The sequence below is a fragment of the Lolium perenne genome, chromosome 4, assembly GCF_019359855.2.
Source record: "Lolium perenne isolate Kyuss_39 chromosome 4, Kyuss_2.0, whole genome shotgun sequence".
NCBI classification, from domain to species: Eukaryota; Viridiplantae; Streptophyta; class Magnoliopsida; order Poales; family Poaceae; genus Lolium; species Lolium perenne.
This window is the reverse complement of record NC_067247.2, coordinates 58,628,537-58,698,259: the sequence shown is the minus strand read 5'-3', so window position 1 is coordinate 58,698,259 and position 69,723 is coordinate 58,628,537. Positions and strand designations below refer to the sequence as shown.

At 44.7% G+C, this 69,723-nt stretch overlaps 7 protein-coding genes and 1 non-coding gene across 8 annotated transcripts; 1 reads left to right on the top strand and 7 right to left on the bottom strand.

Annotated features, from left to right (window-relative positions):
• Positions 1-6,437: 6,437 nt before the first annotated feature.
• On the bottom strand, positions 6,438-9,916 carry LOC127292654 (probable hexosyltransferase MUCI70). The gene is made up of 6 exons (XM_051322099.1): positions 9,539-9,916; positions 8,684-8,886; positions 8,263-8,439; positions 8,027-8,182; positions 7,529-7,805; positions 6,438-6,805 (listed from the first exon to the last, which is right to left on the bottom strand). Exons 1-6 carry the CDS (start codon positions 9,840-9,842, stop codon positions 6,567-6,569), a joined length of 1,356 nt encoding a protein of 451 aa, XP_051178059.1. The 5' UTR covers positions 9,843-9,916; the 3' UTR covers positions 6,438-6,566.
• A 1,711-nt stretch (positions 9,917-11,627) lies between these two features.
• LOC127292653 (uncharacterized) lies at positions 11,628-14,841 on the bottom strand. The gene is made up of 8 exons (XM_051322098.2): positions 14,685-14,841; positions 13,749-13,893; positions 13,538-13,660; positions 13,411-13,454; positions 13,202-13,327; positions 12,176-12,260; positions 12,031-12,087; positions 11,628-11,936 (listed from the first exon to the last, which is right to left on the bottom strand). Exons 1-8 carry the CDS (start codon positions 14,747-14,749, stop codon positions 11,847-11,849), a joined length of 735 nt encoding a protein of 244 aa, XP_051178058.1. The 5' UTR covers positions 14,750-14,841; the 3' UTR covers positions 11,628-11,846.
• A 3,662-nt stretch (positions 14,842-18,503) lies between these two features.
• LOC127292652 (small ribosomal subunit protein uS9c) lies at positions 18,504-20,104 on the bottom strand. The gene is made up of 2 exons (XM_051322097.2): positions 19,680-20,104; positions 18,504-18,941 (listed from the first exon to the last, which is right to left on the bottom strand). Exons 1-2 carry the CDS (start codon positions 20,028-20,030, stop codon positions 18,654-18,656), a joined length of 639 nt encoding a protein of 212 aa, XP_051178057.1. The 5' UTR covers positions 20,031-20,104; the 3' UTR covers positions 18,504-18,653.
• Positions 20,105-22,689: 2,585 nt separating this feature from the next.
• TRNAE-UUC (transfer RNA glutamic acid (anticodon UUC)) lies at positions 22,690-22,763 on the bottom strand. The gene has a single exon. It is a non-coding gene; the product is annotated as a tRNA-Glu (tRNA).
• Positions 22,764-39,083: 16,320 nt separating this feature from the next.
• On the bottom strand, positions 39,084-40,196 carry LOC139838966 (serine/threonine-protein phosphatase 7 long form homolog). Its single transcript, XM_071828982.1, has 2 exons — positions 39,385-40,196; positions 39,084-39,305 (listed from the first exon to the last, which is right to left on the bottom strand). The coding sequence occupies exons 1-2, from the start codon at positions 39,451-39,453 to the stop codon at positions 39,084-39,086; spliced, it is 291 nt and encodes a 96-aa protein (XP_071685083.1). The 5' UTR covers positions 39,454-40,196.
• Positions 40,197-42,031: 1,835 nt separating this feature from the next.
• On the top strand, positions 42,032-46,274 carry LOC127292650 (BTB/POZ domain-containing protein At3g50780). Its single transcript, XM_051322095.1, has 3 exons — positions 42,032-42,674; positions 43,261-43,942; positions 44,875-46,274. The coding sequence occupies exons 2-3, from the start codon at positions 43,316-43,318 to the stop codon at positions 45,817-45,819; spliced, it is 1,572 nt and encodes a 523-aa protein (XP_051178055.1). The 5' UTR covers positions 42,032-42,674; positions 43,261-43,315; the 3' UTR covers positions 45,820-46,274.
• A 233-nt stretch (positions 46,275-46,507) lies between these two features.
• LOC127292651 (probable calcium-binding protein CML41) lies at positions 46,508-48,744 on the bottom strand. Its single transcript, XM_051322096.2, has one exon. The coding sequence runs from the start codon at positions 47,403-47,405 to the stop codon at positions 46,851-46,853; it is 555 nt and encodes a 184-aa protein (XP_051178056.1). The 5' UTR covers positions 47,406-48,744; the 3' UTR covers positions 46,508-46,850.
• A 117-nt stretch (positions 48,745-48,861) lies between these two features.
• Positions 48,862-51,740, bottom strand: LOC127292649 (cytochrome c biogenesis protein CCS1, chloroplastic). Its single transcript, XM_051322094.2, has 8 exons — positions 51,270-51,740; positions 50,923-51,142; positions 50,717-50,828; positions 50,289-50,561; positions 49,925-50,196; positions 49,677-49,833; positions 49,501-49,584; positions 48,862-49,413 (listed from the first exon to the last, which is right to left on the bottom strand). Exons 1-8 carry the CDS (start codon positions 51,646-51,648, stop codon positions 49,255-49,257), a joined length of 1,656 nt encoding a protein of 551 aa, XP_051178054.1. The 5' UTR covers positions 51,649-51,740; the 3' UTR covers positions 48,862-49,254.
• Between the last annotated feature and the right edge of the window lie 17,983 nt (positions 51,741-69,723).

Below are 69,723 nucleotides of genomic sequence, written 5' to 3'. Positions count from 1 at the left end.
GCTTTACTCTCAGCAGAAGTTCAACAAAGGAGACATTGCTTTCTGCTATCCTCGGGAGCCCACCGCTCGTCCTCCCACCATATCTGGCATGTACTACTCCTATCTCCTGCTTGCCAAGTTATTCAGAGAGTCTCTCATCAGCAAGTCAGGTGATACAAGTGAATGCCGAGGATATCACTTGAACTTGATGTACTACTGCAACCCTGAGCACCGGCGACGCATTGATGGATGTGATCTCATCTACTCTGAGCTGCGGAGATGTGTTCGCGATAGGATGACCCCGAACTATGCTCAATACATCCAGCTCCTCATCAACAAGGTTGTGCCTGCTCCTCTCAATGTGCATGGTGAACGGGTCAAGATGGAAGCATTCAAGGTTCCTGTCAAAGGTGATAGACAGGATGTTCCTGAAATGATGCCTTCTGAGCGCCGGTCCAAGGAACGCCATGACCCTACTAGCTCCAACTTCACTCGGCGCCTGCAGCATGGTATCTCTAGGTTCTTCTCCTCCATGTGGCAGATGTGCAAGAATACTAATGATGTTGCACATCAAAGCCTTGCTATGACCCAAGAGACGAGAAGGCGCCAGAATGAGTACATGGCCACTCGGAATGTCACCTTTCCTTCTCCCGGCCCTGAGTTAGAGCCTGTTCATGCACCTAACTGGGAGATGCCTCCTCTCACTGATCAGATGTTCCAGAACTTTGATCCTACATGGTACGGCTTTGGTGCTCCTCCCCCTCCTCCTCAGCCTGCTCGTGACCCTACTGATGATGATGATGAAGAAGATGAAGGTGCTACTGATACGCGTGATGATGGCGAGAGCTCATACTCCGCTGGGCATGAGCTCTTCTGATGGGTGCGCTAGCATCTCTCCTCTTTTTCTTCGCCTTTTTGGTGTTCCGATGCCAAAGGGGGAGAAGAGAGTAGAGTCTAGGATTCACGGGGTGTTTCTTTGATTGCCACAAGCCATGGGAGTTGCTCTATTTGGATTTTATATGGCTTGTGCTTGTTTACTTTGAGTTTTTCAAGAACCATTTGCTATTTCCAATAATTCGTGTATGGATGTGTATGGACGACTATTATGTGTGCTACTCTATGTTAGGATGATTATGTGTGCTATGCTTATATATCTTGATATGCACATCTCCATACCATGCTTGTTTCCTAAAGATATTGGGGGAGCTTCTCATATTTCACAAATGGTGCACTTTGCATTCAAACGCAAATTCTCCAAGTGCACACATTATGGGGGAGCTTTCGTAATATCTTATATGGAATCAAGGTTTAGAGCTTATCATAATATCTATTTGTGACTCTAGCTCGGTTTGTCATCGTATACCAAAAAGGGGGAGATTGTAAGGGTATTTTACCCTTATCCATTATTTTGGTAACAATGACACCGTGCTAGTGTATTTGGACTAATACATGGCTACAAGATGATTCCCAGGTATTAGCCAAAGAGGTATAAAGGTGTATCAATGGAAGAAGAAGGCAATGGAGACCCCCCAATTCGATGAAAAGATCAACAGGATTTTCCTGTGCACAGCGATCAGCGGCGGTCGGACCGGCCGGCACCGGCCAGCCCGGTCGAGACGGCTCCGGCGCTTGTGCCATCCGGGCAGGATCCAGTAACGGGGGGCAAGCCGTCCGGTCGCCGCCCGGTCTCCAGCTCGGTTAGGACCGGCGCATCCGGTCCCCGGCCCGGTCGGACCGGGCTACCGACCGGCTGCCCGGCGCCAACCGGATTTGGCGCTTGTGCCATCCGGCGCATTCCGATGAAGCCCAGAAGCCCCTCCGGTCAAGCTCCGGTCCATGCTCCGGTTGAAACCGGCCGGCCCGGTCGAGAGCCCGGTCTGACCGGCCTGTGCGCCGGCCGGCCCGGCGCCAAACCCGGTCAACCGGATTCCTCGAAGAAAATCTGATGTGGCAAGTTGACCAACGGCCATTTTTCGAAGAACACTATAAATAGGCCTTCTCCTACCTCTGAACAGTTAGGCACTACACTACAAGCTGTTCTTGAGCTCTCTCTCTCTCTTACTCCATTGCTAGAAACACCAAAAGCCTCAGATCTCCCTCCTCCTCCACCCAAACTCAAATCCCTCCGGGAAATCATTAGAGGAGGACCCGATCTACCGTTCTACCAAGCCAAATCTCATTCCCCCTTGTATTCATTGAGAAGCTTGCTTCCTAGGGTTCCTTGGAAACCCTAGGTAGGCAAGAGGAGTCCGGAAGCATCCGGGCTGTGGATTTGCTCCGGGCAAGATTGTGAAGGTTTGGAGGCTACCTCAAAGTCTACCACAAGTGAGTGAGCTATTCCTTCGTGGGATAGGCTCCGGAGAATAGGGTGAGCCTTCGTGGCGCGGGGAATCCTTCGTGGGACCTCCACTCCTCCAAACGTGACGTACCTTGTTGCAAAGCAAGGGAACACGGGAATACATCCTCGTCTCCGCGTGCTATCGGTTATCTCTAACCGAACTCCTTACTTGTGATTTAACTGCCTGTGAGAGCCTTCGTGCTCGAGTTAGTTATATCCTCATATAGGTTGCTTCACCTAGTTTGCATTAGGCTCATCTTTATATTCCGCAAAGCCTAATATTGCAAAGAAAGAATTAAAATTTGTAGAAACCTATTCACCCCCCCTCTAGGTTTACCATCTCTATACTTTCACTATTGAACTAGAGGTCCACGTGACGATTACGAAACCCAAGGTGCATTAACAATTACCTAGAAGCCGAAGACCAGAAACCTAGCTAGCTTGTATTTGACTCGATCACATGGTACCCGAGACCCCGCCTCCTATATAAAGGCTGGGAGGGGCCTCCGATCGCAAAGGACTCCAACACTAGCCACGATACCCACGGACCAAGCTACATCACCATAGCCATCAATGCACCCCTGTAACTCATCTATCAATCAAGAACAGACAAGCAATTAACACATACTGTTTTTACTCCGGACCTGAAACTGGGTAAATCGTGTCCCCTGTGTTGTTTGTACACCGACGAAACAACTATGCGCTCTCCCCCTAAAACCCAAGTCCATAAACCATGGTATTGTCGTGGAGACCTCGACATTAGAGTCTCTAGCCAATTTTGGGCTGAAAATGGGTCGGTTTGTGCATCGCTCCATTTGCGTCGGTCGTTGCGATCGATTTTTTGGTGCCCACTACGGATCAAAATGAACTGTCGATCCGTTTACGTCGTGCCGCTGGAGATGCATGAGTACAATAACGATAGCATGGAACTAAGAAAGCTAGCCGAAGCAACAATCTAAAATATAAGGCACAAATGGCCAACTTTAAATTAATAAAGTCAGGTGACCAGGTACAACGATGTTGGTAACAGCCTACAACACCACACACAACTCAAACACACACAGATAAGAAACAAGCTCTGCTTGAAGCCGACGAAGTCCTCCTCGCTTGAAGCCTAGATGGAAGCAAACAACAACATCAAAACAACTAGTCGGCACCAAGAGCAGCACTATATGAACAACTTTATGTGACAACGAAGAGCATCATCCTCCGTCCTCACCAAAGAGGGACCCTACCCATCGCCTAGGATCGAAGGGCGCAACACCGTCAAACGAGGAGTTGTTCACCCTTGAACAAGGGGAATGAGATGTCCAAGTGGCCACCTTGAAAAGCCAGAGCAAGCAGACCTCCTCGCAGCAACGAGCACACCACTGCAACTTACAGCTTCGATCAAGGACATCCAGGACGAAAAAGGGAAAGCTTGGGGGCAGCCACTGATCATGCAGGGGTGCGGATACAGCAAGAGCAGGGCAATGACCGCAAAGCAGCCGTTGTCTTCGCCATTGTCGCCACCAGCGCACCAACCCCATAGCCCACACATCCCTCCAAGCATGGCATCCATCACCGGCTCACCGACCCAAGACGGCGCCTCCAAGGAGGGAACAACACCCATCACGTCGCCATCCAATCAGACGGATTTCAAGCTTTCACCCGCGACGAAGGTAGGGGTGGGGAGTTGGGACCTTAACAACGCCTCCAGGAAGGTAAACGGCACCCAAGGCGTCGCCGCCGATGTGGTCAACGACCAAGAATTTCTAGTGTCCTTGGTTGCCACACCGGTTCCCCATCCAACCGACCACCAAGACAAGCGGGGAGGAGAGAGCCAAAAAGAAAGATACAACAACACCCACGCACGCCATTGGCCGCATGGTCGACGTCGCCCCTCCGCACAAGGTCATCGCCTTCACCGGCAGGCCACGCGGGCTTTTCCGGAGCCCTTCTAAGGCATCGGCAAGGGGAGAGGAGCAAGATGTGGAAGCGGTGATGCGGGGGAACACTAGGCGCCCTCGGTAGGCCGACGTGAGGGCCAAACCACTGACCTTAATTATCCAGGGTCCATCCCAAGGCTTAAGGCCTATTTTTTTTTCAGAAAGTCAAACTATGTCAAGTCAAGTTTGACCAAGTTTTTATCAAAAATTATTAACATGAAAAGTACAAAATCAGTATCATTAGATAGATAATGAAATATACTTTTATATGGTATCTACAAAACATCATATTTATTCATATATTTTAATAAAAATTTGGTCAAACTTTACATCATTTGACTTTTCAAAAAAAATATAAGCCCTTAAACCTTGGGTGGAGGTAGTATTTTCTACCTGAACGAGGTGACATGCACCTTTTGCATGTTACCGTGTGACATGCGGTCTAAATCCCAATTTAAATATTGCAAAAAAATCTGAAAAAAAATCATGCATATTCACAACACATATTAAGATAACCTATAAAAAATTTAGATCAAAATTCGAAACATACATCGAGAAACAAAAAAGAGAAACTCAGATGTGAATAGTCTACAGAGAAACTCAGATTTGAATTCGGGAACTATTCATGACAGATTTCGCTTTTTTATTTCTCGGTGTATGTTTTGAATTTTGATCTGAAATTTTTAGGGGTTATCTTAATATGTGCTGTGAACATACATGATTTTTTTTAAAATTTTACGTAATATTTAAATTTGGATTTAGGCGGCACGGTGACATGCAACCGATTCTTCGGCGTCACGCGCGTGCAAAAAGCTCCATCGCTGACAGCTTTCGATATACCGACAAAGAAAACGGCTGTAAATGTTTTTGGCTCTACTGGTGCTGGCCTGACCTCCTGGGAAAACAGGACAAGCCCCTCGCTATGCTTCAGGTTGCAGAGGTGCAGAGGGCATTCATTTTGGAGATGGTCACCCTCACCTACCAGCATTCCTACGGCTTCCTTCGGGTTCAGGGGGCACAGCACAGAAGGGTGGTTCAATGCAGTGCAGAAGGGTAAATGCGGCCTCTGAGCAAAGGAGCGCCTGCCGACGACGAAAGAAGAGACGCACTTCACTGCCACGGTACTGCTGCTGCCAGCCAGCAGCGCCACTTTCGCAACGTATGTTGTGGTGGCAGGGAGACGCATGCTCCAGTAGGTACGCCAATAACTGCTCTGGATCGTACCACGTCGAGCTTTTGGCCGTCTAGAAAACAGATATCGCAACATGAGTTTCATGACAAGCAGTTCGATTCCTGTAGGAATCATCAAGAGAAAAAAAAAAAAACCCTGTTGCTATTGAGTAATAGAGGTAGAGAGTGCCAGAATTTGGAAGCAAATTTGGTGCACATGGGCACCAGTGCTCTCAGTTTTTAAAATATTTAAAAACTGAATTTCTGCATTTCAAAAAATCATCACATTTATTCCATGAATACATACACATATTCTGAATATTCATGCAAAGTTTCGGTAGAAATTGCATTGTATTTTGAGCTACAGGAAAAAGACAAATTTATGGCTACATATAGAGGTATATATTTGTCAGAAATTTTTCTTTTTGTATAGCTTAAAATATAACATATTTTTCTTCAAAATTTCTACCGTACCTTCAGTATGTTTATATGTATGTGGGTATTTAATTTCATATTTTTTCAAATCCAAAAAATATGATTTTTTTTAAATCAGGAGCACTGGTGCTCATGTGCCAAATACACTTTTCGCTAGAATTTGAACTAACGACCTCGACTTGGAATAAGTAATCTTCGGGAAAAAAAAATACACTTAATATCGAAAAACAAGAGGAGCAGCTAAGCTGCACTAGGATTGGCAAGAAAATGGACAGGAACTACAGATGATTACAAGTGCCAAAATTAACGCACTGAAGTAGGGATTACTCAAAATTCTTTGATTTTTCTTTTACAAAGAAGGCAAATTGGCATTCTATATTTTCGTTGAATGACATCGGGCAAAAGCCATTCTCCTCCTCTGTACTCCTGAACTGCACTACCACCGGCTAAGAACTATCAGTCTGCTCCATATTACAAGACGTTTTGGCAAACTAATTTGCTTTGCCAAAAAGTCTTGCTATATGAAACAGAGGGAGTATGAACGATCACACTCCTCACGCTACGTCAGGATCCACACGACAAATCGATGAGAAGAAAAAAGAACTACAATGACTATACATGCTGCTTGTGCTGCCGAAGCAGATTGAGGGTTCTGCATTGTCAAAATGGCAAAATTCCAGTCAAGACAACACACGCAGATCAGCACATTCAGAACCTCATCTCCCGTCCTTGGCAAGCGGCTTCACCTTGCGCCTGTGGCCGAAGCTGTTAACCAGATCCTTGCGGGCGCACACCGGGAACAGGTGGACGCCGGGGAGCCTCAGACGCCTCAGGACGTAGGGGAAGCTCAGCTGATCCCGGGAGGTGAACCGAACCACCTCGTTGAACCAGAGGCACATGAAGAGGTTGGTCAAGGGGGCGTGATCCCTCACAATAACTGAAGCTTCCGCGAGAGCTGTAGTAGCAAAAAGGCAAATGAATGGGTCACTTATTAGCATCGATACAGCGCAGAGGACCACCGGCTATGGCAAAGGCCTCAAGAACATGTATGATGATTTTGGGCCAAACATTGTGTTTAGTTTGGAGGGCGCTTCTGGTTCTACGTAGCCCGCCCGCATGTGGGTACGGAGGCCTCAATGGTGTGTCCTGTATCATTTGGCCGAGGTGCAGAAAGCCAGAAAGGAGCTACTACCTTTTATGCTCAACGCATGCAAACTGGTCGACTTTATAGCTCATGCCTTTTGCACAACTACAGCTGCGCAGTAACACCAAGTCCATGGTTATCTATAGAGCACATGATGCTATTTTATTTATTTCAGTGCGTCTCTGGCCCTACATCCTAATGTCCTGGCTTGCAATGTAAATATGACATTCTCGTGTTATTTGTTCTCTTTTAAGCTCATCCTGCTGAGTTTTCCTACGAAGTGAATGAATGGCAGGCCAGCCTCAATGCTGCACAGTAGTGAGAGCACATATGGGACATGATGCAGGGCATAACACAAAGGCCAAGCAGAGGTAATATTGATGTGCGTTCTATAAAAAAAGACAGTAGTACTCCTAACTAGTAAGTTAGGAAGACTATATCAGTGCCAATAAAATCTAAGGTGTTGTGCTATGTAAGGCATGATAAGAATGGTCAAAGCAAACAATGGTAAGCAGGCCAAGATTAGAAGCCAACCTTTCTTCCCATTGAATCGTTTGTCATCTGGAATGCCATCTTGTCTGTACTGATCCAACTGTATTTTCACTTCTTCTGGAGTTGCTTTGTGTTTCTTAACAATTGCTTTACCCTCATCATACAAGCTACTCCTAGCTCCATGTTCCGATAACGCTAAGGAAGAGTTTGAACGCCACAGAAGAGCTTCAATTACTCCCAGTGGATCTCTCCGGAACTGAGATTTCGAATCCACCCAAATCGAGTATCTTGCCGTAGGAAAAAGGCGATGACTTATCAGCTGAAGAGAATACAACACCAAAATGGAAGTCAGTTTATGACAAAAAGGATTCATCCTAAACAGACACCATCTGCAGCAATCATAGAAATGCAGATATATATATACTAGGCAATCTTCTTCTAGCTGTTACATTGTCCATAGAGTGCGAAACGGAATGTTGAGGCTTCTACTAACATTTTCTGCCATTAAGACAATGAAGGCAAAGAGTTTTCAGATGATACCTTGGGAATTTTCCCATTCAGACGTTGATCTGTGAAAGGAAGATCTCTCACAAGAATGATCCTCCAATGGCCAATCATGCGATCTTCACCAATCTTGTTACCTTCCTCCTGTTGAGCTGAGCGTGTGACTTCATCCCAGAATGCAACATAGCATACCTAGAAGAACAACAAGCATCAGTTAACAAATAGGAAAGAAACTCAAGACATCAACATCCACCGCAAGAGAAATGCTAGACCTTTTTCACAGACACTTCTGTCATCCCTATAGGCTGGTGAAGGTCATCCCCTCCACCAAATGCACAAGTGGCTACAACAACTCTGCAGGATTTCATGTAATCTTCATCTACATCAGAAACTCTGAACCCACCATTTTCATTGTAGAACCCACAGTGGACCGCTGTAGTTTCCTTCGTCTGCAGCATTAGTAGCAGGAACAATGAGAATGGCAGCTAGCGCATAAATTTCCCACAATTAAGCATTTTTTTATTTTTGACAGTGTTTATAATGCAGTATCTACTTTCTAACATTCCGGAATCAGTAGAAATGCGGATATGGTATTGTTATCCACATACTAGATAAGTACATATTCCGTAGAGCAACTCTGATATCTTACATAATTTTCAAAAACTTCATGAAATATAGAGCCTGAACAAAAACCTTGAAACTTTCTTCTCTTTCAGTCAGTGTCTGATATCCCGTGAATGAATTAAACCGTGAATTCGTCACATTGGATGAAATGTTATCTTCAAGATGGGGCAGACTGGACCTGTACACAACTTCTTTGACTGGCAGGTTTTGTTCAGGTGTTTCAGGAAGTTCCAGATTCCGAAGCCTCTCAGGATCGAGCATCTTCAGGCATGCTGTCAATATAGCACTGAGTTCATCAGGAAAGGGCACGTCATAATTATTGCACTGCTGTTTGATCTAAAAATTGATCACACTGATACTCTAGAAGTGGAAAAAAATAAAATTACAAAATATACCCCAAGAAATCAAAAGAATCAGTAGAAAGCATGGGCTAGAGCCTAGATGTGCTAAAGAAGAGAGGGTTAGCAGCTGGCATTTGCTATCATTCAGCACAGGGAAAAACTTTGACCAGATCAATTTAGTGCATCAGAATAAGCTACACAATACGTTGTACAGTTGTACTGAGGCTGAAGGATAAATCTGCATCTCCACTTTGACTATCCTTACCAGTCAGACAAAACGCTTATGGCCAACTTGACATTATCTATTCACAAGCATTGCAAGTATATAGTAAACACCACCGATGGGAAACTCGGATCAGCAGATCAGCTTGCATCATGCACAATATAAAGAATAAAGAGGATCGCTCAACAGTATATTATGAATATAAAACTAGAGACAGATAAGATGGTCATTAGGTCATCATCATAACAACTTAGCAACACATTATAATATCGGCACACCTACAGATCACCGAATCAAATAAACCAGTAAAGTAAGAAGCAGTTTATCAGCACCAATTTAGGGTTGAACGGTCGAGCTTACACTTCCTGGCGCCGTCGGCGGCGCGGCTGAGGTTGCCGGCGGCCCGCGGAGGCGGCGGCGAGGGCGAGGAGGACGCGTAGAACGGGGAGAGGCGGTAGTACTCGTAGGTGAAGAGGGAGACGGCGAGGAAGGCGAGGAGGAACGGGGCGCCCCAGCGCGCGGCGCGGCGGAGGAAGCGGCGGCGGGCGGAGGCGGGAGGGCGGTTCCGCTTGCGGCGGACGCGGACCCGCACCTTCCCGGAGGCCTCGTCGTCGTCGGAGACCGAGATGGAGATGCCCTGGATCAGCGAGGACGAGGACGACATGGACGGACGGAGCTGGGGACGACGGAGTGGTGGGCTCGGGCTGGGTTAGGCCGCAATAGTGGAGATTGGAATGGGCTTTGTTTGGCTCGGTCGGTTTTTCGCGTGAACCGGTTCGCTTTGCTGCCTTTGCATTTCTGTTCGCCAGTGTTTCTGTAGTCTGCAACTCTGCATTGCCACTGTCTAGCAGCATGATTTCCAAGCTCAAACAAAGTCTTCAAAATAAAAATAAAAAGAGCACAATTTCCAAACCTGTATACTCATATATTCATGTATATCATTTGAAATGCAATTAGATCGTAATCCAACCAGCTATCAAGTGGGGAAAAAATGGCAATGAACGACTCTAACAACAATGAGTATCCTCAACGCTTAGAGAATTGGGGACACTTCGCCTTCTTCAGACCCACCTTCTTGTCTCTCATCAGCAAACCATCGGGCTTCACAGGGCTATGTTCGCAGGGCGTTCATCCATCAGATGGAGCAGTGCCATGGCATGACAAAGCTTCAACGCAGTTCCAGAAATCTATTTAACTTGAAGAAAGCAACAATTCTGCTATCAGCTCAGTTCGCGCAGCTGAGAAGGCTCACGGGCCATCCCTTAAAACTCAATCACATGGTTAAAAGATCGTGGGAACACAAGTCATGGTTACTTCTGACAGCCAAGATGACTGTCCAATATGCCTAGAAGGTCAATGAACACAAGTACCACTCCAGTCCTATTAACAAATCTAACACCTTGTTTTTTTCTGGTACGATGAGACTTATATCTTACTTCTTCACCTTTGTCAGTTGCAAAGCAGATTGACATTTATTCATAGTTAACCATTATCTTTGCTAAATTTCTGTCAGATGTGCTGCCATTAATGATGTATCTATTCTGGCATGCAAAGAAAGACAAATGTAGCATTCCACCGGTCTGAATTTATTTCCTTTTCATCAGGAATCCTTTTACCTGAGAAAGAGAAGCATTAGTTGGTATTTGCTTGAATCTAGCAAAAACCATTTCTAATATTTTGACTACTGAATTGCCCCATTGCAGGTAATGCTATTCAACAAGGTTCAATAGCCATGCTGCCACAAGTCTTTGCGCATGTTGAAGACCTGAATTGTGTAGGCTGTCTACATAGCGTGAAATCAAGTCGCTAGATTGTTTTCTGAAACCTCAAGCAGCGCAAAAAACCGCTTTTCTTTCTAGAGCAGATAATTTTTTTTCTTTTTCTCCACAAAGTTGATGATTTGTCCCAGTGCGATCCTGACATTTCAAACTGATGTTAGTCTGATAAAAGTTTGGTGATTATGTTAGCTTGGAATACTGAGGCACGAAACTCTGGAAACTTCACCAGTTATTGCTACTACATGATTTATCACAAATTTTAGAAAGATAAAGTTAATGTTTGAAATGTGACTAGGATTAGTTATCAGGTAGAAACAGAAGTTAGGATTTCTGGGACCTGTATTTGCCTTAATGGACGAGATCGAAATTGGATATTAGCCGGCCCACAACTTTCTATTTCCACTTACATTAGTTGCCGAGAATGAAAACTCCATTCCTTGCGGTGAATAGTTTGCAAATCTCAACTAAAACAAACACAACATGCCATGTGCGGGTAGAATTTTTCACAAGTAATAATAGACTGCTCATTACAACATTAGAATTAGGAGTTTTTAGTACAATAGTTACTGTTTTGATAGGACCAACTATTGCAAGACCAGATGTCCTCATATCATGTGTATCCTCATAATATATAAAATGGAAACACTTGAGATTCCGAAAGCAACAGTAGCTAGACTGCAGAAACTATCATCAAATCAGGAATATGGCAAATATAATGGCGTTCATACATTATCTCTCATAATGAAACTATAAATCACTTGTAATATTTATTCTTCTTTTTTGGAGGCCACCTTTTGTTCCTATACACCTTCTGCTTCTATTCATTTTGTACATACAAGTATATAACAGTATGCTAGGTAATCCATGAATATTGTAAGTTTGTTGAGTAATTATTCGGCTCCACTTTTTGCTGCCGCCTCGAAGGTCCTCATGAATATGTTTGAAGGCTGACCACCGCTGAGTTGATATTTTCCATTGATCTGAAATAAACAACACAACAGGTTATCATGTACAAGTCAAAGATCATATAAAAGATGAAAATGACAATAAAAGTAAATTGATTAATATTCATACCACAAAGTGAGGAACTCCAGAAATGCCAGAAGAGTACTTGCTCAGTTCTTCCTTAACCTTGTACCACCAGAAAAGTGATTATGACAGTCCAGGCCTTTCACAAATAGTTGTGGCAACATGGAGAAACTAGCAGTGCAAATCATACCTCATCAACTCCTTTGCTAGTGTCTTCCAGCAATTCTTCTGCTCCTTCAATGCCCGACTTTCTCGCAGCATTCACGAGAACTTGCCTTCATATAATTAGAAAAGGAATTTCGTTAGACTGCATAAAGCAATGGTCAACATAGAAACATAGATTGAGGCAAAGGAAAGTGGGGCAAGGTGATTAGAGGAATATGCCTGCAAGAACATAAAGCAAAAAACTTCTTTGGTAGTAGCATGGAACAAATTAAATTTTAATTTTACGCTCTATTGTTTTTTCTTTTTAAAAAAGGGGGCCGCAGCCTGTGACAGCCACCTTTATTGCAAAGTTTCAAACAATCTTACTAAGAAAGAAAATACTTTAAAAGATACAACCGAATGCACCCATGCGGCAAAACTCATATTGCTAGTCCACCATCCATATCAGTCGAGCCTAGCCCGCACTACCATTTCCATGTGGTTGCATCCATAGGCCAGAAAACGCAGGTGCCTCCGCACGTTGAAGTGAGCACCACGTACGAATCCAATGGGCAACCTCCTCTGTTTTTGTTAAGTTCTATAATTTGTATTCATGGCCACAAGGTCATAGTTATGATCCAGCGTGAAGAGAGTGGATGTCGATTTTTTGTGTCAATACTGAAAATAAAATTATGCAGCACATGCAACATAAATGGACACGGATTACTTGATTTTGTTTCATTTGAGTATCTCACATTTGGAGAAGAAAATGGTCATAAAAAAAATCTTCTGTTGAAGGCGATTTGTACATGGCATAGGACTTGTCGCACAATTTTGCCTCAGCAACTGTTACATACCAAATAATTACCAGCATTGTGCCTTTACCAACAAAGAATATGCATAATGTGTCAGTACTAAAAGCAGTTATTATACACAGAGGACACTACAAGTGAATAATACTTTATGCAAACGTAAAATACATAACATGTAGGATTAAGGTAAGAACAAAAAACGAAGAAGCAACAAGATTGTGCAACAATGTCCATCCTCATCGAGTTCAATAAGTACTCACCTATCACCAAGATGTTTTCCTTGGCAATGATAATTGACGAACAATTCTTCTACAAGAGCATTTTGTTTTTCGCAACCTTGGTGTCCAGCAAGTGTTATGAGCCTATGGCAATCCATCGTATTCCCACTGCATTACAATGTTCAAGTCAGCATACTAACAACTGATGGACATTATCCTGTGTATGGAACAATTTAAAAGGATGCACTAACATGAGTCCAGACATGTCATATTCAAAGCCAAGTCCTCGGAACATCTGCATAAGGAGCATATAAGCAGCTAAATACATCATATGACATGTGAATCAACAGTACCATGGTCAAGGTCAACTGAGAGAACCTCTGTCATGCGAGCAGTTGCACGCTCAAACTGAACAGGGCCAAACTTCGTCTTGTAGAAATCGGATTTCTTGACACCTTCCTTAGGTGCATTGGGATTTAGAAAGAATGGATGCCAACGAACCTGTAAGTACCGAGAGGCACACTAGTCTGACATCATGCTGGTAAGAATTGTGAACTTATATCATGATAGTGATTCAAAGAAATGAAACCTCAAAATCGAACTTGTCCATGGTTTGTTCCATAGCTTTATCAAGATTCTTCTTTCCAATAAAGCACCAAGGGCACACTACATCCGAGCTCACATCGATCTTAATGAGCTTTTTGCCAGTGCTCGAAGCCATAAGTTTTGCAAATCTACAATCAACAAAGGTATTACCAGTTTTGAGTGGAGATCATACCCTTCAAGAAATGTGAGTCCTCGAAATGCATTTTCTTCATAAGAAAAAGACAACTTTTGAAAGCTGAGAAGGTGGGCTTTGTTTCAGAACTCCTCTTCAAGAAAGAGTTTTGACTCACTGTCAAATGCCTCCTCTGGCCAAGCAATCCTACAATTCATTTTGCCTAGGACCAAACAAAGATAACCAGAAACAATCATACATGGACAAAACTCTATCAGGCCTATCAGGCCTTGACCTAAGGCCAGTCCAGGCCCATTTTTCCCTATCTTCTTCCTTTTGACGGTTCGATGGCGCGGCGTCCCTGAGTTCTGGAAGGTAGAAAAGAGGCAGGGTACCCTAATCCCTGAATTCTCTTTTGCAATCCTAGGTACTCATTAGGGGCCATCGAACGAGATCGTGACCCAGCCACAGATCTCGTTCCCCACCCTCGATCAACCCCGTTTCCGGTTACTATGAATTAGAATTGAAGGTCAATGGCGTTATCCCCTCCCTCTACTGTTGACGGAAAATCCGAGATAAACACTGTCGAGATAAATCGCGCCCAGCTTTTGCCATCAGTAAATTGTGCTCCGCCTTGAATTGTATAAATGGGTAAAATAAAGGAAATGAAGAAGCGGATTAATCGCATCATTCAGTCACGTTGTCTCCAATAAGAGCGGAATCGAAAATTTTCTTCAAGCAGTAATGCACGACGATTAACTGGGAAGAGATAAGTAGAGAATATGGAAGATGGAGATAAGTCTGAACCTGAGAGCTGAGGATTTGACGAGCGAGGGATGCAGATTGACGAGAGGCCACTTGGTAATTGGCATACAATTGAGGCAAAAACCTTTCCCTTTTGTGCCATCGACGGGAAAGGGGGAAGGTAATAGTTGGGGATGTTGGAGTCAGTGGGCTTGGTCTATGTGTGTCTTCCTTGCGTGTGAGTGTGCGGCTAAGACTTTGGAGGTTGGCGTCGGTGGTCTTGGTCTATGGATGTCTATGCATATCATTTGTTGGAGGGAGTTTCTCTTACACACACAAGTACTACCTCCGTTCCATAAAGTAAAGTCTATATTTTTTAAAGAAGTGAAGCTAAGTAAAGATTAGCCAAACTTTACGAAAAGCCTATAAAAAAACATGATAGTATATAGATATCTTGTGAAAACATATTTCAGAATGAGTCTAATGGTGTTGAGTTTGGATAGTACATATTAACATTATTTTCCTAAAACTTAGTCAAATTTACTTAGTTTGACTTTTCAAAAATATATAGAGCTTATTCTATGGAATATTGGCTGTTCTGTTTTAATATAGACCTGACTAAGGAGTTTAGTGCTGCACGACCCGCAAAAAACCTGTTTCGTGCTTTGAGTCAGCCAAATCGTGCGATGATGTTTGGCTTAGTGAGATTCCTTGCGTGATCAATCTGATTGAGTGGTTGAAAACCAGAGTGGCGGCTTAGTTGACATTAAAGCATGTGATGTTGCATGGAACAATTGTTTTCTATGAGCAAATGATTTATTGTTTATATCACCATTTTGTATCTACTATATGTGTGCTAGGTACCTATGCATATGGTTATTTCGAATCTTGCTACTGGATCTACTTATGTAGTCTAGATTTCTCAAACTTTGGAGTTTTTGCGATGCTCTTCATTCTCATAATTTTTTTTGTGCGGTATCCCTCTGAATCTGATGCTCCCCTTGCGTTTGAAGTTGCTACTACAAATAACACATTTGTTCATTACATTGGCAATAAAAAACACATTTGTTCATTAGGTGAATTTAGTTGATCATATGTGTATACTCATTTCCCATTTGATAGGTACATGGTACTGCAAAACTGTAGCTAAAGAATCTTACCTCCATATCCGATCTTCCCAGTTGTACCGAAATCTATAGTGTAGTTTTATTGTTCAAATGCTGAAGCCATCATGCTATTTGACTATTTTGCTCCACAGCTCTACCATTTTCTTTTTAATGTTTTCATCTCCCTTCTTTTTCTTCTCGTGGAACTGCAACGGATTTGTGATCTCCTGCAAGTTGACTTGCACAAGGATATTTGACAGTTGTCTGAATTTTGAAGTGCTCTTATATAGCGGTATCCTAAATTTATTACAATCCATGCTACAAATCGAGGAATTGTAATTCGTTTTTTTGCAAAATTTTGAAGATAACTTTTATCTTACATATTTCTGTATTCATTCATCAAGATGGACGTGCAAGAAAGAAGAATATGAGCTTCAACAAAGTTGATAAGAGTTTCAGTTGGAATACTACTTGTTCTCGTCGTTTCTTCTGCTTCTGCTGCAGGTTGGTATCCCCTGTTTCAGTTGATTTTCTTTTTTGATTTTCTAGAACAATTGTTTGTCTTCGGTTCTTATCTGAAAGATACTGCTAAATGGTCGTCGGTTGTAAGGGCGTTTTCAGAGCTGATGGATGTATCTAATGATCACGTTTTGAGTAGGGCAATGTGTGGTTAACTTGGGTCAGAACTCATGAAGAGAAGTGGCTAACTTCCGGTTTGGTACGCTATCGTGCTGCCCTGCCCATCTTTCATTTTTTTTTCGTGTGAAGAACAGAGCAACAACCACTGCATATTGATGGTTTTATTTCTTCCTGCAGATCAGAGTGATCAGACTTCACTCTGATCTTTAATATCACTAAATCCAACTTGAATTGCCTTAGCCAGGCTTCTCTTGTGGGCTGAACATTGGCGAAATATTTTCTGTTCCTCAACTTGCATATGTTCCACACCCCTAAGATTGTGTATTCATAGAATAGAGATCCTGTCCATGAAGCCGCGGCTGCAACCGAAGAAATGCAAGACTCCAAGCCAAGAGAATTACTACCCCAGTCAATATTCATGATGCTCCAGCAGCTCGAGCTAAAGTGGCATTCGAAGAAAAGATGTTCCCTGGATTGCACCACTTGCTGACATACAACACAACTGTATCCCGTGTTCAGTGGACAGTTTCTTGTTGTAACATTGCTCTCGTATTTAATCTGTCCACCAACAACAACCAGGCAAACATCTTCTCTAGAAGTAAGAAAGTATCAGAACAATATCACAAGCAAATTTCTGCAATATAATTCTGTCTAAGATGTGCCCTCTGATTTTATGAATCTCCAGACATGATTGGTAAAGAAAAGATACAAGGTACAGCGAAGGCAGTGATGGAAGAGCTATTTGAATTGTGCTGGTTGTTTTGAAATGCATTTGTCTATATATGTAATCAAGATAAGATGTTTCCTTTTACAGTGAAATAGCTTGATGGAACAATAGAGTGATGCTGAAATATTTAGAACGCAATGCCAGGATATAGGCAAATGCATTTTTTTTTGCCAGAATATAAACAAATGCACTTCAAAGTACAACTATAGGAAAAATAATTATTTAGTGTCTCAGAAAGGTGCACCTTTAGGTACAACTCTATTATCCATCCTAGGAGATATTACTCCTGAACTGTGGTTCTGCCACAGGCAAAACCAAAGTTCTTAAAGTAAGTCTACAATCTACATTGTTCCAGATATTCCTCCTTTTTGTTCAGTCATGTCATATAGGGTGCGTAATTCTTACAAGTTGATATTGCTATGTGTCACCAATGTTACTGTAGATAGATATCTTCCTGTGAAACATAGCTAAAATCTGCCTTATTAATAGTATGAATAGCATGAGATGACATAACTAGATACAACAGTGTTGTATATACTAAGAATGATCAAATGATTCAGAACAACGAATGAAAAACGAGTAGCAGCTGAGGGTGTACCCTTAAAGGAGTTGCTGATGCTAATGAATCTTCTCCATTACGAGCATATGAAAGAAGGTCGGATAACTCAGCGGTCACCCATGTTATCCACACAGTGTGAGCTGTAATGCATAGTGCCTTGTTGAGTTCATCAAGTCTGGGATTGGAACTATCATCAGCGCCAAACAAAGAAGCAGCAGCAATTGGGTGTCTTCTGGGGCTGTCAAACAATTGACTTCCAGGACTCCTAGGGCTGTCAAATGTGTGCCTCATGGAGGTAAAAGATACTGCCGAATCAAAAGAATCTCTTGATTGCCTTAGTGGGGGCAAAGATAATCTGGCAAATGATGCACCACTAATATCCTTTACCCACTGCCTTGGCGAGTTCAGTATCAGGGGTACATGACTTGAGTGATACCTCAACACAAACAAGAGGCGGTCAATGAAGAGAGGCCTCTCCACAATAACGGATGCAGCAGGCTGGCTGTCATCCTCTCTTTTACTTCCCAACAAATCAGAGAGCACTCCAAGTTCGGCTTCTAATTTGTTCAGTATTCCCAAGATCCTCCTGCAGGTAGGGCACCAATTCCTTCAACTTTGAAACATAATTGTGTGACTCAACAGAAATTAAGCTAGCATAATTTCCAGTCTCAAAATCTCAAGACAGCTGATTGCATATGTTTTGATACTGACTTTTTCCATTGTACAGTAGCATTTGAACTACAAGCAGATCACAATCCAACCAAGCGACAGAGAAGGCCATGTACTATACGCTCACTCAATCAAAAGCCATGGTTCGAGCTTGTGCGACCACGCCAAGCTTGGGGCAGTGATTGCAAGAAAACCTCAAGAAAATTGCTTTCAGAAAAACGAATATTACAAATCTGTGGCGTTCAGCACAGAACAATGACACGGGAGGGCTTTTTTCAAGTGGGGAAAGATGGCACTGAAACGACTCTAACAGCAACGAAGTATTGTCCTCCTTAACGCTTGGAGAACTGGGGGCGCTTGCGCGCCTTCCTGAGACCCGCCTTCTTCCTTTCGACAATACGGGTGTCTCTTGTCAGCAAGCCTTCTGACCTCAGCGGGACTCTGTTGGCAGGGCTGATCTTCAGCAACGCACGAGCCACGCCGAGGCAGATTGCCTGGGCCTGGCCTGACAGCCCGCCTCCCTGAACTTTCACGAAGACGTCGTAGTTGTTCTCAAACCCTAGAGTCGCCAGGGGGACCTTGCAATACTCCATCCACATTGGGTTTCCTTGCAAATACTCCTGCACATTCCCAACTTATAAGCGCACATTGAATTTATCAAAAAAGTTTGAGATTAGCACATGCACCTTCAGGTACATTGAGACAAAAGTTGCGCCTATACAAACTACATAAAGACAGAGTCAAGCTGTTTCAACATCATTTACTTATTTAGCAGTGATGCAGCTGAAGCCATCTATTGCTAGTGTTTGACATTATATAAGTTAGCACCAGAACAGATCATGCATACAAAATAGTTGCATGTAGTGTACACCACTGAGAATGAAGGTTGAAATGTAATGTCTGAACTCGTGCCCGTATCATGATCAAATCTTGGTACACCACTGAGTATCATGCAGCCAGGCGCCAATTTCCACCAGAGAGTAGGCCGTACACTGCCGTAACATAAACCAAAATACACAAAGACGAATTGATTAACCTAACAGCTGTGAACTAACTCCACTGTCCTTTATGTTGATGGATTTATTGAGTATACAGACATTTGTAAACCAATTAACACCTGGCCAACTAGTTATCTCCAATTCGAAGCATGAAACATCATATGCAGCCTATGATTCATTGCTTGTAAGCATGACCGCGCCGAATACTACATTACCAAAGGGAAGCAGACATGCTGACTACAAGCATAGGCAACAAGCATTTTCAAATCCCTTTTAAAGTTCAGACTTCAGAAGATAGCTAATGCTAGTGCGATGCCGGGAGGTGCATTTGTGGAATTGAGGAAGGAGATAACAACAAACCTTGGCGTCGCGGAAGTTGATGAAGACCTTCCCGGAGCCCTCCTGGAGGACGACGCGGGCGGACGCGGTCTTGCGGCGGCCCGTGGCGGTGATCCGCTGCGCGGCGAAGCCCCCCGGGAGGCGCTGCTTGACGTACTTGCGCAGGGCGAGCCCGACGAGCGCGTCCTCCTCCGTCTCGACCGCCAGCACCTCCTCGGGCCCCTCGGCCGCGGAGGCGGAGAGGAGGACGAGGCGGGGCGCGCGGCGCGGGGAGGGGAGGAGGCGGAGGAGCGGTGGCGCGTGGGGGGCGGAGGTGGAGGGGAGGGAGAGGTGCGAGAAGGCGGAGGCCAGGGAGGAGACGGAGAGCGCCATGGTTGCGGACCTTGCTTCTGTGGCGTGCGGGATGGATAGGCCGCGGCCCAGGGGGGATAAGCTTTCGCTCTGCTACTGCGAAGTGAAGTTTCGCATCGAGCCTCTTTCCAGCGGTAGATTGGAAATCAACGCTCGAAGATAATCTTTACTTGTGAGGTTAACGGTCAGAATAATCATGTGAGTCTAGCTTCACTGTTTCATAAAAGAAAGTACAAAATGTCGAAACAGTCGACACAGACACGACCAACAAAGATCTCTAGGTTTGGCTCTCTGGGTCCTATTGAACGGATTATCCTTGAGTTGGATGTGGCATTTTTGTCGATATTGAGGTTTATGCGGTGATTCCGTGTCCATTTCGTTATTTCTTTTACATGGCTTTGTGGAATTTACAGTTGTGTGACACGTGGACTATGTGAATATGTTATACTCAGTGTTTTCAAAAACAAAGACCTCGACAAAACAAAAAGGAATTAAAAACAAACTTTGAAGATAGTTGTAATACACAACTTCTCGGGTACTTCCTTCACATCAGTGTTTCTACATGATCCCCTGGCGAAGCTGCGGAATGTCATGCATGCACATGCTACACATGTTTAGAAGAGCCTCATGAGCCATCCACGTTGAAAACTGAGCACCTACGATCGTTGAAAGCATCCTGACTAAGGACCAAACACCTTGGATGGAAGAGATAAAATGTTGTTGAATCGATGAACAAAAAAAAAACGTGAAAGAAGGAGTCGTAACAACCATTGACTCCGTAAAGTACGTTCGAGTAGTAAACCATGACATGAACCTAGAGCAACTTTATTCCACAAAACACCATATCCGCCAAATTAGTAACCGTACACAGGGGGAACCTAAGAAGCTCGTGATTGTAGCTGATTCACATGGTGGTGACTAGAATTTGGTTGTGGCTACCCTGATATGATGATAGGACCGGAGGAATCGCGTAGGACTTTAATCTATGACATATTTTTCCTGAAAAGGCAAATTGGGTTCAAAATAAATGTTGTGAGAATAGCTAATCCTATCAGCGGTTCTACATACTATCTTTTCTACTCTTGTGTATCATATAGTATGGCAAAGTGTCATAGTTGAGAAAAATCCACAAGTAAAAAAAGGACAAACATACAAATAGGAAGACAACGTTAAAGGCCCAAAGGAAAGAACGGAAGATGGTGGAGGGATGAGTGAACTAGTCTACACCATATCCTCCTACTACTTCATCATGGACAACTGTAGACCAACAATTCTCCTTGTATTCTTTCTTTCTCTCTCCTTCAATTGTAGCTTTGGTCATCTACCAAAAACTATATAGGCTACTATATCCCCATGTGTATGTATTCACTCGCACGCTCGCTAGAATCAAACTCAAGGGGGAGCCTAAATCTCATTGAGGACGTCTAGAGTTGAGGTCGAGAAGCATCAAAACATTCAAATCTTTCAATGTCTAGGATGAGGAAGCTTTGAAGTGGTCGGGGGGGTCTCAATTCTCAAATTATGTTGTTCGCTTTTATGAGGATTGGCTGAGTTGGACATGAATCGAGGGGTATTAAATCTCCTCTAAGTCAAAATCTCCCCAATCCACTACAATCCACTTTCGAAATGGATTAACCAAACAAACCCTCAAGGGTGGCCATCTTCAAACATATTATATGTGTTCATCAATCATCACTAATACATATTGTTAGGCTAAAACTTTATCTCATTTCATTGGGGTCAGTTGACCCTAACACGTCCTACTTTCCAATGTTTCTCCTCATATAAGACTAAGTCACATTCCAACAATTTCTCTCATACAACTACTCTCTCTCTTCTTAAGGGTAGCCTTAGTCATGTGTCAAAAACCCATATCCTACGGCTATAGCCTATGTTCATGTATATCACACTCTCTCACATTGGAAAACAAACTCATGATGGAAAGACTAGAGGTCCAAGAATCATCGAGGGATCCTAGAGTTGAGCGTGAAGTGTCACAAATGACTCGTATCGATTCTGATGAGGAGGAAGCTTTGGGGTGGATTTTGGAGTCTCAAACAATCCAAATCACTATTTTAGCCAAATCTTTAGTGCCATAGTCTTCACATATAATATGGGCTCAAGACTAACTCATCCGACCCGAGCGCTTCGCCTCACATGGGACTAAGTCATGTTCCAACGAGATGGCTGAACATACTCCAAAACTATTGACGTGACAATAGTGTCACTGCGCGACGACATTTGCATGAGGCACCGGAACACGTCTTGTTCTAAGTGTTTTCTTTTGTACCGTGAAATGTGTGAGAAGACCCACACTCTATTTCTATTATAATAGGAAACATAAAAAATACCAACAACAAGGACGAAACTTTTAGATTGTTGTGGATCATGGATTGAATTCTTACACTACATATAGGATTCCTATCAAAAGGTGTCTTTCATCTCCTTGGGGAAAAGCTCAAATTTTTCGGATGCCATTATATGTACAAAGTGTCTTTCATCTTTACGTTTATACCTTATATTCAACCAAAGAACTACTATTTCGATTTATTTTCGTCTGATTCATGTAGAATACAACATGTTTACGTAGCGCATCATCCGATCATGTGACAGAAAGTTTGGCTGACACCGCGCCCGTCAAAGTAGAACCATAGCAAAAAAAAAAGGAACAAAAAGAGCCCTCCATTACCGGGATTTGAACCCGGGTCGCCTGGGTGAAAGCCAGGTATCCTAACCGGGCTGGACGATAATGGATTGTGATTGCCTTTCGCGTTAAATATATATATGTACGAGTAGTACGACGTTTAAGGCTTAGCAATATTTCCAAACGTTTGATTCAAATTCAATCAGCATATAATTTACTGTATGATGGATCGTGATGCTTTTCCCGTATATAATGTTCCAGGAATTCTCAAACGCGTAATTCATTCCCGAGACCTACCGACTTTTTAAGTTCAGTTTATGTACTAGAACTACTGAATACTGCGTACGTACTCCATGGAACGCATGCATGGTGGCAAGCCGTGAAACGCTTCCGCCATGAAACGTACGCCCGCGCCGGCGGTCCGAAAAGTCTAGGCGTGCTGGTGCCTGGTGGCAAGCAGCCAAGGACAACGTGCGAGGGATCCGATGGAGAGGCAGACCGCACGGGCGCGACAGGGAAATCACCGCGCACGCCGGCAGAGTGCGACACGGACCCGCGAGCGCCGGCAGCTCGCTCGTCCCGTCGTCAGCGACAGCGCGGCGCCACGTACCGTCGTCCGCCGCCTCTCCATCACTTCCAAGGTGCATGTCTCCCAGGGAGTGGTAGGGCAGTCCCGTTCAGTGAACCAAATCCAAAGCTAGGCAAGCCATTGGCGGCCAACGTACTCCATGTCTCCATGTTCACAACGTGCGAGTTATTAGTGAAGTTACTCGCAAACTATATGCACAAAGAGGAGAGAGGTTGTAACGTCACTAACAACTATGAAGCCAATAACATAGAGTAGTAACATGTACACTATGACTAGTCTTAGGCGATTGGTCACTCGTGAAAAAAAAAAAAACGCGGTGCAGCCGACGTGCGCGCATCAAGATTTATTTTCAGATTCTTTTGAAATCCTACAATGCCATTTTCAAAATTTTCAAAAAGAACGAGCTGTGTGTAGCTCGAGCTTTAAAACTACACACTCGGTGCTTCCGAGGGTGTTTCCAACTGCCTAACGCTAATCGAACACCAAAAAGGTTCGGTCTGGCCGTCTAGGTCAGGTCGCAGACACATAAATAGTTGTCCGGCCACCCTTATCATTTTGGGCCGGGCAGACCCAGTAGCAGCACGCATCTATTTGATAAATAAATAGAAATTATTTATACAACGTGAATTAAACGATAAAACCCTAAAATGAAACAAGGCCATGCCGCGTGTCGAGCTCTTCGAGCTAGCCTCCTCCTCGCTCAGCACGGACGCTATACCTCCTGCATCTTTACGGACAACAAATCTGGTAGCTCGCGCTAGTCCTTGTTGTTGTTGTCGTCGTCCTCTTCATCGTCGCCACCTTGGCAACCGCCGTAATCGAGGCTCAAGTAGCCGACACTGCACAAGTACCTCGTGTGGCGGCATGGGTCGAACTCCTTGGAATCGAAGGTGTCTTAGTTCAACGAGTCCGGCACGAATGCCAGGTCATCCTAGACCTCGTCGCACCACGCACGCCCCTCCCACGGCACAGGTGGCACCGACACGCGTCGTGAGTTCAGCAGCCAACCTGCAAGCAGGTTCACGCATGCCCACATCACGGGGCAATCTACCTGTAGAGCCGACGAGCGTAGAGGACGGGGACGTAGCTCACGTCCCTCTCCTTGCGGTGGCCAGATCTGTGCGAGGACCCTGCATCATGGTCCTTTCATGACTTCTTGGGCCATGACTTGCTCATGGCGCACGACGTGATGTGAGTGTATGTGAGTGTAGAGGGGGGGGGGATGAACTCTAGAAACGGCGTGGACGAATATTAGCGCGACCACATGCCTTAAAAAAAAGATCCATCTTTCCAATGTATTTTTCACTTCAATTCATAATTTATCTTGAAAAATCTACATGTATACTTATTTATAGACGAAGGGAGTATGCTTCTTGCTAGGCGGGCTCGAGATAGCAGCTGGGTCCTGTGCGTGTCAACAAAAACGAACCCGTGAGGATGCCGTGAGCACTAAGAGCATGTCTAACAGACCCCTTAAAAGGGCCAAACCCGTATAATAACTGCCGAAATAAGGGGTTGGGCGCTACCCGACCGTCTAGCAGACCCCGTAAAATAGGCCCCCGCATCGAATTTTTACAGTTTTGGTTACGGGGCGGCTCTTCGCCCCTTACTTGTACGGGGCGGGAGGCTGAATACAGGGCCAACCCCTCATCCCATTTCACTAGGGAGCGCGGACATTTCAGAATTCCCAACCGTTTCCCCCGCGCCGCCGCCATAGCCACCCGCGCGCCGCCGCTGAAAACAGAATATTCCGTAGGATTCTGTTTTACGGGATGGGGATACGGGGTCTGCTAGCTCGGACGAGTTTTCGGCCAACGAAAAGTGAATACAGGACCCTCTACTCGCGTTTTAAGGGGCAGAAAAATAAGGGGTCTGTTAGACATGCTCTATGTTCGGAGCAGTGTGTTCTCTCACATTGCTGTCCACGATCTACTGCTTAAGATTAACTATATGTACTGTCAAGCAGGTCAAAACCGAAAGTTGAGATGCGCGGGTCGCTGGTTTTCATGGTAATTAACTGATCAACGGAAATCCAATTACCCACTTCCTTAGCTGGTTAGGTGGTTCTAGTTTCTAAATCAAAAGTCCAAAGCCAACAACACCATGGGAAGAAAGAAGAGAAAAGCAGCACCTGCCATTCTCCGCTGCCTGGCCGTAGATCATGAAAGTGATCGAAACTTCAAAAGCATCAATCTAAAAAAAAGTGCACACCTTGCGAGTATAATAACGGTACACACTAACTTTTAACGGCCTTCTGGATTTCTCGGTGTCTCGTACAGTTTCTCCTTGCCAGTGTCTTTGCACGAAGTGGGATTGCGTTTCCACGGTTCTCAAGGCAGATTCAAACCCTGCCCGCCCAGTTGTTATCAAAGCCTTACTTAAGTGCAATGCTTAGCCAGAAGGAGTGGTCTTTACTCTACAGATGTTCATAACCTACGTTGAAGATTGCTCTAGGTGCAATCAATCTGGTCCCAAACCCTAACCCTTCAGGATGATAACTATACCGCTAGCTTGATAAGGGGTGGCTCGATCTTCTCAGTAAGCAACGGTGGTGATGATGATCACGGGGTGATGGCAGCGGAGATACACGACGATGAAGTGGAAGATAACTTGTATGACGCAACGAGATCTCTCAATTGGTCCCTGTCGCCAATGCAACAGCTCTCAACCCTTCAAGATATTCGCAACTCCACACACTTACGCACGTAGCCGCCGACTACGAAGCGGTAAGTTGCAACCGTCTAATTTCCAATGGAACAGCAGATCACACAAGACTTTTTCAGGATCTACACAATATCAAGCAATATGGTGTAGGGATTCAATAGTTTTGCTAGAGCAAACAACTAAGAACTAGGGTTTATCTTAAACGTGGTCTAAAGCAGCTAGGGGGCGTCCTGGGCACTTATATAGGCGTCCGGGACGAGTTCTGGTCGAAAAGATATAAAAATAACCGACCCATAATAGATCTGGTCGAGACAGACTCGGACAAATCCGTCAACCGGGCCAGGGACCGGATCGGCCGGTCTGGGGTCCGGTCAACCGGGCGGCAACCGGGTCGGCCGGTCTGGGGTCCGGTCAACCGGGCGGCAACCGGATAGTTGCGAGGTTTTCCGGTTTTCATCCGGTACGATAAATCTCGTCAGGTTGGCGCCCGGTCGACCGGGTCAGTGACCGGGTTGGCCGGTCTGGCAGCCGGTCGGACCGGGTGCTGGACCGGCCTGGACGTCTTCTTCTCCTCTCGCGCATGCCTCCCGCTCCTCCCTCGCGCGTCCATGAGATATCTTCATGTCCAGCTCCATGTCCAGCTTCACGTCCATCTTGACGTCCGTCTTCATGTCCAGCTGCTCCTCTCCTCCTCGTGCGATGCTCGTTTCTTCTTGATACCTGATGATACATAAGTAATAGGACTTAGGCAGTATAAAGTTCTCATCAATCAAAGTACCGTTTAGAAACAAGTTCACCTGTTGTTTAAGTAGCTCCTCACGAGCCCTTGTAATTGGTCCAATCCGAACTTCATTGGACTTGAGCTCCACAGCAGGTTCATCTTCATTTATCAATGACGGAGGTAGTGGTGTAGTAGGGATGTCCTCATCATCTCCCCCCCCCCCTTCAAAAGGCGTCGACCCCGACGCTCCAAGGTCTTCTCCGTCATATGGTGTCAAATCAGAAACATTGAAAGAATTACTGACACCAAACTCATCAACTGGAAGATCTATCGAATATGCATTATCATTGATCTTGGCAAGCACTTTGTAAGGACCAGCACCACGAGGCTTCAACTTAGACTTCCGCAGCTTCGGGAACCTATCCTTGCGAAAATGTACCCAGACCATATCACCAGGCTTGAACAACATCTCTTTGCGCTTCTTATTCATCCTTGCAGCATTTCTCTTGCCTTTTTTTCTATCAACTCTTTGGTCTTCACATGGATTTTTCGCACAAAATCTGCCCTCTTGGATGCCTCCATATTAACTCTCTCTTGTATGGGTAAAGGCAACAAGTCAAGTGGAGTAATGGGTTTGAAACCATACACCACCTCAAAATGACATAGCTCCGTGGTAGAATGTACCGCCCTATTGTAAGCAAACTCTACATGCGGCAAACACTCTTCCCACTCCTTCAGGTTCTTCTTGATCATGGATTGATACGCGTACAGCACGCGTCCGTTGGGGACCCCAAGAGGAAGGTGTGATGCGTACAGCGGCAAGTTTTCCCTCAGTAAGAAACCAAGGATTATCGAACCAGTAGGAGCCAAGAAGCACGTTGAAGGTTGATGGCGGCGAGATGTAGTGCGGCGCAACACCAGGGATTCCGGCGCCAACGTGGAACCTGCACAATACAACCAAAGTACTTTGCCCCAACGAAACAGTGAGGTTGTCAATCTCACCGGCTTGCTGTAACAAAGGATTAGATGTATAGTGTGGATGATGATTGTTTGCAGAAAATAGTAGAACAAGTATTGCAGTAGATTGTATTCGATTAAAAGAATGGACCGGGGTCCACAGTTCACTAGAGGTGTCTCTCCCATAAGAATAAGCATGTTGGGTGAACAAATTACAGTTGGGCAATTGACAAATAAAGAGGGCATGACCATGCACATACATGATATGATGAGTATTGTGAGATTTAATTGGGCATTACGACAAAGTACATAGACCGCTATCCAGCATGCATCTATGCCTAAAAAGTCCACCTTCAGGTTATCATCCGAACCCCTTCCAGTATTAAGTTGCAAACAACAGACAATTGCATTAAGTATGGTGCGTAATGTAATCAATAACTACATCCTCGGACATAGCATCAATGTTTTATCCCTAGTGGCAACAGCACATCCACAACCTTAGAACTTTTCATCCTTTGTCCCATATTTAATGGAGGCATGAACCCACTATCGAGCATAAATACTCCCTCTTGGAGTTAAGAGTAAAAACTTGGCCAGAGCCTCTACTAATAACGGAGAGCATGCAAGATCATAAACAACACATAGGTAATAGATTGATAATCAACATAGCATAGTATTCTCTATCCATCGGATCCCAACAAACACAAAATATAGCATTACAGATTGATGATCTTGATCATGTTAGGCAGCTCACAAGACCCGACAATGAAGCATAATTAGGAGAAGACGACCATCTAGCTACTGCTATGGACCCATAGTCCAGGGGTGAACTACTCACTCATCACTCCGGAGGCGACCATGGCGGTGAAGAGTCCTCCGGGAGATGATTCCCCTCTCCGACAGGGTGCCGGAGGCGATCTCCTGAATCCCCCGAGATGGGATTGACGGCGGCGGCGTCTCTGGAAGGTTTTCCGTATCGTGGCTCTCGGTCCTGGGGGTTTCGCGACGAAGGCTTTAAGTAGGAGGAGGAGATAGGTCAGGGGGCCACACGAGGGCCCACACGACAGGCCGGCGCGGCCAAGGCCCAGGCCGCGCCGCCCTGGTGTTTGGCCACCTCGTGGCCCCACTTCGTATCATCTTCGGTCTTCTGGAAGCTTCGTGTGAAAATAGGTCCCTGGGCGTTGATTTCGTCCAATTCCGAGAATATTTCCTTACTAGGATTTCTGAAACCAAAAACAGCAGAAAACAGCAACTGGCTCTTCGGCATCTTGTTAATAGGTTAGTGCCGGAAAATGCATAAATATGACATAAAGTATGCATAAAACATGTAGATATCATCAATAATGTGGCATGGAACATAAGAAATTATTGATACGTCGGAGACGTATCATGGATCTCAACAGTTGTGACAAGGTTCGATTCACCACCTCAGTTTGACCATCAGTTTGGGGATGACAAGTAGTACTGAACAGCAGCTTTGTCCCAAGCTTTCCCCAAAGTGTCTTCCAGAAGTAGCTCATGAACTTCACATCACGATCAGAAACAATAGTCTTCGGGACTCCATGTAGTCGAACAATCTCCCTGAAAAACAGGTTAGCAATATGCGACGCATTGTCGCTTTTGTGGCAGGCAATAAAGTGTGACATTTTAGAAAATCTGTCCACTACCACAAATATAGAATCATGGCCTCTTTTAGTACGCGGCAAACCCAACACAAAATCCATACTAATATCTTCCCAAGGTGTAGTAGGTGCTGGTAATGTAGTATACAAACCGTGAGGCTTCAGCTTGGACTTGGACTTATTGCAAGTAATGCACCTCTTCACATACCTGTCCACATCCCGCCTCATCTTTGGCCAATAAAAATGATCAGCGAGCATGAGTAGCGTCTTCTCACGCCCAAAGTGACCCATCAAACCTCCAGCATGTGATTCCTGCAATAAGAGCAAACGCACAGACGATTCTTTGTCGAGTAACGCTTGTACTTATTTCTGTATCTCCTTCGTCTCTTCGGGGTTCGTTCTATATGGTGCCCGATTGGGTAGCGAAGCTCCGGGAATCAAGTCGATTTGATGCTCAATACCTCGCAATGGTGGAAGTCCTGCGGGTACCTCATCCGGAAACACGTCGCCAAATTCCTGCAAAACATTAGAAACACCAAGAGGAAGAGGGGTCAAGTCGTTAGAAACCAAAACTGTACCCCTGTACAAGAGCACAAGAGGCATGGCTGTAGGATCCTCACTAAATTCTCTCATGTCGTCTTTGGTGGCTAATGAGACTAAGGAATTCACTCTCTCACTTTTCATTATATCACTCACAACATTACAATTCTCTCGCCTATCTAAAGAAGCATCCTCCAAGTTGACTTCAACTATCTGACGAGACTCATTGACAATTTGCTGTGGTGTCATCGGCTGTAAATTGATTTTCTTGCCCTTGAACTCCAAGTGATGTATTGGCACGGCCATTGTGTTGCACAGAACGGTCATAGAGCCAAGGCCGACCCAATAGTAGGTGATACACCCTCATAGGAACGACATCAAAATCAATGCAATCCTTATACGGTCCAATAGCAAACTCAACACGCACCATGTGTTTTACCTTCATCTCACCATTGTCGCTCAACCACTGAATATAGTATGGATGCGGGTGCGGTAAATACTTCAACTTCAGCTTGGTACACAACTCCTTGCTTGCTAAATTGCGGCAACTCCCGCCATCAATAATGACCTTGCAAGCCTTGTCAGGACCAACTAAAGCCTTTGTTTGGAACAAATTGCAGCGCTGAGTAGATGCACTAGGCAACACATTAAGAGCACGCTGCGACACAACAATGGTGCGAGCATCAGATGGATATGCATCTTCACCATCAGTGTCATAGTCATCATCTTCTGGAGCATTAGGATCAACATCATCTCCAGGCTCATACTCATTGTCCTCATTGATAACCATGACTTTGCGGTTAGGACAATCTCTCTTGAAGTGACCCTTGCCACCACATGTATGACAAACCATATCACGGTTACGCGCAGTAGACACATTAGAGCCACTCGTACTTGCAGCAGATTCGGACTTCTTTGTGTTAGACACATTGGAGACCGACTTACTAGGCGGAGGGGCGGAGCGCGTCGAAGGCGCCGGCGCCATAGATGGGGCCGCGCGGGGTGTGAAACGCCCAGCTCCTGTAGCTCGACCTTTGGTCTTTGCTTAAATCAACTGTGATTCAGCTTCTCTTGCATGATGTAACAATTGATTCATATTGGTGTAGCTGTAGTGACGAACAATGCCTTTGATGTCATACTTCAAACCGTTGAGGAAACGCTGCATTGTCATCTCAAGAGACTCACGGACACGGCCACGCTGCATAAGCATCTCCATCTCCATGTAGTATTTATCCACAATTTTCACACCTTGTCTCAAAAGAGTCAGCTTATCATATATATTCCGCAAGTAATTTGTAGGCACAAAACGAGAAGTCATCGCCTCCTTCATGGCACGCCATGTGCGTATAGGCTGCTCACGATCCTCTGCATGGTTACGAACAAAAGCATCCCACCAACGCAAAGCATAGCCATCAAATTCTGAAGAAGCAAGCTTGATCCTCCGATCGTCAGTATAATGTGGATGTAAGCTTCACAACTTCTCAATCTTGAGCTCCCAAGTGAGGTATTCTTCAACATCAGCTCCTCCTTCAAACTTGGGTATAGTAAATTTGGGCTTACCCAAACCATCTTCTTCATCTTGTCCACGACCATTGCGGCCAAGTGGAACCCAACCACGAGGACGATTACCACGGGGCGCATCACGAGCATTGTGTGCGTCATCTTGAAGCTCAGGATCATCGTCATCATCTTGTTGTTGTTGCGCGGTCAAGTTCTCAACAGCTAAGCGCAAATCAGCAAGATTGCGTTGTACATCCGTCATTTGATCTTGCATTGTAGTGACGGTCACATGAGTAGCATCCAGCTTTTGGGAAATCTCATCAATCTTCCCATTAAGCACATCGTCCTGAGCGCGGAATTCACGTCGCATCTCATTACAAACAGCCTCATACTCCCTCCATGTGATGATATCTGCAGCACTCTTGTTTTCCTGGTTAACAATTCTATGATCACTAGCAGACATCGTTAGTAGATTAGTGCACTAAATCAAAAATATATGGTGGTACTCTCACAACTCACTCAAAACTGATAAGAAAAGGAGATCTTACCGTTCCAAAGTAAATTAGTGTTGCTTACCACTTGTAGTAACAACTAGTGCACGGATGTAGCGAAGCGAATATCAAGGGTATAAGAACAAATCACACGACAAAGCAGGGTATATGTGGGGCTGTAGGTAGGCTACCTATTTTGCACCAATAACAAGCTATAGCGCTGACCGTAGACAACCAATGATACTCACACAAGGCGATATAAAGGGGCAATGCAACTATATGTGGAAAAGGTTGCAAAGCACACGAGAGACGCTAGCAAAGCTCAACGAAACAGGCACAAGATTGCTCAACTACTGGTGCAGTAAACTAAACTTAGGCCTTCACTTGATTCAACTAGCACTTCACTTTTCTTTTTGGAATTTTCTTTTATATCACACACGCAGCTATGTAGCTCTTTTTGCTTCTTTTCAATTTTTTTTTTGATTTTCTGACACAACTCCTTGATAACACGGCCAACAGAAGTATGCAAAGCACCGATAACCTAACGAACAGCCTTAGTCTCTTCTGGGGAAGTTCCTAGTCACTTTATATCGAAAGGCTGTGTCTATGGTTGGGAACAAGCACACTGTACGCTATGTGGACTCGGAGTAACAAAAACTGACACCACAAGATAAAGTAACACAAGATGATAGAGTAAACTCAACCCTAACAGACTAGATGGAAAGAAAAGAGACGCAAAAACAACTACGAAAAGCAACTAAAACTTGAAATTAGTGCAATCTAAGGCTATGGCAAACCCTAACCCTAATTTTTTTATGGCTTTTTCTGGATAGGAAAACACTCACAACTCAACTATGGGGTGGATTGTGGATGGCTTACCGAGGAAAACTGGAAATCTGATACCAAGATGATAAGGGATGGCCCGATCTTCTCAGTAAGCAACGGTGGTGATGATGATCACGGGGTGATGGCAGCGGAGATACACGATGATGAAGTGGAAGATAACTTGTATGACGCAACGAGATCTCTCGATTGGTCCCTGTCGCCAATGCAACAGCTCTCAACCCTGCAAGATATTCGCAACTCCACACACTTGCGCACGTAGCCGCCTACCACGAAGCGGTATGTTGCAACCATCTAATTCCCAATGGAACAGCAGATCACACAAGACTTTTTCAGGATCTACACAATATCAAGCAATATGGTGTAGGGATTCAATAGTTTTGCTAGAGCAAACAACTAAGAACTAGGGTTTATCTTAAACGTGGTCTAAAGCAACTAGGGGGGCGTCCTGGGCACTTATATAGGCGTCCGGGACGAGTTCTGGTCGAAAAGATACAAAAATAACCGACCCATAATAGATCTGGTCGAGACAGACTCGGACAAATCCGGTCTGGAATCCGGTCAACCGGGCCAGGGACCGGATCGACCGGTCTGGGGTCCGGTCAACCGGGTGGCAACCGGGTCGGCCGGTCTGGGGTCCGGTCAACCAAGCGGCAACCGGATAGTTGCGAGGTTTTCCGGTTTTCATCCGGTACGATAAATCTCGTCCGGTTGGCGCTCGGTCGACCGGGTCAGTGACCGGGTTGGCCTGTCTGGCGGCCGGTCGGACCGGGTGCTAGACCGGCCTGGACGTCTTCTTCTCCTCTCGCGCATGCCTCCCGCTCCTCCCTCGCGCGTCCATGAGATATCTTCATGTCCAGCTCCATGTCCAGCTTCACGTCCATCTTGACGTCCGTCTTCATGTCCAGCTGCTCCTCTCCTCCTCGTGCGATGCTCGTCTCTTCTTGATACCTGATGATACATAAGTAATAGGACTTAGGCAGTATAAAGTTCTCATCAATCAAAGTATCGTTTAGAAACAAGTTCACCTGTTGTTTAAGTAGCTTCGCACGAGCCCTTGTAATTGGTCCAATCCGAACTTCATTGGACTTGAGCTCCACAGCAGGTTCATCTTCATTTATCAATGACGGATGTAGTGGTGTAGTAGGGATGTCCTCATCATAGCTTGAGAGAGAACGTGTCCTGCTGGTGTGTTCAGTGTTCTGGCGAACAATTTTTTTTAAAGGTATATATAAATATTATAAAGTTATCAATTATATCTAGCTTCTGTATAAATAGGACACACGAAGACATAAGGATGCACACAACCAAAACAATAAAATAAAGAAAGAAACAAGCAAAAAAGACTTGTCACGATGATTAAACACACGCAACAACAACACTCTAACCACAACCGAAGACAACATCCAGGCTACAAAAGAGATTCTCCAAAAATACATTGTCATCACCCGATCAAAAATTATATATTTCACCATGTTAAAAGACCGAGTTCCCAAAACAACGCATTCAGCAAGGCCACTGCCAATAGATGTCACACCTTGGGTTTTCAGCCATGAAATCGCGAATCGGTACTCAAGGTGTACCACCAAAAATGTAGTCATCATGTGTGCCACAACCCCTGCTTCCAACGTAGCTGTGCAAGTCTTCAAACAAGCAACACACATGAACATGTTCGGAATGGACATGATCAACGCAGCCATAATTGTACAACCTGTGCAACATATAGTTTTCATCGCATCCAATACACCACTTTATTAAACTTTAAAACATTCAATCGCAGCCATTGCGATTTTTTCCACCTCTGCCAATACCATAAATATCTATACTTAGACATGCTCCACGGTACCGGCAAGAAATCGAAGCTTCGTGCAGCAACAACATGAAGTTGCGATCTCCCTAACCTAGCTGCCCCCTCCTCTCCCTAACCTAGCCGCCGCCTCCTCCTTTCCCGCCCCCTCCCGGGCGGCGGCGGAGGATCTACCCGCCCCGCTCCGAGCAGCCGCCCCCGGATCGCCGCACCTCAGCCGCCGCTGCTGCCTGCCTCGGCCCCGGCCCCGGCCTCGGCCACGGCGGCGGTGGCGGCGCCCCTTCCGTCGAACGACGAGGGGGAGGAGAGGGTTTCCACGGTGGCGTTCCATGGGAGGTGATGAAGCGCCGGTGGAGGAAGCCGGGCGGCACGACTACTTGGTTGGGGCCTGATGCTCTCCGTCGGTAGGCATGGAGGATTCGGTGGAGCGGTGGCGGCCTCCGCCCCCGGTGAAGGTTCAGCGGTGGTACGCATGATCCGCGCCGCCGTCTTCTTCCCTGGTGATCCGGCAGGAGGGACTGGCGGCGTGGGGGCTGCTGTTCTTGCTTTGTTTTTGGTGGCGGTCCTCGGGTTTCTCGCAAGCGAAGATGAAGATCTACCGGAGGTCAGTTTGCTTTGATCTGGCTGGAGAGTTGAGTTCCGGAAAGCTCCGCTGGCGAATGGAACAGTGCATATTTTGCCTGCAGTTTGCTGGATCGGGTGGTATCCGGTCGCGCACACCCATGTTTTTATTCCGACCGTTTGGTTCCGGAGGGAGCGCCACGAAGCTATATTCTGTGTTGACATCTGGTGACTTTTTGGTCCATGGTGAACTCAGAAGAAGGAATATCATGAAGGCCGGATTGGTGGACTGACTAAAGGAGGTTCGAGTCAACATGATGCTGAGGGATCTGCTTGGCGTTCCGGGCTTGCAGCAGTGGTATGCATGTGGGGGCGGCAGCACAGGGGAAGTCCGGAGTCTTACCTCTCAGAGTGAAAACCCAAGGTCTGGCCTTAACTGGTTGTGCCTGGCAATGTTCTTGTTGGAGGCATTGTTTTGAGAGTGGGGACTATCTTCAGGGAGAAATCCTAAGACCTTTGGTCGGGCGACGACGGCGCTGGTGCACTATTTCCTTCTTGGAGGCGTCGTTTTTAGAGAGTCTGTACTTCAGGTGTTGTCACGGTGGTGGTTGTATTGCTGTTGCTAGGTCTAGAAGGTTCTAGCGGGACTTTTATTTTTAGTTTTCTTTTCTATTTTTTGGCTGTGTGCATCCGCACTGCCATTAGGGTGGGGCGTTGTTGCAGTGGCTGGGTGTAATTGGTATCTTTTGATATTAATATATTCCCTTTATCGAAAAACAACATGAAGCTGCATTGGCTGAAAATATAGGGGCACACGATAGGACTTTTCCGATTTAGATATCCATCAACCCCACGCGCCCATTAGGTAAAATCTCTGCAGGAAAGACCGGATCTTGTCGGCGACTTGATTGAGGAGCCCGACATCAAGCATAAATGCGACTTGGCACAAGAAGACTCACTAGGACAAAACCACCAACATTAGGTCGAAGCCAGTAGCCCCCGCCATTATGAGTGGGCTCGACAACAAAGAAGGCAACCCTCGCTGCCCGAAGCCTGTGCTAGATGGACTTACGACTTCAAGCACGACAGGGGCGAGCCAACACTACGTTGTCGATGCAGGGCTACACGTACGCGCTACCGCCGCAGAATCACGCTGATGCTCCCCTCTCCTAGCGTCGCATCCTGGTACGATATCCTTGATGCCATCCTTCATGGGAGGAGCACCACCATCTCTCGGGGTGCCGACGCGGCTCCCAACCTTCACTCCATGACCGCGCTGTTCGAGGCGATGTGCCAAAGCGACAAAAGGACTCCCTGCATGGGAGAAGCCGTCACATGAGGAGACAATCCCGCCCCCACCAACCGAAGGGCTTTGATTGCCGGCATGCTCCAACGTCAAAGGAGTAGACGGGTGAGGAGGGTCTTGAGGTGGTGAGAGCAACTCCAATAGTATAGCCGATTGTTGGCTATAAGCAAGTTGCCATGTTATCTATAGTCAATATGTAGCCAACAAGTATAATACTTCCACCAATTCAGGGAATAAGGCGCCCTCGTTTACGTGCTTTTTGTTTGACGAAAAATTGATTCAAATATATGAAGATTGTTTGTATGAAATTAGCATCATTAGAAAGTGCTTTTCAATACGAATCCAGCGATACTAATTACATATAATATAATCAAGATTTTGTTGCTCAATTTTTATGGTCAAAGTTTGTCTTAGAATACGCGTGTGCCTTATTCCTTGGGATGGAGGTAGTAGTTAGAGCATCTCCAGTCGCGTCCCTCAAATGAGGTTTGGGAGACCGCGGACAAGGAATGGGGAAAATACTGTCCAGTCGCGTCCCCCAAAGCTAATTAGCGCCTCATTTTGTGTCCGGTGTCCCCGGTAGAGACTCTATGCATAGAGTCTCTACCGGGGACGCCGGACACAAAATCAGCGTCCACATGCATGCATGCAGCCCCTAGTCCCCACATGTCATTCTCTTTTCCTACACTTTCTCTCACCTACTTTTCCCACATGGGGTGGTCCCCTCTATGAAAATGCATGCATCCGGACGCTGTTTGAGGGACGCGGCTGGGAATGGCCTCTTTTTTGTACAGATTTTTTTGTCTCTTTTTGTCCGGCGCGGTCCCAAACGTGCCCCAAATCATTTGTGCCGGACGCTTTTTCAGAACGGGACTGGAGATGCTCTTAGCTATAAGAATGTACCACTTTTAAAATGGATGGACCACCTTTCATTCACACACCTTGCCTAGAAGTACGTGCTAGAGCTAGCTCTTGCACAGGCGATTTACACAGAAATAACCCTTTGTTGCAACTATAGCACAGACTGACCCTCCGAGCAAACTATTTCACCCATCTAACCCTTTTGTGTGGCGCCCCTCTCATGGGCGCCACATATGCCAGTGTGGCGCCCGTCCTGCCGGCGCCACACACCCAGCCGACGTGGCGCCCTCGACGCTGAGCTGGTGCGCCGATCCGACGTGGCAGGATGTGTGGCGCCGCTCCCATCGGCGCCACACATGCATTTGTAATTGGCCAAAACATACTGTAAGAAAAATCGTCTGGGACTTAGCCGTTTTGCGACCCTGTTTGTGTGGCGCCGATGCCACGGGCGCCACACCTCACAGTGTGGCACCGATGCCACGGGCGCCACACAAAGAGGCTCGCCAAAACGGCTAAGGACTAATCGTCCGGAGCCCCTGGATGTTTTCGACCCGAAAATTGATATATGTTGGCATGTGTGGCGCCGATGCCACGGGCGCCACACAGTGCAGTGTGGCGCCAGTGGTAAGGGCGTCACACATTGACTTGTGTTAAAACCATGAAAAATCCTACCATACTCCAACAGTTTTGAGTACAACATTGGACACAACAAGTAGCAATTTCAGAACATACACATATAACACTTCATAGCTCACATCGTAGCACGTAGATTCAAACAACAAGTAGCATTACAGACATGGTTCGAAATGACATAGGGTTCACAACTCGATACTTATGAAGATAGAGTTCACAACAACACGTAGCACATCCTACTATCGTCCTCGACGTGCCGTCCTCACGGGTTGCTTCCGGACGGCCATCTTTTTTGTCCGCTGCCGTGGCTCTTGTTGCTGCTGCTCCTCCTGCTCCTCCTCCTCTGAAGATAACGGCTCGTCGTTCCTCATCCTCGACAAAGATGATCTCCGCGGCGGCCCCTCATCCTCCTCAATGACAACCTTCTTTCCTCGGTTGACATAATCTTCCGGAGTGTACCGGTTTGGAGCCTTGCCCCTTGGCTTCAACTGGTAAGCTGACCGTGGGGCTTGCTTCTTGCCGCGAGTAATGCTTTGACTCAAAATTTCGCTGTCGTTAGGAATCTTCACAAACATGAACACATGAGATTACAAAAGTTGAAATTAGTAAGAACATGTTTGACAATCTTCAGAAGAGGATGTAGGAATTTCGCCTTCGCGGCAACCTAGCAAGTTGGCTAACCGCCGCATCTTTCGTGCAGTGTTCTGCGTCATGGAACTCATGGTTACAAAGCCACCAGAACATAATAGCGTACATTCAAAGTTAGTGATCATACCTTAATGAAATTCCGCAATGGTCCGACAGGCTTTTCATCTCTCCCGCTCTGGTCCCACATAACCTCGCACTCGTCAGCTGTTTTTTGGATCTCCGACCGGTGTGACAAACATAGTATACACAATTTAAGCGAGCACATGACAATCTAGATGATGTACTAGTTAATGAGAGAATCCATTACCACGAAGTTTAGCTCGGAAGCAATAGAAGTCGATCTCCCTCTGCGAGCAAAGATGTCGTGCTGGCTTTGCGCAAACTCATCGAACTCGATGGGTCGTCCAAGATGTCCTCAGCATACGCGTGCTTCACTAACTCGATACGCGTGTTTTCATAGAACCACTGGAGGTAGTTGTTGAAAGCGGCCAAGTCGTGAGGCACAATCTCCACAGGGCCAGCAGTCCGTGTCGCTTCCAAACAGTGTTGGAACGCTGCGACGTGGCCGCTATGATGGACAAGCCAATTTGTGATCTTCCTCTGCCGCTGCCTATCAAGCCTGCAAGAATCAAGAAGTTAGATTCTACCTCTTCTATCAAGAATCTTGCATCGCATGATTCCAGAAGTTTACCTATGAAGCGCCTTGTCCGTGTCTTGCCACTGAGGTGGGCACTCCTGATACAGCCCAAACTGTCTCATCACTCTGTGCGGCTGGTGGTATTCAACAAGCCACATGCATATGAGTGGGCAGCCCATACGCCAGAACCGCGCCTCCTCCGTGCACTTGTGGTTGAGGTCAGGCATCCCCGCGCCAATACGGTAGTAGGTACCATATGGCTCCCAATCCACCTGCAACATACAAAATTTCAGAATTTACAACATGCTAGTAGAATTTATGAATTCGGATTGCAAAAGAGTGATCGGTTACCTGCTCAGCGGTAAGAGTGTCCAACTCCTCAGTGTAGTGCCTGTACATGATCTTTGGATCGCTCGTCATCTCCGAGACATTGTCCCAAAGATATGCCCAAGTCGGCTCCCGATCAAGGTTCTCATGGTGATGAGGCCATGGCCTCTCGGTGAGTGTCCTAGGCCGCCCAACTGATAGGCGGTCCCAGCTCCATACGGAAAGTAGGAGAAAGCATCCACCAATACCGCCGCTCCCAGTCCTGCGACAAGCTTCGTCCAACTGCGTACATAAGACATTTGGTTAGTACTTTGTCTAGCACACTACTATAGGAAAATAGTACATATAACAAATCATCACCTGCCGGTAGAGGTAGGCAAGTGCCGATGTTCCCCAACTCCACCGGTGCTCCAACACCGTAAGCGCCTTCAGCCAACACCAATGGGCCAGCTTCCCCCCACTGTCAGGAAAGAGAGTCCTCGAAATCATGTACCATAAGTACACGCGGGTGTACGTCCTGATAGTGTCCTCGTTGACCCCGTCCGGGCATTGTCCAAAGTTAAGCCTGATCCAAGAGAAAGACGCGCCGGCGGGAGCTCTCTCCTTTGGATTTGCTGGCGCCGGAGGAGCCATGCCAATAAGCGCCTGCATCTGCTGGCGCCACTCATCAGAAGATGTGTTCATACACAGTGGCTCACCCTGAATAGGAAGTCCAAGTATCATGGAAACATCCTGGAGAGTAGGGGTCATCTCGCCGGCTCTCAAGTGGAAGGTGTTCGTCTCCGGCCTCCACCGGTCGACAAGGGCGGTGAGTGCCGCGGCGTTCATGTTCGGCCCCCCACAGCTTACAAGCATATGAACGGGAGAAGTCCGGTAGGCTCGATGTGCTCCGTATACCTCTCTTCATACGGTATATCCACTGTGCCATGGTAACGAATCTTCAAAGGGTGAAGATCCGTTGTCCTCTCCGTCATATGAAAAGCCCGGTGTTCCCTGTCATACTCTTGATCTAGGAGCCACACCATCCTACATGTTTACACAAATACACCATATTATGAGCCAATCCTAACAAATATGAGCAACACATACATGATAATATATCCAAATAAACCATCACACATACATCATATACATACATATACATTCATATCTAGGGATAGAACACCATATTATGAGCCATTCCTAACAAATATGAGTTATTGCATCACAAATACTAGGGGGTTGCTAGGCAAATATTAGACATTTCAACACATACATACATAGGGTTTGAACACATACATGTAAAATTTCATATCTAGGGTTCAAACAAATCTTTGGTTCAAACACATAGACTACAATGTAGATTCCACCAACATTAATTTCCATATCTATGGTTCATATCCAAATCCACCAACATAAATTTCCATGTCTAGGGTTCATATCCAAATCTACCAAATCCACCAACACTAGTGGATGAATCGGAGGGAATCGAAGGGGAATACCTTGAGGAATAGATGAGGAAGGAGTTGGCCGGCCAGATCTGACGAATCCTTGGTGGATTTGGTGGGGGGACGAAGGGGAGGCGGTCGGCGGTGGTTTCTTGGGCGTAGAGAAGAAAAGAACAGAGAAGAAGAGGTGTGGTCGGGCTGGGGCGGGCGCGGGCGCCACACTTAAGTGGATGTGTGGCACCCTTTCGAGCGGCGCCACAGGTAGTGTGGCGCCGATGGGAGCGGCGCCACACATCCTGCCACGTCGGATCGGCGCACCAGCTCAGCGTCAAGGGCGACACGTCGGCTGGGTGTGTGGCGCCGGCAGGACGGGCGCCACACTGGCATGTGTGGCGCCCATGGGAGGGGCGCCACACAAAAGGGTTAGATGGGTGAAATAGTTTGCCCGGAGGATCAGCCTGTGCTATAGTTGCAACAAAGGGTTATTTTTGTGTAAATCGCCTCTTGCACAAGAGTCCACTTACATTCTCTCTCCTCTTCTCTCTCCTCCAACTAAACATAAATATATTATTTTATTCTTTATATTCAGCTGACAAAATCTTATTGTACTTGCTCTCATAGCTAGGGTTTCCGGTCGAGCTACCCTTAGAGAGTGACGGTATCTGGAGAGCCCATGATTAGGAGACCCTCTTGTGAAGCAACATGCCGACATGCTTGAGAGTTTCACAGCAAGAATCTTTGATGAGTACCTAATCCATCCAGGACACACGCATGTTTACAGTAAAAAAAAACCCGAGTGTCTGACAGATGTACTGCTAATAAGGTTCGGTGAAACCGAAGATGCTACGCTAGCTGCAAGATCTTGTTTCTCAAAAATTTAAAATGTGGCAGTAGGAGCGGACCCAAACGTGCATGTGAGCGGACCCAAATGCCAAAGATAGATTACCGTCCCAGAGGCGTCGAGGCTAGCAGCGGTGAAAGCAAAACAAAACAAACGAACAGCAGTACAGACTACAGTATCCAAGAACAGTAGGTCGACTAAACGTCAAACGGAGGAGTAAATCGGACGAGACGCCGGAGCAGACGTGACCAGACTCAGACTGTTCCTCTGACGATGGGGGCTCCTCGCGGCGCAGGAACCGACGGGGACTGGACAGAGGGGTGAAAGAGGGTGGAATCTCATGCCAAGTCAGGGCACTGTGTTGAAAAGAAGAGAAAATATCAGGAGAGCAAAGCACTAGCCAGCAGCCACACAGTGCCGCGAAGAGAGAACAGAGGAGAGAACGCGCTCGCACTGGAGCGGGGTTGGGGTAAAGAGGAAGGAGTGGAAGCAAGGGAACAAGGGGAGAAGAACAAACAAGGAAAAGCTGAGAGAGATTCAGAGAGAGTAGAGACGGACGGGTGCCCAATCCGCCATGATGGCTGGCATCGTATCGTAGGGAGAGGCGGTTAAAGGGAGGACACCGCTCGTCCGGTAAAGCCGAAAGAAGCTGCTGCTTTCCCTTCCCCCTCCTCCACTCCCTGCTTTTCCCCTGCCGCTTTGCGCTCCCTCCGTCTCCGTCTGACTTTCGGGGGGAAAGAAATGATGCGAGGTTCCGCTCATGCTCATGCCTGCTGCCTAGCTAGATGCTCGTCTTCTTTAGTGCTGCCGGCTGCGGTTTGAGCTGTGGTGGGTGGGTAGGGTACGCGTGTTCCTCTCCTGGTTAATTTGCTCGGGACCTCTCATTCCCTGAGGTTTTGAGGCGATTCTGCTCTGGGTTTGCTCGGCGGCGAGGTGGTGCCTACGGCGTCGCTGATCTGGTGAATTTGGCGGAAGATTGGTCGCATTTGTCTGCGCCTCCCCGGAACGGAGGATTCTGGCACCGGGAGTGAAGAGCAGCAGGAGAGGTACGCCTTAGCCTCTCGATTATTGTCTCCCTGGTGCGTGTTAACCTGAAATTGGTCGCATGGAGTTGCTAACCACGAAAGTTTTTGGTGGATTTGGTAGCGTCTAGTTTGTGTTTTTGGTGACATTTTTGTGGGGGGTGATTTATTCTGGCCATTCAAGCTCGCTGAACATTGGGCACCCCATGTTCCAGGCTCTAGAAATGTTGATTTGGCTTTGCTAGGTTCCAAACTAGGTTTGGCTACGAATGTTGCTGATATTTGACTGTGCCTGGAATGTCTAAGCTTCGGAGTGGGTCTCTGAAGTTTGTACTACTTTCGGAATGAAAATACTACCAACTAGCTACGAATGTTCTAGCAAGTGACTGAGCTTCAGAGTGGGTCTGAAGTTTGTACCACTTCTGGAATGGATAATACAAAGTAGCTAGGGTAAAATCATGAATATTCTAGGATGCGTCTGCTCAATGCTCAAGGAGAAAATACCGTGAACTGTCATCTTTTCTTCCTCACTTGAAAGCAAATTATTCATAATATCAGCTGTAACTTCAGTTCATGCATCAGTACAACTTTGTGTGTTGCTGTTTCTCAGGTATATGAGCTGCTACTGGCTTTGAAGCCATTGCTCACAAGCTTCCTCCGGTAAAATGGCAGAATTCAAGGTTGGAGGCCTCGATCCCCGAGCGACGAAATTCAGAAATGTCCCGATCGCTGTAACCCCGGAAGGGTTCTGGTGCTGCCCGTCGCAGACCGTGCTGCAGAAGACGGCGAAGAACCAGAACCAGCAGCCAAGGCCTAAAGCTGGTGCATCCCCTCCTGCATCAAAGGCCTCCTCGGTCCAGAGGGCGCCGACCATCTCGTCGGAGAAGAGAACACATTCAACTCCAACAAGGTCCAGGGCCAACTCAGAAGAGCAAAGGTGCTTGCCGGCGGAGAATGCCACCCCCAATCCACCGAAGGTTGTGAGCGAGAGGCCGCAGAAGCAGCATAAGATATCTGTTGGGTTTGGTCAGATTGAGATGAGTGACTTGAGGGTCGTGTTGTATGGCAAGGATGGGGTTGCTGTCAAGATGAGTGTTCACAAGAACATCCTTGCTGAAAATAGCACCCTCTTTGCTGATAAGCTCTCACGGCAGTCTCCGGTGTCTAATATAGAGGTGCCCGATTGTGAGGATGTGGAGATTTATGTTGAGACCGTTGGATTGATGTACTGCAATGATGTCAAGCAGAGGTTGATCAAACAAAGTGTTCCACGCGTTCTTAGAATCTTGAAGGTTTGCTCAACTTCAATTCTGGATGTCTTTCTTTCATCTTTTTTTTTGTATAATAAGTCCATTAGGCTTTCCGAGCTCACTAAGCTTGTAGGTATATAGAAAAGGTAAAACAAAAGCTAGTTTTCCCTTGCTGTTTGTTAGAAATCAATCATACCTGTGATTTAACTTAGTGCAATATTTGCCTTAGTATGAGTACCTTTTTTCCTTTCCTGCGGATGCTTTAAGACCTAGAGGCTTGCCTTGTGTAGTACAATATACTTATACCAAAGTTAAATTTAGTTTGGTATATCTACGTAAGGAAAATGTTAGCCTTTAAGCAGCATAATTATGAACCTCCAGTAGTAACATACTAGCAAGTCTTCCATGTGTCTTTTGTAGTACAATCTACACAAATCAAATTTAAATTTAACTTGATATGTCTGCCTAAGGAACATATTTGCCTTACAGCACCATAATCATGAACCACAACTAGTAACAATGAACAAACTGGAAATTCTTCTGTTTACAGTTAAGAAATTGTTTACACAGGGAGGAGATGATCTCCCCAAGCATCAATCAATGCACGCAGCTTTATTTTCATGTAGATTTATTTTCAGCTAATAATGAACTATATCCATGTCTGTTTCATGCTGTTACATCAGAGGGATATCGTCTTACATTTAATACTACAATGTGTCTCTTAATGAATAATAAGTCATCGAAGACGGCATAGCCCATAACTGATAATGCATCTTACATGCACCAGTTAGTGTGGATTGAGACAATCATACCAATCAGGCCCATGACTTCCATGGACCTTTGCCATTCCTTAGCAACATGGTGCTTCAGTTAGGATGGACGAAAAACTTGGACACTTTAGAAGAAGTGCACCTGTTGGTCTACTTATGTTTTGTTGTTTGCTGTGTAATTGATGGTTTTTTAATACTGCACAGGTTGCAGAATTATTAGGCTTCCGAGCATGTGTCCTGTCATGCTTGAATTACTTGGAAGCGGTCCCCTGGGCTGGGGAAGAGGAGGAGAATGTGGTCTCATCAGTTCGGCATCTTCAGACTGAAGATTATGGTGTGACACCAGTACTGAAGAGGGTATGCTCTGACCTAACAAGCCCACCGAATGACACATTTGTGCGTATCATAGAACTAGTGTTGAAAAGCAGTGATGATAGAGGGAGGCGGGAGATGAAGTCCTTGGTGCTCAAGCTGCTCAAGGAGAATAGCAGCTGTACCAGTAGCTCTGCTGACTTATGTGTTGACACTCTCTACAGATATTGCCAGAATAGCCTGGAGTCCTTGCTAACCTTGTTTAAACAAGCATCTGACAGTGATTTTTCTGAGCAATCTTTGGACCTTAAAGAAGCAGTATTTCGACAGATTACTCTTGAGGCGGATAATCTCCTATGGTTAACTGAGATTTTAGCTGGCAGGAATGCTGCAGAAGAATTTGCAGTGATGTGGTCTAACCAGCGTGAGCTAGCTGGACTTCACTCCAAGTTACCAACCAAGTCGCGCCACCTTGTCAGCTGCATCACAGCAAGGCTCTTTGTGGCAGTTGGGAAAGGTGAGATGCTCCCATCTAAGGACACAAGGCAACTCCTCTTGGATGTCTGGTTGCAGCCTCTCATGGATGACTACAACTGGCTGCAGCATGGTTGCAGGTCATTCGACCGGACACTTGTCGAGGAAGGGATCGGATCAACTATTTTGACACTTCCACTGGAGGATCAGCAGACGATACTGCTCTCGTGGCTCGGGAGCTTCTTGAAGGTTGGGAACAGCTGCCCCAATCTGCAGAAGGCATTTGAGGTTTGGTGGAGGAGGACATTTGTACGGCCTTATGTCGAACAGCAAGGGAACCAGTTGCAGTCAGGTCAGAGCTGAGATCTCTGGTGGTCACACAAGAAAACTGACGCGGCGTCTTCACGCGTGGAATAGCGCGCTGATAAACTATCCTGTATGCTAAGTTTGTTCCCCAGGAAGTGGAAACAATAGGGGGAGGGAGGGTGCAGAGTAGTGCTTTTCACTTGTGTGAGGGTTGAAATATATAATTTGTGCGTTGTGCTCGTGATGCTTCAGCTTCATAGATTTGTGAAGCTCTCAGAATTCTAGGTACAGAATATCTTGTCTGATGTGCTACTTATCTAAGGCATCAGTTTGTTGCACCGTGTTTATCACACCATTGTGCAATTGTAGTACCACTATATTACCGGTGATGTGTAGAAACTGAGTCCTCGTTGATGCAGTTGTAAATATTTTGCTAGAATGTATTGTCTGAAATTTGGGAGAGATTGAATCTTGCTTCAGTAGTAATAATGTACGTCCGGGATTTTTGCAAATGGTGAGCTACCTTGCAGCTTCCTGCTAATTCAGTAATTCAGCTTCCCAAATGATCAGAAACTGAATGCTCGTGATGCAATTGTAGATATTTCTTTCTGAGACGTGTTGTCTGAAATTTGGGGTTGAGAGTATTTAATTCTTGCTTCAATAGTATGTGTGCCTGGGATTCTGCAAAGGTGGAACTACGTTGCAGCTTCCTGCTATGTCAGTGTTATTAAGTCAACCTTGCAGATCATAAAACCAGATTTTTCTTTCCATTTCAAATTCTAACGGTACATGACACTGAGATGTTTCACATGAAACTTGTCCATTCCACTACGTCTTCAGTCATCTTGCAGAGACGAAGCTCTGGAAAACACTGAAGAAGAGGAAAAATCTCGGAAAAACTTGTCAATTCTGTAAAGCCAACATGGCAACATACTGAAGAAGAAGAGAAAAAAAATCAAGTGTAATGTAGTGATACACCGGTGTCACTAGCAAACAACACAAAATGAGACAGCAATCTGCATGGTCTCATCTGGATGCAGAGTTATGAACAACCACTACTGGCACTGTGGCCAGCCTGAGCTAGTTAACTAGCTCATCATCCTCTGGAACTCGTGGAAGTCGAGGCCGCCGTCGCCGTCGACGTCGTATGCCCGTATCATGGCCTCGCAGTCGGCAACGGAGCGCTCGTCGCCGAGCTGGGCGAGCACCCTGCGCAGCCCCCTGGCCGTGATCCTCCCGGCGGGCTCGACGGCGTTGAACACCTCGAACGCCCTCTTCAGGTCCTCCTCCTGGCTGCCCTCCCCTCTCTCCATCAGCGCCACGAAACCGGCGAAGTCCAGCAGGTACCCGCCGGACGACGGCGGCACCTGCAGGTCGTCGCCCATGGACGCGAAGAAGGCGCTCAGTTCGGCCCCCGAGATCTTCCCGTCGTTGTCCCTGTCGAAGTGCTGGAAGATCCTGCGCAGCTCGGACTTCCTGCCGCTGCTACCGGTGCCGGACGATCTCCTGCTGGAAGACGACGACGATGACCGGGCGACGGGGCTCGCCACGTCGGACTGGCCGCAGAGCAGCGGCAGGCCGAGCTTGAAACTCCTCTTGCGCGTCAGGCCCTTAGCCGGCTTCGAGATGCTCACGTTCGCCATTGATCTTTGGCTCTTTGGCGTCACAAACACTACAATAAGTCAAGAACTGAAGGCCTCTGTTGCTCTACTACTTGTGCAATGCCAACGTAGTTGTGGAGGAATAGCTATGCTGTGTGCACCCTTTTATAGGTCCTCAGCTCGGAGCATGGGATGCCAAAATCGAAGCAGATTTGCAGAAGCTGCGATGCATCTTTGTGTGTGGCGTTTGACCGGTCGTGATCAGAAGTTAGTTAGCAACTAACCTCGCTTGCCTCAGATACTGGAGGGTTGCTCCGGTGCTCCCCCCTAACAAAGTTAAAGGTTATAGTTGGGTTTTTTTTTTTCTGTGTTGGGCTCGCCGAAATCCATATCCAGCATATGTATACCCGTCTGTATTGCTACGGTATGTGTACGTCGCGTAAGAAAAAAAAAGAGGTCACGTGAGTAAGATCTTTATAGAATCTTTCTATTTCGGCACACGTACGTGACCGTAGATACATACAAAAACGAGGTACAACACAATACGGACCATACGGGCCTGTACAGGGTTGTATGGATGGTGAACCTACGCTAAAAATGTGATCGTGCCCCCGCTTACAAACAAGTATGGGAAGATCTCCACCGTTATAGTGTTTGACGCGCCTAGAATTTTTCCAGGGGAGGAGCACCGGAGCAGAAGTGCAGATACTGTCAGTTGCTCCCCGTCGAACAACGTGATCACATGGCTCATGATCCCAGCGCCGCCGTCCAACCAACAACGATATCTCGGATCGAGCCCACTCCCTATATCTTTTTAGTGTAGGACTCCACTTGCCGTTATTCAAATTCTGAGCTCAGTGAGGCCCTTGACCTGATGACTAACAAGTGAGATAGTAGTACTAGCGAAATTTAACTGTCGGCAGGGCTTAGGATTCTGAACATTCAGAACTTTTGGGTTATGTGACATGTCATTAAATGTCCACAGAGAGCAGAAGCTCAGTGAAGCTAGAGAATTCAATCCAAAGTTGTACCCATCGCTGTGTTTTGATCTGGATTTCCCATTTCTTGCAATGTCATGTTTGAAAGAAAAAGTAGTAGATGGATACTCAGATTTCAAGAGAGATCTCCTTAATACAGTTCAGGGAGCAAGAAAATCTGAAGTTCTAATCTGATGATTCAAGAAGGAGCCAAACAATGCAACTGCCGAACTTCCATGTGCCTCTCATGGAAGACATCAACTCCTAGGAGTTACGAATTGTGCACCGCACATGTTTGTGTGGCATCACCACATGGCAGTAGATGCTGCTGGTTACCGGTTACAGATACCTGAAACTCATCATTGGGTTCGAGCATCGAAGCTACTAGTGGAAGAATCTTCTTGTTAGTTTATGTGCACCGTTAGTTTGACCAGAATGAAAAAATGTCAGGTACCAACTTGACATACAAAAGAGAAGTTGAACGCACCGACCACGGAAGTAATGATAGGAATGGAAGGTGCTGGTAATAATCAAGCATATACTGTGATTTTCAAATGAGTTTGTATTACTCAGTTTACAACATGTTACAAAAGATTTCAGTAACGAGAACGATGGTTCATCTTTGGGGTATAGTCTGTATTGTTTTATCACTATGTTCAGTAGTAATACACCTACGGCATCATTTTCATTTCAATGCAACAATACCATAGATCCGTAAGAATGTATGATATTTTCCTCGTAACCGAATGTTGCCTCAATTTTAAATACAGAGTCCAACTGCAACATGCCTTGCATTCGTCAAATAGATGGTATGATTTTCTGTTCTCCAAATGGACTTGTTTGGAGTTCCTACCTCAATCAATGCAAAACGACATCTGCGTCTTCAGCCATCTCAACCAAGCAAAAAGAATCCCTCATGCAGTACTTGATTTATTATCTACTGTTTTCTCATTAACACTGATCAACTCTGGTACTTTATTTAGCAACCGGTTCATCTCGTCAGAAAATTCAATCTTGGCTCGATTTGATTTCCCTCCGACTACTACTGTAGTTCCATCTTGCAGCGCCCATAACTAAGCAGAAATTGAACCATAAACTTTTAGCAGTTAACATAGTGCTTGTCTCAAACAACCATGGAAAATAAGAAGTGTTGTACAAACCTGAGCATGCGAAAGATAGCTAATGCAGGTTGTCAACATGAGCGCGCCAAATCCAGCATACACAACAGGAATTCCTGGGTCGGTCTGATGGAAAGGAACATACAAGACACGTTTAGTTATTTATGCAACATGCAAAAATGTCTTCAAAAGAGAAACACTGAATCTGTAGCCCTAACCTTAAGATCCAGACCAGTACTGCCAATAGCGTCTTCAATTAATATTTCATTACCATTGATTTCAATGGGGAGTTTTGAGCTTGGCCGACGAACCCCTACAAACTTACCATCTTGATCATACAACACAATAGACTGCAGATCTCGAGCAAGCATAGATCTAGAAGTCACCAAGAAAATAAGTTATAATAACTCATGGCTAGTGCCTCAATCACATTATTAACTCAGGATGGTGAAAAGATTGAACATACATTCCCTTGACGCTAGACTTAGACGGATCAGGGTCTTCAAGTGGCAAGAATGTTCCATATAGCTTTTTATTGCCACTCTGTTTCAAGGAGGCCATGGCCAAGTTGAAAGGGCCTTCACCATTTTTCTTCACTTGTAGTGCTGAAAATCCCCAGTCCGTTTGGTATATCGTGATCGCACCATACCTCAGGGGATCATTCACCTTGATCGTCTTCCTCATTACTTCTTTGCCATCAAGGTCGAAAAGTGAAAGATCACTGTAAAATTGTGAAACCTGGCAAATTCAAAACATATACTTACATGGTAAATATGGCGTCATGTAAGCACACAACAGAAGTGTCTAAAAGTACTTAGAAAAGTGGATACCTCTCCACTATCATAGTACTCCATGTAGAACCGATTGACATGGACTTCCGTATTGAAAGCATCCGGCGCGACGGAGAAAATGCCTTTGGGTTTCATGATATCTCCAATGACGAAATTTAGTCCTTGTGGGACATCCACCGACCCTTTGAAGCTTCCGGTCGCAGAAAGGGTGGCACCTGCCATGACAAAAATCATCGCTACATGCACTCCGATAGGCGCATACCGGCCAGCGAGGCCCTTGAAAGCGTACAAAGACGGGCCCTTGGTGAAGACCTGCAACATATCAAGCACATATATATTGTTACATGTCAAGAAGGCAAGGACAGCAATTTGGGGGCAAATGTATTGCATTGCATTGAAAGTGATTTTTTCGACAAAGGGAATATATTAATATCGCGAAAATACATTGCATTGAAAGTGAGAAACACCTCATATCCAGCCCCCATCAAAATGACCCCCAAATCCTGAATAGATGCGCGGGGAAGAGATTCGGAAAAGGCTTGTTTCTTGATGCTTCCTCCTGAACTCATAAAGGACCATCTGCAAGAAGAGAAACCATGGGCAAATGAGATCATGCACTGATTAAGTATCTGACTCACTGATTGCTCATTCCACCAAGAAGAGGACATAGTACCTTTTGGCCACCTTCACCATGGGCAATTGGGTGGTGAAGGTGCAGGCCATTAGCGACGCGGCGAGGAGCGCGAGCAAGCCGAGGAAGACCGGCGAGGAGAACATGTGGTCGAAACCTGGGGTGAGGATCCACCTCCACGTAATGAAGCCGAACACCGGGTTGTCCTCGGGGAACTGCTCGAAGTAGTGGCTCGGCACCTCTCCTTGGTCAATCACCGTGCCTGCAATCGCAATTGGAAAATCGCAACATAAGCATATAAGATTGCATAATTCACTGGTACCTCGCAATCCATTCAAAGCAATTTGTGAACTCAAAGCTGTCGCGACTGAGAAGGACGAACACCGTACCCAGGGCCATGAGGCCGGCAATGGCGGACATCTCGGCGATGGCGAGCGGGAGGTTGGACAGGACCGATAGCGTCCGCTTGGTCGCCCGCCTCAGCAGCCGCACCGCCGCGCCGTCCACCTTCGTCTGCACCTCCGCCTTGCCCCCTTCCTCCTCGCCGCCCCGCTGCGCGACCGGCGGCGCGGCGTCGAAGAACACGACCTGCTTCTTAGCCTTGCCTGCTCCGGTGGGTATGACCCCGCGCTTCGGCCCGCCATCACTCCCCTGCCGCGGCACGTCGCAGGAGACACGGAGCCGCGCGGGGAGGCGGAGAGACGGCAGGAGGGGCCGGTGGCAGGTTCTGGAAGGGTTTAGGAGGAGGTAGCACGTCGGGGAAGGCATCGCCGCCGTGGAGAGGAGGAGCAAGAGGGAGCGGGAGAGGCGAGGAGTGGCGGTGGCGAGGCATCGTCGTTGGCTCGCGCGAAAAAAGAGTGATGGATGCGGATAAGGTGTCGTCGTGCACGCGCGCGCTGCGCACAGGTGAACGGAAAATATCTCGCGCGTGGGCTGTTTTTCTTGAGATATTTTCAATGGCTGAATTATATGGGCTGAAACTCCTGGTCTCGGCTTGTGGCCGGGTGTGTTTCTTGTGGGCTGCAGGGCTTGGCCATTTGCTGGAAAAATGAAGCACGATTTTGGCCTCATCAAATTTCTATTTTTTTTTCTCTTGAGAAAACATATTTATAATCAACAGCCACATGGATCCAAAATTAATTCCTTTTAACATACCCATGAAGCATGTCGGAGATTTATATAAATTTAGATGTATCTAGACACTAATTCATGTCTAGATGCATCCGAATTTAGATAAATCTCCGACATGTTTCATCGAACAGAGGAAGTACATGCGGAAAACTGGAGAATAAGGAGCCCAAAGCAAGTTTGGGGCGACCACCTTGTACCTGGCACGGTCCCAAAGAGGAACAAGGACTAACGGGAGGCGGAGGTGTGGGGAGCAATGCGAGTGGTTTCAGAGGTGCATGGTGCAAAGTCTTACAATGATTTTTAAATATGACCCAAGTGGATGGATTTTAAGTCTTATAATGATTTTTCATCGGAATGAAAGGCGCGAAAAGGGAAAAATGATTAAATATGACCGGACTAAAATATAATTAAACCCTTCTCATGAAAAATGGCCGCTCAAGATGCGTGCAGGGTGACCCCATGCCCTAGTCCAACACCCATCCATGTGTCTCCTTTTTCTTTACCACAAGTATTCCACACTACAAAAAGTAATTATGGGGCAACAAAATCGATCGGCTGTTTTCACAACAAGATTTCAGGGCTTAGAGAAGCAAGCGAGGTGCGGGCAAACAAATTTGCTCCACCACTTGAGCGTCATTGATACCTCGGATGATTTGGTTGTTTCCATGTGTGCTCGGTAGAGGCGGCAACAAAGCCAGCCATGGTTTCCATAAAGCCGTGAGAGCGCGATGCGACTTCACCACCATTGTTGAATTTGTAAAGAGTTTCGGTGGGACATGAAAAGAAAGAAACTATTTCTTGATTTACATCAAGGAATGCATCTACGGCGAACATGTCTCCATTACCAGCAAAAATGTGGTCCTAATGGGTGGTGGAATGGACAAGTGGGATTCTCTCAAATACGATGAGGAAAATATGTTTAAGTCGGTCACACTTGTTATTCTGTGTTTTCATATTACTAATTTACTTTCCTTTCCATATAAAAACTTGTACTAACAGTGGTATATACATTTTTCACATGCGGCAATTGTATTTATAGTTTTATAGTAAAATTTCCTATTTTTGCATGTAGTTTTCGCTAGGACAAAAGTTCAGTTACTTACTTAGCATAGCTAATTATTAAAATGTAGCTCAATTATGATTTCATTTTCAATATAATTGTGGCACATAAGGGTGACAGATATAATGCTTATGTGCAAAATTGATACCGTAACTTAAAAACGATTTTAGATTTTATATTTAGACGACATTGTATCTCCTAGAAAAAGATCAGTTAACCAGATCATGTAATTCGCGATACTTTCATAAGTTATGGTGTAAAGTCCAAATATCAAAACACATATATGTAAACAATATGGTCCAAAAAAATATCTTGCTAGCAATTAGTGTGGTATTTTTTTTTACATCGCCACTTCCATCACGGATGGCAATTGCTGCAAGACTCTCTATTGTCAAGCCCCATGGTTAGACATAAGAAAACCAATTGAAATTGTGCCGCTCATCCAATCATCATCCAAAAGAAAGAATTGTATGGTATCCAGATCCTTAGTTGGCGACGCTTGGATTTGGAAGATTGAGCTGGGGAGGAACTTCACCTTTAATCATATTGCACGATTTATTGAGCTTTGGGGACTTCTAAACCAAGTGCATCTTTAGGAAAATATATAGGGCACCGCTAGGAATCGGATGCCCATAATCTACTTCCCATCGGACCAATACTTGACCATACGATTGGAAACAGTGTGTCCGCAGGATTTCCAGCCAAACCCACGGCGCTTTCCGTGACTATTCGTGCACGCAACGCACGTGTAATCTTACACAATGAATATCGGTAATTCTTTGTCAAGTCTTTTTGAATCACACTCTTCTTTCACTTTTCTATATGCTAAAATTTGGGCCTAAAGAAGCTATCCATCATTCAATCATCTATGCAAGTAAGCCACAAATTTAATTGGTTGTTCATCATGATAACTATTTGAAGCAAGATCCACTATACCTATTATGTTTATGCATCTTGTAACTCCAAAACTAATCGGTGAAGAGATAATTGAAATTCTTAGCCTAATATAGTAGGGAAAACAAGTGTTCTAAAGTTCATGAGAATCATTCCATCAAGGGCAGCATCCCCATACACAATATGGCAGCAGAAAATGTTTCTTGACATTGCTGCCATGTGGCCAAACACTGATGGAAGCTACAACCAAAAATACACAACATTTATATGAACTCAATCACATAATAATATATTCATTGTTACAAGAAATGTCTCCATGTAAACGTGAGGATTGGGCCTTGAAACTCGGAAGAACGGGTAAGCTAAACAAGATGAGTCATACCTTCATGTAAACATGAGGACTTTGGGCCTTGAAAGTATCTTAGAACAATTTGTAATCAATATGTTGCCTGTTTACAGAAAAATACATTTTTGCAATAGTTGGATGACTACAAATTTCCCTATAGTTGTTTGTGGGGCTACAAAATAATGTATGCGTACACCAATAGAAGTCATGATCAACGCAACTGGAACTGGAAGGATGGATTACAATATGTACATACAATATTCCATAAACTAAATGGGCATACCATGCAATATGGTCGAGGGTTCTAAGAGTGTACATGTACAATTCTGTCCTACAAACTAACTAAACTTGCACTTGACAGTTAGCACCTGATAGGCTATAAGCTGCACCGTAAAGATCAATGTTTTTGTACAACTGGATTCCCATAGTAGTGGATTTAAATACCAAGTTAGTGTGTCACATAAATCATGTTTTCTCAAACTTTTTATAAAATGGTGATAACTACAGAACTACTGTTAGTTTTTTACAGTGCAGGCTAAGGAGCAATATTAGGCGAGATATTCTAGAGACATGTAAGACATGCATTTCCCAGAACCAATGGCAAAAATTCCAAAACGGACCTTCCAAGTTGGATAAAATGAAAGTGTCACCCTGCAATGCAGAATGGAAAAATGTATGGAAAAGTTATGGTGTTTTCATATTGCAAGACATCCCTGAAAGTTCAACAAAAACTGGCGCGTACATCTTGAGTTACCTAAAGGTACAACAAAGTCATGCGAGAAAATCATTGATGCATCTCATCAGCATCTGAAACCTATCTCTGCACTTTTTCAAATAGCTGGCAATTACAAAATACAGATTTATACATCCTTACATACTATTCTTCTCTATTAAGTAAGAGAAGAAATCGTGAATAGCATGGCAATTGTAAAGTGTGGTTATTCAAAATTTAATTTCTAATAGCATGGGCACAAAGAACGACTCATTAAGTAAAAAAGCTGCATTAGGAACTTTGTATTGGAACACGGCCCCATATATGAATTCATCTCAAAATCAAAAATCCATCACGCTTGCTCAATATTCAAACTGAAAGTGCTGAGCATGTCATATCTAAGCTCTATACATGCACATGTATCGGAAAAGAGAAAAATCCTCACCTGCTGGCTGCATTTAACGACATCTCCTTACAATGTCGTCTACCTATCCTCCATCACCGTTCCGGCCACCTCCTCACTGCCACAACGCCGTCACCAACCTGTAACAAATAGAGACAATTTCACTATTCTTGCAACCTATAATCTATCTTTCACAAAAACTGGGTTGAATTCTGCTAGGTTCTTTCACAAAAACTGGGTTGCACACTACCAGAAGGTTGACTGCAGCAAACTTGCTGAACTTTGAATTATCAACCTGCCCAGCACAGCGCCCAGGTAAAAGGAAAATTTGTTTTATGACAATGACTATTAAAATTTAAATCAGGTGTGGATTATTATGTCGATTCTTATTCAAGATGGTACAACCTATATAGACTATAAAACTTTATGTTGTAAGGGAATACCAGACCATTTAGTGAGATCTGCTATGTCTTTGCTTCTTTATCTGGTTATCTGCATACGATAAGTTCCATGAATTTAGCGAGATTTGCTTAATTAGGATGTTGACAGTAGACAGGAAGTATTTCTGTAAATCATTGTTGCTGTGCACAATTGTAGAGACAACAATATACAAGCTCAAGACTTGAGTTGTCAGACTCCTGCGGGAAAAAGTTAATTTCCAAAAAAAACAGTTTTGCTTCAAATCCTGCTCTAACATTAATATATGAGACGGCCCATAATTTACAACAACCTTGGCAAAGCTTCAAAACGTTATTTTTCAGATCATTAGGGCAACTGACCCTGCTTCACTATTTTCACAAATCCCATAAATTTGTCAGTAAACATGAGGATAGTCTCTTCCATGCCCCATAAATTACGGGCCACAAATACTATCTAACTATTAAGAAAATTTATTTTCATTGAACTGCATTCTTGGCCTCATATACACCAGGAACCAGGAACGGAACCATGCACCACAGTAGCCATCTTCTCTGATCCAAACTGAACCATGCATCACAGTTGCATAATACACAGACAATTGAATCATAATTGAACCATCAAATAAAAATATGAAAGAACTACGAATACAAATCATTGCTTGCTGATTCTAATATGTAGGATCGATGTTGTACGTAAGATCTTCTGGATCACCACCCTCTCTCCCTTTTCATAGTAGTGGTGATTTCAGGATGGAATTAAGTGCATCACATTGAACTGCCTGGGTCAAAATTGCATGCATCCTGTAAAACTGCTCCCGTAATGCAAGTTCCATCCATCCGCAACAGTTCCTTATTTTTAGGAAGTAATTTAGGAAATTTATATGTTTCCGAAAAATAAAACATACTCCGTAGTAGAAATAAGGTACATTTTCCCCGGTCAGAGTATCATATTTTTAGGAAAACGCTTGTGTTCGGTCGACCGAACGATCAGTCCCTCGCTCGCGCACGCGGAAGGTCCTTCGCTCGCCCGGAAATTTTGTGGCCCACTAGTGATGGCCCATTAGTCTGCTTGCTTTTCCCCAGCCCGTTACTTGCCCTAAGCCTGCTTTGCTAAAAAAATAGAAGCTAGATACAGGCCTGTAACGCTCCTGCTTATTTCTTGCTACCTTCTTTTTTCTTCTTGGAAACACATGATTTTATTGTGGTAATCATTTGTTACTTTTGTGAAAATAGATTTTTTTGTTGTTGTAAATGAACATGGAGCAAAAAAATGTTGCTACAAACACATGGTTTTTGTTGTTTTTGTCTATGATTTTTATTAACATATTTGATGATTTTTGTTGTAAATCAATTATTACTTATTTGTAGCATTGCTTTTTTTATAAATAATTTTGTTGTACTAATCCGTGATTTTTGTAAATATTTACGGAACTTTTTGTTGTGAAGGAACCTAAAGCAAAAAATTGTTAAAAATTAATTTTGTTGTAATACTCCGTGGTTTTTATAAATATTTATGGAAATTTTTGTTGTGAAGGAACCTAGCGCAAAAATTATTGTTAACCACTTATATTTGTAGCATTACTTTTATAAATGTTCAATCATTTTTGTTTTAATGGTATATTTTTTTGTATACAGGGTGATTATTTTTCTTGTAATACCCTCAGTCCTAGGGATAAATCAGCACGGTGGCATATTTGTTGTAAATATCGGGAAAGACCTGGCCTAAAAGATACACCCCTTCCGTATTAACTGAAGAAGCTAGGACCGCGGGTTGATTTATTTAAAAATGAGGACTAGAATGCAAAACTATGTCACGGCTTATGCTGATCGTTAGATCACGATCGGACGGCGCGGAATGCAACCGATTTTCAGGCCCAGATCCGTCGACCGACGGCCAGCGCTTCCCATATTTTTATGCCACTGAAGCATCATTTTCCTTTGCTAGATAATTGAAGCACAACTTTTTGGGAAAATAGAAAATAGCCTTTTGGATTTTATTGGCACAAAATAGAATATCTGCCTTTTTTGGCAGAAAACAGAAAATAGGCTTCCGCTGAAACTTTTTTTTGCTTTCTCCCAATAATATTTTGCTTCAATCGGCCAGCTAGATTTCTTCCAAGACAAGTCGACGTATACCTTCTAGTATTATCGTTTGTGTCAACATTGCTTCCAAAAGAGAACATAACATGCTTACAAATTAAAAAATTGTTTGCTTCCAGCGTAACAAACATTATGCTTCTTCAACATTGCTTCCATAATAGCATATAATTTGCTTCCAAAATAAAATAGTTCTTGCTTCGAATGAAACAAATATTTGCTTCTATCATCATTTGCTTCCTATAGAGAATAGAATTTGCTTCCAAATGAAATAGCTTTTGCTTCCAATAATAATAATATCATAATTTGCTTGTGTATACAATAAGAATAGGTCATAGGGATACTATTGTCTAGCACATTGCCAAACTTCCACCTCTCATGGTCATGGCACATGCACGCTGGCAGGGAACATTAGAGACTCGTCAATGCCACGCAACAATGACCTGATCACCGGGCTTGGTAAACCTCCCTTCCTCTTGGAGTGCCTGCTGGTGGTGAAGGGCACCAATGTACTAGGAGCAGCACATTGGTCTGCTTCCCACGACGTGAAGAAGTCGCTCTTCCTAGCTGTGGTGCTTCATACATGGAATATTGACCAGCATATTCTCGACCTTGATTGGTTCATTGTGATCGTCGTTGTAGTCGACTAGTGGCACCCATTGGCCAAAAAAGGTAATATGGAATGTATTGAACATAATCATGAGCAACATATATGAGAAGTATAGGAAGCACAGGGAAATATTTAAAATATAATGCTACTGATAATTTAAACAACAAATGCAAAAAAGGTAGAATCATGCATGCTTTGAAAGCATTGTGATATCTCAAGATAACTCGTACCCTGTACAAGGTTCTGATCCTGAAGCGCAGATAGTTGCACAAGCACAATATTGAAGTTACAATGGTGCTGTTAATTAACAAAAAATAAGAAGGAAGAAGCATGGTTATTGTATCCAGGAAACTATTTGGAGTGACAAAAACCATATAATGTACATATGAAGAATGGATATTTCGAAGCAAGAGATTCTTGCTATATATGTCAACATAAATCATCTCCACAAGGACAATATTGAAATTTTTACAATGGTGCTGAAATTTAAATTAACAAAAATCAAAAAGGAAGAAGCATGGTTATTATATCGAAGAAACTATTTGGAACGAGGAAAACTATGTAATGCACATATGAAGCACGGATATTTCGAAGCAAGAGATTTGTGCTATCTCAAGATAAATCATCTTCACTGGAAGCATCGAAAATTCATACAATATAACATTTTTCGCGTGCAGTACGTAGAAATATATTACTAATTTATCAACATAAATGATCCATATTGGAAGCATAGAAATTTCATATACACTATTTTAGTAATGGATATTTAAAATTATATTAGAATTCAACGGATCGCTCATGTGGATGATTAATTATGTGATGAAAGTAAATCCGATTGATCATTATAAATGAAATCGATAACAAAGCTCAATTGGATGTTACCTACGCTAGGTTTGTAGGAAGCACTTTCTCGTATGCAGTCTTGAGTGTGGCCTCGTCGGTCCGGCTATGGCGTCTCTGCCTCTACACCGCTGGCTGCCGATGGTCAAGGAGGCCCTCGCCACAACTCCCCATGGCGGAGCGGCGTGCCGGCGAAAAGCCCGAACCAGGCGGAGGCGCAGGCACCCAGCCAGATCGAAGATGGTGGTGCGATGGGAGAGGAGCGACAAGGCTGTGGTAGAGAGCGACGGCGCAGTTTGGAGCAAACACGACTACAACAACTACCTCCGTCTCGGTTTAACAGGCACACACGCAGTTTAAGAGAAACTTTGACCATTGATTTGGTCAATAAAATATAACTTGTATGTCCACAAATTCTATATCATTAGATTCGGATGCACAAAAGCTTTCCAATGATATAATTTTTGTGACATATATTTTATATTTTATTGACCAAAATAGTGGTCAAAGCAATTTTTTAAAATACGTACGCGCCTGTTAAACTGAGACGGAGGGAGTAATTGATTTGAACAGGAGCAATTTCGGTCGCGAATTTGGTATCGGTTTCATTATGAGCCAGCGCACATCATTTTTTTGATGAGGAGGTCCGATGGAATTGGAACGTACGAAGTTATTGGGCCAGAATTAATTATCTTTCCGTAGTAAGCCTTGATGTATGCGGGGCGTCCGATGGAATTGGAACGAGCGGCGTCCGATAGGTCCGATGTTTTGCGTTTCATCGGACCTGCGATAAGTAGCGTTTACCAAATATATATGATGAATAGTTTGGAGGATAACAACAAATGGGCAATATCCAGTTAAGTGGGCCTATGAGGTGCAATTCTTGGGCTTTATCTTATCGAACATCAACGTGATGGTTTGGAAGGCTTGGACACCTCCGAACGTCAAGTTGTTTGCTTTGCAACACATAAAAGAATTTGGACGACGGATAGATTAGAAAAAAAAAGGTGGACAAATTGTGGGTTTTGCTTATTATGCAAGCAAAATACATATTAGATCACTCACTTACTCGTTAATTGTGGATACACCATTTTACTTTTGAGCTCTATAAAGGATCGTTTGGGCATTGAAGATATTCAACCACAACAGTGGCGAGGAGCTGATCACTCAATCGGAAGTTGCTGGACCATGATGACCGTTGGTTCTATCCCCAACCATAAAGCTTTGATCTCCCTCACTTTTCTAACCTCTTGGGAGATTTGGAACAAGCGTAACGTAATGATCTTTCATATTAATCATGCACAGTTTTTTGTATTTCTAAATAAGATTAGAAAGAAGCCTGCTTGTGGGTTATCATATGTGCAAATTGTTTGGGAGAAATGATGCCGAGAGAGAATTTCTTGTCAAACTCCTTACAGGCAAAACGTTTCGCAATATGGAATAAATACATGTGTTACACACTTTTTTCTCAGATGTAAATTGTGTTTATACTGAACTTTTATATTTTCTACATACATATTATTAGAACAACAAGCTCAGTTATTTAGCATAGTTAACCACTATTATGTCAATTAATTTTGACTATGATTTATTTCGTATAGTTTGGACATGTCCCGAGTGAGCAGTTTACTCCTTGTGTGCAAAGTCATACCGTGATTTTAAGAAAAAACTATTTTTTTTTATTTGGACCACACTATCACCGAAAAAGGATGACTAACAAAAATCATGTAATTCACGATACATGCATAGATTTTTCTGTACATATATTAGAGTATGCGTGTTCTTGTATATTTAAATGTCTCCAAATATCATGATACATATATGATATATATCTAAAAGTATGGTCTAACAATATCTTGCAAGCGGTTTCAAGTGTTCTACTATTCTCGTTTGTGCCAGCACCAGCAGGTCCAGGGCTGTTCTCACATTCGCTTGTTGATCTCGCAGCAGGAAAGGGATTGAAGGGACGAGCCCTATGGTCGTATGGTGCATTGCTCCCATATATGCTAGACCAGACCATGATGGCACGCCGTTGCTGTGCCTGTCCATCGCTAGTAGAAAAAGAGGCTTCTGTCCAACACTTTAGTACCGGTTTCCTTACGAACCGGTACTAAAGGGTGTATTAGTACCGGTTGCATTGCCCAGGCCTTTAGTACCGGTTCGTAAGGACCTTTAGTACTAAAGGTTTTCCTTCTGATGCTAACCGGTACTAAAGGTTTTTCTGCTTCGTAAAATACAAATGAAAATGATAGAAAATTCAAAAAGTAAAATGTTTTCAGATTCTTATATGTTATGCAACCTACTATTCGGTGAATTTAAGAAATTCGAATTTTGACTTTTTTTGCAAAAAAAGTTTGAAAAATGGTAAAATCGCATTAACTTTTGCATACGACGTCGAAAAAAAACGTATAATATATCAAAAAAATCCTTGGAAAAAGTTACATCCGAATTCACGAGGGTTTACCCGGTTACCAATTTTTAGATTCTTAAAATTCCAAATTAAAATATGAAAGCAGGAAGATTTTAGTTTTTTTCCAGAAATTTAGAATTTTATATATTTTTAATTTTTTAAAATTAAAATTAATAATTATAAGATTTTTTAAGTCCTAACATGTTACAATTACTTTTAGCAAATTATAAGATTTTCAAATTTTCAAGTTTCAGGTTTTGCAAAAAATATTAAAATTTTAAAAAATAATTTAAAAAATAATAATTTAAAAAGTTAATTTTATTTATTTATTCAACATTATTATTACATCATTACTTTTGTTTATTAAAAAAATTATTTGGAATTTAAACGATAAAAAAGTGTGACATCGACCAACATGTTAATATGATTGATATGATACTACTATCATATACATGCGCGCGAAGCACTTGGAAGTTAAGCGTGCTAGTGCGGGAGTAGTGTGAGGATGGGTGACCGACCGGGAAGTTTGACCACGGGTAAGTAATTTGACTAGAGACTAAGTGTAGTTAGAGACTAACGGAAATACTAGAAATTCTGAAAAAAATAAATAAAAAGAGAGTGAAAAAAATAAAATAAAAGAGGGTGTGAAAAATAATTAGGAAAAATGGATAAAAAAATTAAACGAAATAGACTTTAATACCGGTTCGTGTTACGAACCGGTACCAAAGGTCTCCAGCCCCGCGGGTTACTCCGTGCCCACGTGGAGGCACCTTTAGTACCGGTTCGTAAGCAACCGGTACTAAAGATGGGAGGCTTTTAGTACCGGATCTTTAGTACCGGTTCCAAAACCGGTACTAAAGGCCCTTTGGAACCGGTACTAAAGGGGGGTTTCTCTACTAGTGCATATACAAAATATGATATAATAATAAGAATTTTGCAAAATTATATATCGATAAAAGTAAATATGGATAAACTAACTCGCGGGTAATTGAAATGGGGAACTAATGAGGCATACAAAAAAAAGGTACACGTGATGCCCTCGCCTTAATAACGTGTTATTTCTAAATTTATCTCCGTCGCAATATGATGAAGAAAAAAAATGCTAGATGTAATAAAAAAGAAACCTCACGTCAAGGGAGAGCTTTAACATTTACAAAATTCAGAGCTAATATGGTTGGTGATGAAACTGCCCTGTTTCGATGTCAATATTTTAGTTTTAGGATGTGCTGTCAATGGTCTTGTTGAATGCATTATTTTGTGAGCGTGTACTTTTTCTTGGGTGAAAACATATAGCCTATGATCATGACGATGAGAATGCGTATTTTTTCTTGGAGGCATCGCTTTTGGAGAAGATGGATTTCTTGTGCTGTCTTGGTGGTGTTTAATCCGCTATTTCAAGAAGCATATTAGTGCAGCAAAATTTTTATTTTATGTAGTTCTTCTTTCTTTCTTTACCCGTGTGTATATGCAATTTCATTTAGCACTGCGTCTGCGTTCTTGCAATATTTAATTGGTATATTTACGATATTAACTTTGTCGGAAAAGACTTCAGAAAGCCGCACGGTAATCCTCTCCCCGCAGGAAAGCTCCACGAAGCTTTCAACAAAAGTTAGATCTCCTGTTGGCGGCGAATCTTTAGATATTGATTTTACAAGTTTGCTAGGACTAAAGTTCCGAAGCCCCTGGATATCGTCCGGATATTTGGCCGGATATTTTACCTGGAACCGGATAATCCGGGGGGCGGAATATCCGGCCCTTGCTTAGGCCGGATTATCCGGCCTCAGAATTCTGCAATGGCTCGATTTCTCCGGGGGGTATAAATACCTCCCCCCCTTCTTCCTCCTTAGGCTGGTGCTTCTCCCTCTCTCTCTCCTCCATTGTTGATCTTGAGAAGCTTGCCCTCTCTATCCTTCCATGATTCTTGCCCCCTTTTGAGGGAAAAGAGAGAAGAGATCTGGATCCACACTTTGACCAAACCATATCATCTCTTTGTGAGTGAATCTTTGGGATCTAGATCTTGGAGAATTTTGTGTTCTCCTCTTTGTTCTTCCTCTCTTATTACCCCAATAGCTTTTGCAGCTTTGTTGGAATTTGAGAGAGAAGGATTTGAGCATCTTTGTGGTGTTGTTGCCATTGCATTTGGTGCATATTATTGTGATCTGAGAGTTGCAATATTATATTGTGATTTGAATTCATACTAAAGGGAGGCTAACTTCTGACGAGTGGAGCGAGACCCGCTGCCGGATACGGATCGATGCCACCGCCTATATATACCTATTGTAAGCCGTCGGCTAGGGTTATCAGATTATAAGATAACCCATGGTGTTTGTAAACACTCCTGATATAGTAAAGTATTTGCTGGTTGGCGTCCGTGATTTTTTTTTCTCTGCATTCAAGGGGTTTTCCATGTTAAATCTTGTGTTTTCACTGCGTTTTCCTTTTCGTTCTTCGTATTTTCTTATCACGTTTATAACATGCAAGGAAGGGATGTCGTTCGGCTCACTCTCAACAGCGGTAAAACCGGCGTTCATGGAGACGAACCGCTCCCTTCATCGACGATCTCGACTAGTCACATAATCGGCAACAGGAAGGCGAAGCTCGAGAGAAATGGGGTGTCCTCATTGGCCAGGATTGATGCATCCATTGAAAAGATGTTGGTCCTTTTTTCCTCTAACGATAAAGAGAGGGATGAACAGAACGGTGCTATGTGGAACACCATGTTGGACAAGCAAGATGTGAAGTTGGGGCTCTCTCTCTCGTTCTCTCTCTGAGAGAGAAGGTGGAACTCACCAAGTTGGAACCCCAAGCCGGCATGATCAAGGCCATGAATGAAGAATCTCACGTTGCATTGGCAAGTATGACGAAGGAAGCAAAAAAATCTTGACGGCGGACTTGACGGCAAGTTGGAAACCCAAGTCGACATGATCAAGACCATGAATGAAGAATCTCACACTGCATGGCACAAGATGTATCGTGATCGCACCGACAAGAAGGTGATGGCCGCCCAAGCATCGGCACCCTTGGCAACACCACCGGTGAGGGAGGAGTTGGACGTGATGGAGGAGCCGACACCATTAATTTGATCTATGTTGGCGATGAGAAGTCTATGTTTTTGGTAGCCGAACTTTAATGACGATTTAGTGGCTCGATGTGTGTGACGGACCTTAATGCGGGAGACTTTGAATTTTATTCATACCGTAGACTTTGAATTCCTATTTTGAATTTGAAATAAAAAATGGCCAAATGTTTTTTAGGGCAAGACTATTGGAGGCAACGAGTGATGACACCTCCAGTATCGCATTGTCACCGTCTATTTGAGATGCACTAGTGGAGATGCTGTTAGTGTACTTTTTAGTGTACTACCCAGTGCTAGCAGCGACAACGATGATCGATGCCCACCAAATGCAAACCAAATCATAGTTTCCTCAAAAGGAATACAAAAAGGAAAACCCTAGACACCTCCACCTCAGCCTCCTCCATAGATTGATTTCCCCTCCTTTGGAAAGCCTTGTCGACGTCGGGAGGAGTGGATAACCCGATCTATGTGAAGTGTTTTTAATAAAATTAGTGTTTTCAATAGACTAGGTAGGTTAAGGTTTTGGTAGATACAATGGTCAGTTGGTAACTTGGTCCCCTATTACATTAGTACGTGCAAGTGTGTCTTCTCGAGGCATTTTATAGCTGCCTCATGGAAAAAAATATGGATACCACGATCAATAATGTGACATAGGAGCATCACCTTGTAGCCTACAATAACCCAGCCCCACAATACCTCTCAATAAAAAAGGCCACATGTACGATGTGAGGATAGTACAACATTACTTGCAAGACTGTATCACATCAACAATCTTAATTATTACCACATTACCATCAGTTAAAGTTGGAACCTGTCTGAGTGAGCATAATTTCAGCAAATTGGTAGTTGAAGAAGTTGCACACTATAAGAAAATATAAAACAAAATTCAACGAAGATGACAAGACCTTTGTATATCACGAGTGAGGACAAATTCATGGAAGAAATTTGAAGAAATTCTTAAGTATCTTTGAACATGATAGCTGCATGGGTATGCCTAATGGGCATATCACATGTATACCCCTGGTTTATGTTTTCAGGTATCTTAGAAGTTGAAGGCCAACGGACCTGAAGGTTTGGAGGCCCATGAAACTGAAGATATGTGGTCCGAGGGAGTGGAGTCAATATAGGGAAACTTGTAGCAATATATGGAAATACCCAACACGGCCCGATGTTTGTATACTTGTACATCACGAAAAGCCTCGGTTTCGCCTCCTATATAAGGGCGAAGCTGAGGTCGAAGAAAGGATCGATCATTGTGAAACCCTAGCCACCGTTTCTTTCTAGTTAGGCGCCTTTGTTCGTCTGACAACCTTCGAGTTCTACTTGCCCTCTACTTCCACGAAACCCTAAGTCTACAATTTGTAGGCATTGGCGAGTTGATACCTTGTCAATTGGCGATGTCTGTCGGAAGTGAGGTAGCAAGGTCCTGATCTCGATGACAGCATCATCATCATCGTCGAAAGCAAGCAACGCAATGGAAGGAGGTAAACAGATCCAATCTGGCTTTGTCGATTTTGTTCCTCACCCTTCCGCCCGTTTGCTTCCATACGCCAACCTGGGAGAAGCAAGGGACCTGACGTTCGGGAGCTTCCGCTTCCCCGTCGGGAAAGAATGTTCGTATCGCTTCTCGGCCCCGGTTTTTTCGGGACCGTCGGTGGCCGAGCCCGAATCTTCGGATCATCAACATCATCCATCGACTCAGGCGACGAGGAGATTTCGCCGCCACACTTCACCACCGCTGATAGCGGGAAACTCACCGATCTGTTTGGCAGGATGACTTTCGGGTCGAACACTGAAACTGATCTAATTCGGGGCAACGACTCCAACAACTTCAACTTCGACTTCACCAACAACAACAACTTCACCACTAGCGAGGATGTCTTCACCAATATATACGATGATGTCACCTATCATTTGCATGATGTGCGGATGCCAAGTCTAGCACCACACAGAAAGAACTCGATGATTGAAGATCCTGAGCTCGATGATAGCACAGACTCTACACGCCATCAGATATGCGTGCTCACGGCGTCGGGTCGTGAAGTAGAAGAAGATGAGCAATCTAAGGCTTTCGACCTATTGGGCAATCCCTATGTCGATCCCGCGGATCTCACAAAAGGAAGAGGAAGCAAATATGCTGGAGCTGAGCCAAGAGGGCAGATACAACACCCTGAAGTTGCATGGGATAGAGTCGCAAGAGCCATAAACGGTACAGAACTGATGACAACGCAAGCAACGACGGAGGAGCTAATAGCATATCAATATAAACTCAGCCGCATAGGACGTGAGTTACAGAAGATGCATGAGAAACTAGATGCAAGGAAAGTTGCAGCGGACGCATCTAGCGAACGCAGAGTTAATTTGAGCACGCAATCAAGGAACTTAGCAAACAATAACAGAGAACCCCGAGGAAGAGCAAGGTCTCGGATGCTGACATAGGCATCCCCAATGGGCCTGCCGAAGATAGTACCCGGGGTTTACTGAAGGCCCACGACCCGAAGAATAAGAAGAATCGAAAGCCCAAGTTGATATTAAGGGAAGCTAGAGTTGTATTAGGAGATGATGTTTGTAATCTTGCGGGATGAGTTGGAAACCCTCCCGGACTCTGTAACTTGTACAATACGAATCCCTCGACTCCACCTCCTATATAAGGGGGAGTCGAGGGACAAAGAAAGCATCGAATCATTGTTTCTCAAACCCTAGTTTTCATAATCGTCGAGTACTTTTCGGCTGAAACCTTCGAGATCTACTTGCCCTCTACTTCCAACTAAACCCTAGTCTACAACCCGTAGGCATTGACAAGTTAATCCTTTGTCAATTGGCGCCATCTGTGGGAATTAGAGGCGTCAAGGATCTCTTCTCGATGGCACGTTCAAGATCGTCGACTTCATCAACTGCAAGCAACGCGATGGATCGAGGTAAACAGATCGCAACTGGTCCTGTCGATTTTGTTCCTCACCCGCCCTCCCGTTTGGATGCATATGCGTATCTGGAGGAGCCTATGGAGATGACGTTCGGAAGATTCCACTTTCGCGTCGAGAAAGAGGGAGCGTATCGTCTCGAAATTCCGATCTCGTCGGGATTATCGGCGGTCGATTCCGATTTTTCAAGCTCAACATCGTCAATCGAGTCACGCGAAGAGGAGACTTCATCGCCACGCTTCATTAGCACCAGGGCAAGCGAAAAGCTCGCCAAGATCTTCAGCGACATGTCCTTCGAGTCATCCGCGGACTCCTATATAAGCGATGACTCGAGCAGTGTCGACAGCTTCAACTTCATCGACAAATCCATCACATTGGGCAAGGTCTTCACCAATCTTTATGATGGTGTCACCAAACCCAGCACAGATCTGAATACAAAATACCATCAGATTTATGTCATTGGAGATCCAAGCCGCGATCAAGAGGAAACATCTGAGGCTTTCGATGATTTGGGAAATCCATACGTCGATCCCTCTGATTTGCGACGAGGTCTAGGCAACAAATATGTTGGACCTGAGCCTCGCGATAGAGTTCAACTCCCGCAAGGAGCATGGGATAGAGCCGCAAGAGCTATGGATGGCTCAGAACCAATGGCCACAACAGCCACGCCAGCAGAGTTGCAAGCATATCAATATAGGCTCGCACGAGCTGCAAGGTAATTGGAAAAACAGACAGTTGCTTTAAATAGAAGAAAGGAGGCAGCCTCTGCATCAAGCAGGCGAAGGGCAAAGCTGAGTCGACAATCTGGAACTTCGGGAGATAGCCACAGGGAAGCTCGAAATAGAGCAAGATCAAGGCTGCAAAACATACCTGAAGGAGAAAGAGAGCACTTGGTCCAAAACCTCGATATGTCTTTTATGTCGATAGACACGAGAGGGAACATCATCCCCAAGACACCAGAAGCTGGGTATATGGCGACACAAGCTTTTATCCTTGCATCCAGGCCACCTCCAGGAGATTCAAGGGAGGCACTGTACAATATGGCAATGGCAGGAGTTGGAGCCATGGGAACGGCGTTTGCATCAACACCCCCCGAAGGAACAGCAAGGCAAAATAGTCCACGACCTGCGGCAGCAGCAACAGCAGCTCCCGAAGGACCAAGTGGAGCAAGAGACACAGCAGCACAAGCAAGGGTGGACAGAGCACGACAAAGTAGAAGGGAACATCGGCATTCCCCAGAACTAAACGATGAGGATATGTGCGGTTTGCCATGCTTCACGAGGAGAATCCGAAAAACTCGAGTCCCTTCGGGATTTAAGTTGCCTGATAACTTCAAGAAATTCGACAGCCTGCAAGATCCAGAGGATTGGCTAGTTGATTACCTCGAGACGGTGAAGCTCACAGGAGGGACCAGAGCAACAGCTATGTGATACGTCTCCGACGTATCGATAATTTCTTATGTTCCATGCCACATTATTGATGATATCTACATGTTTTATGCATACTTTATGTCATTATTATGCGTTTTCCGGAACTAACCTATTGACGAGATGCCGAAGGGCCAGTTGCTGTTTTCTGCTGTTTTTGGTTTCAGAAATCCTAGTAAGGAAATATTCTTGGAATCGGAAGAAATCAACGCCGAGCATCTTAGGATTGCATGAAGCTTCCAGAACACCCGAGAGTCGCCAGAGGGGGGCCACAGGCCCACCAGATGATAGGGTGGCGCGGCCCAGGCCTTGGCCGCGCCCCCCTAGCGTGTCATCGCCTCGTCGACCTTCTGACGCCGCCTCTTCGCCTATATAAAGGTCCCTGACCTAAAACATCGATACGGAAAAGCCACGGTACGAGAAACCATCCAGAGCCGCCGCCATCGCGAAGCCAAGATCTGGGGGACAGGAGTCTCTATTCCGGCACGCCGCCGGGA

What these genes read in the sequence shown, in the direction of transcription:
- LOC127292650 (XM_051322095.1), top strand. Translation starts at nt 43,316, where the DNA reads ATGGCAGAATTCAAGGTTGGAGGCCTCGATCCCCGAGCGACGAAATTC. An exon ending in GCGTTCTTAGAATCTTGAAG is followed by an intron (nt 43,943 to 44,874) that starts GTTTGCTCAACT and finishes AATACTGCACAG; the next exon opens with GTTGCAGAATTATTAGGCTT.
- LOC127292653 (XM_051322098.2), bottom strand. Translation starts at nt 14,749, where the DNA reads ATGCCAATTACCAAGTGGCCTCTCGTCAATCTGCATCCCTCGCTCGTC. An exon ending in GTCAAATCCTCAGCTCTCAG is followed by an intron (nt 13,894 to 14,684) that starts GTTCAGACTTAT and finishes TGTTGATTGTAG; the next exon opens with ATTTGCAAAACTTATGGCTT. An exon ending in CTGGAGTTCCTCACTTTGTG is followed by an intron (nt 11,937 to 12,030) that starts GTATGAATATTA and finishes TGTTTATTTCAG; the next exon opens with ATCAATGGAAAATATCAACT.
- LOC139838966 (XM_071828982.1), bottom strand. Translation starts at nt 39,453, where the DNA reads ATGACGAGCGATCCAAAGATCATGTACAGGCACTACACTGAGGAGTTG. An exon ending in ACACTCTTACCGCTGAGCAG is followed by an intron (nt 39,306 to 39,384) that starts GTAACCGATCAC and finishes TGTATGTTGCAG; the next exon opens with GTGGATTGGGAGCCATATGG.
- LOC127292652 (XM_051322097.2), bottom strand. Translation starts at nt 20,030, where the DNA reads ATGGCGCTCTCCGTCTCCTCCCTGGCCTCCGCCTTCTCGCACCTCTCC. An exon ending in TCAACTTCCGCGACGCCAAG is followed by an intron (nt 18,942 to 19,679) that starts GTTTGTTGTTAT and finishes GGGAATGTGCAG; the next exon opens with GAGTATTTGCAAGGAAACCC.
- LOC127292649 (XM_051322094.2), bottom strand. Translation starts at nt 51,648, where the DNA reads ATGCCTTCCCCGACGTGCTACCTCCTCCTAAACCCTTCCAGAACCTGC. An exon ending in TGCCGGCCTCATGGCCCTGG is followed by an intron (nt 51,143 to 51,269) that starts GTACGGTGTTCG and finishes TTGCGATTGCAG; the next exon opens with GCACGGTGATTGACCAAGGA. An exon ending in TGATGGGGGCTGGATATGAG is followed by an intron (nt 50,562 to 50,716) that starts GTGTTTCTCACT and finishes GATATGTTGCAG; the next exon opens with GTCTTCACCAAGGGCCCGTC.
- LOC127292651 (XM_051322096.2), bottom strand. Translation starts at nt 47,405, where the DNA reads ATGGCGAACGTGAGCATCTCGAAGCCGGCTAAGGGCCTGACGCGCAAG.
- LOC127292654 (XM_051322099.1), bottom strand. Translation starts at nt 9,842, where the DNA reads ATGTCGTCCTCGTCCTCGCTGATCCAGGGCATCTCCATCTCGGTCTCC. An exon ending in CGCCGACGGCGCCAGGAAGT is followed by an intron (nt 8,887 to 9,538) that starts GTAAGCTCGACC and finishes CTATATTGACAG; the next exon opens with CATGCCTGAAGATGCTCGAT. An exon ending in ACGATTCAATGGGAAGAAAG is followed by an intron (nt 6,806 to 7,528) that starts GTTGGCTTCTAA and finishes TTGCTACTACAG; the next exon opens with CTCTCGCGGAAGCTTCAGTT.